The 72,089-nt window shown below is 43.6% G+C and overlaps 1 protein-coding gene and 4 non-coding genes across 5 annotated transcripts; all 5 read right to left on the bottom strand.

The window, feature by feature from the left end:
• Positions 1–54,254: 54,254 nt before the first annotated feature.
• On the bottom strand, positions 54,255–54,339 carry LOC140909846 (small nucleolar RNA SNORD100). The gene has a single exon (XR_012158382.1). It is a non-coding gene; the product is annotated as a small nucleolar RNA SNORD100 (small nucleolar RNA).
• Positions 54,340–54,534: 195 nt separating this feature from the next.
• On the bottom strand, positions 54,535–60,319 carry RPS12 (ribosomal protein S12). Its single transcript, XM_073337349.1, has 6 exons — positions 60,259–60,319; positions 60,096–60,141; positions 59,607–59,723; positions 57,278–57,380; positions 56,656–56,757; positions 54,535–54,624 (listed from the first exon to the last, which is right to left on the bottom strand). The coding sequence occupies exons 2-6, from the start codon at positions 60,107–60,109 to the stop codon at positions 54,562–54,564; spliced, it is 399 nt and encodes a 132-aa protein (XP_073193450.1). The 5' UTR covers positions 60,110–60,141; positions 60,259–60,319; the 3' UTR covers positions 54,535–54,561.
• Positions 56,129–56,262, bottom strand: LOC140909844 (small nucleolar RNA SNORA33). The gene has a single exon (XR_012158380.1). It is a non-coding gene; the product is annotated as a small nucleolar RNA SNORA33 (small nucleolar RNA).
• On the bottom strand, positions 56,823–56,911 carry LOC140909845 (small nucleolar RNA SNORD100). The gene has a single exon (XR_012158381.1). It is a non-coding gene; the product is annotated as a small nucleolar RNA SNORD100 (small nucleolar RNA).
• Positions 58,751–58,825, bottom strand: LOC140909832 (small nucleolar RNA SNORD101). Its single transcript, XR_012158369.1, has one exon. It is a non-coding gene; the product is annotated as a small nucleolar RNA SNORD101 (small nucleolar RNA).
• Positions 60,320–72,089: the final 11,770 nt, after the last annotated feature.

The following is a 72,089-nucleotide window of genomic DNA, read 5'->3' as shown; positions in this document are numbered from 1 at the left end:
TATTCTTTAGCGGGCACATAGTAGATGTGTTCTGCCCTTTTGGAGATAAGGGACAGTGATGAGGGCATCTGCCACAAGGATTTGGTGATCTTTGCCCTTGTACAAGGGGGTGGCAATGCTACCCTGGCAGGTGCTGCTGAACTGAGGACATCGAATAGGGAGTCCAAGATTTCCTCCAGCTCCTCAGCATGAAGCCCCAAGTTCAAGGCAACCTTCTTTAACAGCTCCTGATGGGCCTTATCCTGTGGAACTGGATGAGGGGGTCCTGTGATCACCTCATCAGGCGAGGAGGAGGAGAAAGCAGGTAGACATTGGAGGATCCACCGCCTCTGATTGCTGCTCAACTGGTCCCTCCATGGGAGCTGGATGAATCTGAGGGGTCTTTTCTCCCCATCTGGAAGACCATGGCTGCCAGTTTATCCAAAGCCAACCTAAGCCCTTGCAAAGGCTGTGGAAACCTGCTAGGGACTCGAAGGGTACTGGGGGCAGGCCACTGGCCCTAAGGCCATGACAACTGGTGGTGACATTGGTAGAGTGGGTAAACCTGGCACAGGACCTTGGCCTGCTGGCAGAGTCCAGAGGAGTGATCATGTCTGGGAGACCGGGAGGATCAGTTGGCACCGTCCTGGTCACAATGGTGCCCATCCTGACACTGTGACGGGCATCTTTCAGAGTGCAACGACTCCCCGCGTTTAGCTCCCAGAGACGGATGACATTCAGTGGATTGACGATGGTGGCCTGGTGATCAATGACTTATGCTGGTTGATTGTGCAGGTCTGTTAAGAGTGGAAGCAAATTGGCTGCTGATATGGGGAATGTCAGCCAGATGGTGGTAACCCATACTGGCGCTCCAGACCACCAGCTTGGGTCCCTAGAATGGTACCGGACACTAGGGCAGCGGCTAGGTCGGTCTCAACATCAGGGCTAGAGGTACAGGCATGCCTCCATGGGTCTGCGCCAAGTCACCGGCGATCTCTGTCTCGAGCCCAGTGAGTGGTGCCCTGAATCTGGTGGCGGCTCCTTCGGGCTGGCCTCCCCATGTCTGAGACCTGGGATTTCCATGCAGGCAAGCACTGGTGGGACACTCCCTGAGGTTGGGAGTGGTGCTGCACTGATGGGGACTGTTGAAAAGGTCCCAGGGTGGGTTTGCCCTTAGAATCAGGCACTGCCATGGCCAGCATGGGTGGCACCAGCAGCGGTGGATGTCCTGCACCAGCTGCAGGGCCTCTGGTGTGGCTAGCATGTGCAGGTGCCAGAGGCCTGCGTCACTGTCCAGGCAGGTGCATCACTGGGTGGACTAACCCGCTCAACCTGAGCTAGGGCCTGACTCCCACTCAGAGGTGCCCTTCTTGGGTCTTAGCTCCCCTCAGGCCCTCTCCTTCCCTTGATGGCATGTAGGAGATTGTCCTCTCCTGGCTTTCTTTGCCTCCTGGCCAGTGCCATGAAGAGGGATTGGTGCCAGTCCAAAGATGGCACTGGTGGAGTGCTCTGCACCAATTCTGCGGTGCTGGGAGCAGAGTCTGACCGAGACAGCTCTGGTGCCGCTGCTAGCGCCAATTCTATAAGGAGCACCCGGAGATGTCTGTCCCATTCCTGTCTGAGGTTTGAAACCCTTACAGGTATGACACTTGTTGCAGATATGGGGTCTCGCACCTCAGACAGCTACTATGGGATTCGCTGATGGGCATTTTTTTTTTTTTTTTTTTACAGTGGTCACAGGATTTGAAGCCTGGGGAATCAGGCCATGCCCCGTCCCTAGGCGGAGTCCCGTTGGGGACTAACTACACTAAGAGAAACAACTAACAACTTTCAACTGTTTACAGAGAAAAGTTCGGATCAACAGATTGAAAATGAGAAGAGTTGCTGAAGCAAGAAGATGTTCCAGCACCGTCACTGGGGCTAAGGAGGAACTGAGGGTGGGGGGAGCCGGTGATGCCCATTATACCGTGCCATACAGGCACCACTCGAAAGGTCATCAGAGATGGTCCCCTATGGATACTGCTGCGGGAAAAAGCTTACGGCATCAGTGCACGTGGCAAGCACACACCTACAATGGAACAGACATGAGCAACACATCTCAAAGTCATTGTCTACGATCTGAATCCTCAGGATAGGGCTAAATTGGTGTAAAGGCCTGGTCTTGTTTTCTGCATGGGGAAGAGGGGTAATTTTACCTTGTGAAGAAGTATTTCACTGTATTTTTTGTTTAAGTTGACCAGTTAAACAAAGAAAATTTTGAAACAAGACTGTGTTGATAAATTGGACTCATTGCAGTGCAAGAAGTTGATCTAATGTGCGATACCAAAGAAGGTTAGATATGTTTCCTAATAAGGGGTGAGGGAATGAGCATTTTTTAAAAAGGAACCCATTCATCAAGATGAAAAACTAAACCATTTCCTTTTGGTGAGGGGAATTGGGGGGCAGAGGGGAATGAATAGCTGCATCCCTTTCTCCTGATGTGCAAGTGTGTAAATAGTCTGTCATCACCTTGTTTAGATTTCAGATGTTAGAATGGTCTGTTACACACTGGGAAATTTTGCCCAGCCTCTCTCCTTTGTGCAGCTGTTAAGAATGGAATCAAGTCATCTTCCCCACACTTAAATCAGGGAACATGGTTTAAAAATAAGCCAGCAGTATTCCACAAAGCCATTACCTAAATCTGGTTGGAGGATACATACAGATTTTAGAAGAGTTTCCATTGCACAGGGTTCAAAATGGACCCCGGTTTTTGTGGGAGAGTTTCCACTTTTATTACAATTTTAAATAAAAGTTACTGAAATTTGTTTTCTGAAAACTCATGTTTCCTTGCCAAAAAGGTGATTTTAACATTTCAGTAACATTGAAATTAAATTATGTTTTAGAGAAGTTGCAGTAGATTTCAGCAATTTAATATGAAAAAGGTTTCCATTTTGAAAGTGGCCATTTTCTAACTAAATAACCCCCCAAAAACATTGCATGTGAAAAAGCGTCAAAGCGGTAATATTAACCTTTGTGTAAAGTAAAACGAGCAAGCATGGGGGCACCAAGCCGATAGCAGTATGACTGCTGCAGGGAGCACTGAGGGCAAAAAGTTTCAACCTTGTACATTTCACAGCATTGCAGGAAAAGAACCCCAAGCTCAGTGGATAATTCTTGCTCTCACTGCAGCCGCCATACTGCTATTGGCTTGATGCTGCAGGCGTTGACCAGTAGCTGCAATGGAGGAGACCAAAAGGAAGTTAAAAAAACAAAACAAACCACTACACACAGCTCCCAGATATATTAATTCCCACCTGATATCCACACTGAAAGGACCAGCCTAAAGTATAGGGATCTAGTAGTAAGGTACTGCAATGCCACATATGGAATCTGAGTTTAGACCTTTAACTTGTTTCTTATTAGAAAACCATTTTCCCTTACACCATGACTGTGCAAATGGATGTAGAGGTTAAAGTGTTACACAGAATCTTGTCAAAATATTGTTAAAGCACAAAAGAAAATTCTCAGCTCAACCCCATTTTCAGGATCTAGTAGCAGGTTATTTAAATGGAACATTTATATTTCAATCATAGAAAGTGGAGATATGACAGTCTCCCATTGTATTGTCTTCTAATAGTGACTTCAGGGAATACCATATTGCTTGATTTGTCTGACCTAGAAGTGGAAGAGGCCAGGGCCAAGTGATGGTTCTGTTGAAAATAATACTGCAGGAGTTTGGTACAAACTGTAATATCCTATAGGGATTAACCCTAAGCATTCTAGGTTTATGGTCTGAGCTATTAAGATGCTGAGAATACAGAACAGTATGCCCGGATAGATTTTAATGCACATTTCCTCCAAGTCATTGCTGATTTTCAAATATCATATTTTTGTTACCAGAACAGTGACCTGAAGTATTTTGAATTCGTAAAGCTACTGGGAGGGAGAGAAATCAGGGCAATTGTTTTTCGTTTTCATTTTTAAGTCACGTTTGGAGCCTAAAAATGGAAACTTAAATGCTGACTGTAGCATAGTCCCATCAAGAGAACGCTCAGACAATGAGAGCGCAAGATAAGCATAACTTTGAACTGACCCACAAACATCTGCCACTAGAGAATATTTTCAAGCTTTAAACAGATTGTATTTCCCAATCTAGGAAATAAAAGCCCTTCATGTCCTCCTCAAGTGAATGATTTGCTTTGGTCACAAGACCAAGTGGCTCAATATTCCTAGCAAACACATTTCAAGTCTTGCTTTTAGAGAATTTGTTCATATATTGGCCTTGTGGGGGTGAGAGAAACCTAGCTTGCTGCAGTCAGCCAAAGTCTCGTCAGGGACAGAGGAAGAGGTACATTAGCCAGCTTCTCTTTGGTCTTACCAAGTTGTAAGATGAAACAACACTCACAAGAGGGCCTTTAGCAATATACCTGAGCAAAGAGGTGCTAGTCACATTTAGAGGAACAGAAATAGCCAAACAGACTGAATAGTATTAGAGTGTAATTTATATTAATTGTTATTTATATTAGAGTAGCCTCTAAATGCCCCAGCTGAGATCAGGACCCTATTGTGTTAGGTGCTGTACGTGCACATAGTAAGAGACAGTCTTTGCCCCAAGAGTTTACAGTTTAACTAGACAAGACAAAGGAAGTATCATCCCAGTTTTACAGATTGCAGCAGGGGAGGGGGAGAGGAGGCATAGAGATTAAGGGTGGATTTTTCAAAAGGAGCCTAAAGTCAGATACCAAAATCTGACTGGAATGCAAAAGGGATTACATGCTCAACTCCCATAAGATACTTTGAAAGTGCCAGCCTCAATCATTTGGACCCTTTGGCCAAATTGGAATTGAACCCCCCCAATCTGCCAAGTGCAGGTCCAGTGCCATTACCACAAGGCTGTGCTTCTTCTCTGGCCTAAGAATTATCACACTATCAGTAAACTGGATTTTATTTGCTGTTTACCGTTCCATTGCCTTTTGCTCTTCTCCAGTACCATGCAGTATCATCCTACAAGGATGACTCCAGGTAACAGGTGAGAGTAATATTCCCTGAAGTTCTAGGCAGAATTTCAAGCTGGCCTTTCTGAACCTTATCTACCCTGCTTTAAAAGCCTTGCTCTTTCCTAATTTAAGCATGTTGCTGTTTGAGGGATATTCATCATCATTTAATGACAGTGCTTGTAAGATTAACCTTCCTGCATTTAAATTACTTTGTGCTGCTACTTTTAAAGTTTAAAAAAAATACTCAGTATTACAGAGATCTATTTTCCTACCTGAAGGAACAAACATGGTAAGTATGCACTGCCTGTAGCACATAGGGTCAGATTTTCAAAGATCTGTAGGCACCTAAAAATGGAGCTAGGTGCCCAGTGGGATTTTCAGAAGTGACTTCAAGGGGGAGTCAGGCACCTAGACAAGGGGAGTTAGATGCCTAGGCATCTTTTGAAAAGCCCATTAGGTTCTATCTGCATCCTTAGGCTCCTGAAAACCTTTACAAAAATCTGACCCATAGTGCCCTCAGGGACATCTTGGGTGCACAATGAAGTATGTGCTGGTAGTAGCAACAGCAGCAGAAAGGGAAGAGTTTCACAATTCCACTGCAGCAGGAAAGTGAGGGGGACATGTAGGCAAAAGATTGCAGGGAGTAGGCCCACTGTGCCAGCCCAAAACCCAGAATGAAAGGAGCTGGTTGGCCAGCCAGCAGGCTCTTGCACATTTCCAAGGACACTGAAGACGACAACCCCAGCAAAGGGGATAGGGAGGGAGACGGATCTGTGGGGGATGGGTATTCCAATGAGTCTCTCATCACAGATGACTTGCACTTGGGGTTCATGTGAGCACAAAAACTCAAAGCACAAGGAGAAATGAAGGGGTCTATGTTATGTGAACATATTGGTAAAGATCAGGAAGGGCTTTGAGCTTCATGGGATTAGTTATCTTTCTTCCTGTCATAGTGCTGGTTTGCATCAGTAGCCCAGCTAAGATAGGGAATATGGAGATACTAAAATGCCCACCTTTACTGTTGGTAGGTAGGCAACCAAATGAATTCCTTTCTACCACTTATGGCATCACCCTTATATACACTTAAAGGTTTTAAGATCAAGCAGATACTTAAGTCCTGCAGCAACAGACACAAAGATCAGATTCAGGACTAGCAGAGAGATTGGGAGAAGAATGATTTGAGTAAAGGCCTGGGAGTCAGGATGTCCTGTGTTCTTCCCCAGTCTAAGAGGGACTCCTTCTGGGATCTTGAGCAAATCACTTAACCTCACCCTGTCTCAGCTCATTCCCAGTTTACAGATGGATGCTGCATTGGTATTAATGTTTATAAAGCATCTTGAAGAGGGAAAGCACTAAGAGTGCCAAGTAGCAACACTGTTAGCTGTGCCAGTTAAGTCAGGCACTTGAGGAAAAAACATTTTTCACAGACAGCAACTTTTCTTAAAGCCATCTATTTCCCACTCTCAAATGCCAGCCTTCGGCAATGTCTGCCTGATCTAGAGAGTGAGATTAGGAGCAGCCATCTCTTTGAAGACTGTTCCAGGTTCCTATAGAATGGACAGCAGGGAGTACAAATATAAATATAGATCAATAATGAAGGGCCAATTCCTGCAGTTCTGCCCCAAGCAATATTTCTCATGGTATCAAACCCTCCTGCAAAACTGGCAGTGCCATGATGGATGAGACATGTGGTCCATCTCCTGAGATATCTAGTTTGATACGGTTAGGCACAGTATATTTCAGATCCCAGTCAATGTTAGCCTTCCTTCAAGTACAAGAATTTATATACCACAAATCACACTTTTTTAAGTTTGCACCACTTGATATCTACACTATCTAGTTGTCCATGTTCCTTCCCCCCCCCCCACTGCACTTAGTCTTATCTTCAAGGTATTGGGAACATCCTATACTAATGTTCTCTGAGACCAAATAAACTGTACTAGTAATTAAAAAATTAATTAGCTCATTGCTCCAACACACACAACATCTTATTATGACCACATGGACTAGAACTCATCAGGCCAGATTCTGCTGATAAAGTACTCTGGGTTTTTATCTGAAATTCTCCCCTTGTTCAAAGTTTACAAGTTCTTTCCCAAATGTTCAGAAGTCAATACGTGTAAAAGAGTTTGTAAAACATATCATGGTTTCCCACAGCTTTATTCTGTAATATATACCAACAGCCACAGATAATTAGCTCCTTTGGGTTGAGTTCAGAATTTGACCCTTTTAAAATGGCTATCCATTTGGAAATCTCTCAAGTGCTGAATAAAAAGTCTAATGTAATGGAAGATAATCTAGATATAGCTCACTATATCCAAGATGACAATTTTGTCTTGACACTCATGGAGCGAAAACAAAAACTTCAAATTTATCCCCAAAACAAGAGTGATTGGATCTTGGGTAGTTTGAAGTCTTCTCTTCAGAAAATTCAGTGTCATTAATGGCTGTTAGATGGAATTATACATCCAGATCACGATCAATAAATGCTCAAGTTTATTAAGTGGATTTTTGTGGGATTTGGACTCTCTTTTTTAGGAGCAAACATGTCAACAAGTAAATGACCCCCACCCCTCACACGCACTAAGTTTCTCAAAATTTCATCATGGAAATTGTGAAGTGTCTAAGCAAATCAATTCAGAGTCTCATTTGTCTGCATTCAGTATGCTATTTTATGTTTACAGCTGCAGAGAAACTGAATTCCTTCAACAGTATTATTTTAGTATAAATGAACAGGAAGACTTGACCAAAATTGATGATCCGGTGAGTGTCGCCCCTCTGACTGTACTGTATATGCACAGCTTTCTAGACTAATTTATTGGTTTGTCAGAAACTTCAGTCATTTTCATCAAGTTGAGTTTTACATTAAACATTCCTCCACTTAATTGGAACCATGCGGATACACTTGGGCAGCATCCATATTCCTGCTCAAATAAAAGGGGTACTTTGTTAAAAGTTCAGCACACTTTGCTGTTAAGTTATATTTTGCTAGCAATTACAATTAAATATGAAGTTCACACTTAATAGCAAATATTGTAATCATGTGGGAATAATTCTCCTTCCACAAACATCCTGGTTGAGCAGGGGAACCTCACAGCTTCATGAAATAAGCAGCCCTACTGGTGAATAATCCAGGGATTTTAAGATAAGTAGCAGCAGGATGGAAATTGTTTAGAAAGCTTATTTAACCCTCTCACCTGCTACTTCTAGCCCTCTTAGGAGGCACACACCCCCAAGTGCAGGCAGGCATGAGTAGAATGTATTAATGCTTGGTTTTATGTTCAGTACTGTTGCAAGACGTGACTTTGGTTGGGTCAGAGATGCTTTGGGGTTCACACAGACCTGGAAAGGACTGCATCAAAACCTGCCCTGTAACCTGGGATTTTCTGTGCTTTGCAGTTTTGGCTCCAAACCCCGATACTTGCAGCCTGCTGACAGCACAGACCTCACCCTGGCTTCTACCAGGAAGATTACTCCTTGCAGGAGGACACCAGCAGCCCCTCCAGTCCTGAGTCTCCCTTGCCATGCTTAGCCCCTATTCTCACAAACCTTATCAAGTTTCTGTTCCTTTAAAGGGACAGTATGCAGCACCAGTCTGTTTTATTACACAGCCATCTCGGGGCAGTGTTTCAAACTGAAGAGTAAAATCCTCAGAAAAACTAATATCTGTTCCTTGTTAATAAACTTAAGATTAAGTGATACCATGTAGAAGGAATTGAGCTAGAAATAGTTACAATGTAAAAATATGCTTCTACGTCTAAAATCTAGCTTAACAAACGGCTTTAAGTAATTTTCTCACCACAATTCTTCCAGCATGGCTGACCAGTTCCTAGCCAGGATCTGCACAAACTATTGGTTTCTCTCATTGGGTGAAAGATGCCAAAATGGCACTCTCTCTGCACTTATATCCCCAAAGTTTCTTTGTTTTCAGAGTTAGGAAGCAATCCTGGCTGGCTTGGTTTGCTGTGTCCACCAGGGAGCTGACACCTTTTTTTTTTTTTGCTGTCTTCTCTCCATCTATCCCCCACCCCCGCATCTCCAATCCCTCTAGTCTGACAGTTTAACAAAACCAGCCTTTTATGCAAGTGTACTTTCCATGGTCTTTGTTCAAATTACATTGGAGACACATTCAAGCAGGCAGAACCACCTTCCTTTGTTTGGGGTGGGATGATTTAAGCCCTACCTGCCAAACATTAAGAACATATGAAAAGTTATAGGTGTGCTGGCAATATATCACCCGGTCACAGGATCCACTCACCACAGTGGCGCCTCCTGCTGGCCATCCTGGGAATTAGCTCTACCTGTCAGTGCACCCCCTTCAGGTGGTGTCTCTTCCATCATCCTCACCCTGCAAACCTGCCTCACTCAACCCTCCAGTCGGGTCACTATTTGTGTTTCCCCCTTCTGGGGTTACTCAGAGTCCTTCTATGCACAGTCCCAGGGAGTCTTCTCTGCGCTGTCCTGATGCAGCAACTTTCCCAGTGGCCAGTAGAGGAATCCAGGCCCGCCCGCCCACTACTCTGGGTTCCAGTCCAGGGACCTTCGCCTCTGCAGTTCTAGGCTCTCTTCTCACAGCCCTCATTGCTCCTTCCCTGGACCGCTTCCTACTCTTCCTGTCTCACCCCTCTTGGGAGTACCAGCTCTACACCATCTCCCTCCTCTTTCCAGGGAGAGACTCCTGCCTGCCTTCATGCAGTCTTTCACATCATCCATCTGGCTTTATACAGGCCCTGCCTGTTCCTGCACAGGTGAACCTGCTTCCAATTAGTTCCCTACTCCCTAGCTCCTCCTCCAGCCTGCCCCCCTTAACTGCTTCTAATCCTCTCTGGGGTGAGCACCTCATCACATACCCATGACACTTTCACCACACAATAATATTCACCACTGTGTTACCACTTCTCATATCCTACATTACACCTTTTAGATACCGATTATGACAATGAGGTGGGATACTCTCAGCTGGCCTGACCAGCTGAGGCTCATTATTACATACTGGGGAGCCCCTTGCCCTCTGGCATTCAGGTGGCTCTTAGGATCACAGGGTGCATAGAAAGAAAGTCTAAGCTTTGTGCTTTCTTGGATTCACAAAAAAAGCATTCTAAAAGTACATTTTTAAAGCAAAAGGCATAGATAGAAGAACATTTAGGAAAAGAGGTGATGCTCTAAATGCCAACACTATTAAAATAAAAAATTAGTTTTGGGATCTTTAACACACACTTCCCCCATAGGCCAGTTCCAGCTTCAAAAAGAAAGTTACAGATTGCAGTTGACTCAAGACACCACCACTATTCTCATCTCTCGGCTGCATATCCTGAATGCATTCTTCACATTAAACTTCCACTGGTATCAGAGAGACAGTACAATACTATACATTTCTTTAGGACCTTCCATCTGAGGATCTCAAATAATTAAGACTGACAGCATCCTGGGATACAGGGAAATATTGTTATACCAGTTTAAGAGTTGTGAACTGAGTGATGGCAAAGAGACGTGACTCACCAAGTGTTACATGGGGGGTTAGCAACAGAGCTGCTGATTGAACCAAAGAAGTGCCAAATCCCCATCCCTTATCTTAATACGTGCTCAAAGCTGTAATGATTTCTGCATTCTCCCCCAAACAGATGGGGTTGGTCCCTCCCTTATATCTAAGAAGGCCCAACTATCTTCTCCTATCTTTCAACTTGAGGCAGGCCCTATTTTCTCCACCAAGACAGCACTGCACCTGTGAAATAGCCTCAAGTATAGGCCAATTCCATGCAAGGCAGCAACAATCCAAAGATAAGGGGAAAGGAGAAGACGGACACTACATCAGCAGCCCAAAGAATCTGCACAAGCTGGTGGTAGCAGTTGCTCATGATAGCGATTACAGACAGTTAGCAGCAAACTGGAGTGACTCAAGCATCATGTGGGGGGCATAGGAGAGGGATTTACAGCTTTAGATACACACATCTCCCATACAGAGACATGTAGAGCATGCTACAGAAATCCACAAAGAATCTCTTAACTGCAGTGTGGCTTTTAAAAGAACATATGTATCCAGTGTGCGTATAATTTTTGCTATTTAAACAGAAATTAGCATTGCTGTACCTATACATACCTCTAGAGCATCCCTTGTGCTGGATGGGGTGTTGCAAGGGACTTCCCCTCTCATGCTACCGCCAACAGCCACCACATTGGCTGCAATGGCCAGTCCTAGGCAGGGTGTTCTCCAGTCTCCCCCACTGGGTTTTCTGTGGCTCAACCTTCCAGCCAAATTAAACAACAAAACATCCAACTTAAAGCCCAAATCAAATGGCCAGACTAACAGCTCTTCTGCCCTGCTCAGGCTCTCCTGAAGTTCTCTGCTTCCTGGCTTTATCTTGCTTCTTTTCCAGTAGGGTTCCCTACAGCCTCCTTAGCCAGAACATGCAGCATTTGGCTTCTAAGGATCTTACTGCTTCTTTTGGGCAGTATCTCAAGGCTCTTCCAGAGCCTACCCTGCTTTTTGTGGGTGCCTCACTCTGACTTCCTCAGTATCTTCCCCCTGAGGAACTCCCCTTATTTCTCCCTTTACTGAGTTCCCCCACAGCTGGGGTCAGTCTCTCTAAGTAGGCCCCATTACTCCCAGCTGGGGTGACTAATGAGCCCTTACTTTGCCAGTTCATCAGTGACTCTGAGGGATAGCTGTTAAGTCAAGAGTCCAGCTCGTCTCTCAGAGCCGGCCAGCCCATGAAATATTTTTTGTAACACAGAGTTATATCTATAGAAGTCTACATTTTATTATCTTACCACCATGTTGTGGCACCACACTAGGGAAATACCAAATTGTTCTTATGTTGTTCTCACTGTCATGCTTCTCTTATAGCTCCTCCATGCTTCCCTGTTTAACTCCTCCAGCCATCTTATGAATTGCTTTCTTGTCCCTGGGTTCAAACAGACCACTCACCACTTCACCAGATCTAACTTATTCTGCTTTTAGCATGCCATTCCTATGTGTCTGTAGAGCTTTTATATCTCCTGCAAACACGGTAGGGGCCATCTGTTTAAATTACAGATGGGTGAATCTGTTGGAGTTTGAAGTAGTGCAAACCTTTTGAACCTATTTTGGGTGTTCTTCAAACTAATTCCAACTCACAAAAGCTTATTCCATATAAATTTAACTCCATGCTTTCTTAAAGGGTGAATTCATTTAAAAACAAAAGGAAGCCAGGTGTTGGGGTTTTTGTTTTGTTTCATTTTAGCCTAGGGGAAAACTGGTTCTCTGTAGTAAGGGTGGAACCATCAAAAAAAAAAAAGCTAAAGTTGAAAACTAGAGGCAAAGTGGCTGAGTGGATAAGGCACTAAACTGGTCTTGGCTCTGCCACTGATTGCGTGTGACCTTGACCAAGTCATTTCACTTCTCTGTCTCTCTGTTTTCCCTCCTACCCTTTATGAGGCCCCATCTATTTAGCTAGTAAATTCTTTGGGGGCGGGTACCATCCCTTACTATGTGTACCTACATTGCCTAGCACAATGGGCCCCCCCACTGAGATCAGGCTAATAGGCTGTACAGTAAAAGAAATAAAGTAGGTGTCCTAAATAGGGGTATATATTTTAGTGTATGTATTTTTTTCCTTTGGAATGTTTCTCTCAGCTCCTTCAGTCTCCAGTTTTCACTCTCTGCTCCTTTTTCACTATACTTTTCCTCTCTTCCCACTCTCTGCTACTTATTTCTCATCTCTTTTCATGAGAATACAAACACAACAGCCACACCCAAGTTGATCAGGCAAAACAAGGATCTCAAGTGTCTCATACCAGTAGTGCACACTCATGCACGTAGCCCAATTGACATCAGTGGGTCATAAATGACTCACATATGTAAACATTTGCAAATCTGACCATACATTTGCCATCCTTGGTTTATCTTATGAAGATGCTGGAGGGTAGGGCTTCAGCGGAGGAGGCATCACAAGAAAAAAACCTCAAATATTGTTTTCTTTACAGGGCTCAGATCCAAGCCTCCTACATCCTGTAAGTTTGCTTTAAAAGGCACTAAGGAGCTAATTGAATCCTGCACTGAACATTACTATCCAATTCAACGTTAGATTACTTCTGGTCTTCAAACAATTGTGTGTCAACTACAAATTCTCAGCTGTATATTTAATAGAGGGTAATCTTTGACATATGTTATAATGAATAGCACACTGCTAAACAATGCATATAAAGATTGTAATTCCATGTGGGAGTTTGTTGACATTAATAAACTACTCAGGCTATGCTGTTGTGGTTCATGATATCATTAGAGCAGCTCAGTAGGATTACAGGCCTGTTATGTACAGTTGTAATATACATTATTCCATATGATGATGATTCTGTGTATGAAAGGGAAGCTTTGAATTTAAAAGATAATTTAGAAACCTTTATCAGTGTTCTGATACACCTACGAGTATTAAATCTGAAAGAATATTAAACATCAAGTTTACTTATTTATGTAGCTGGTTTACTTTTTGAAGTTTCCTCAGCTTGGACAATAACAATATACTAATCAGTTTTATTTTTTTTCCATAATGAGGGATTTAAACATTCCCCTATAAAGTTTTGTTAGCATGGGAGAACCAGAAAGTGAAACTAGACAAGAAGAGTGAAGTAGACAAGTCCAGTAATTTCATAGTCCAAACTGAGTGAAATACGAAAAAAACAAATTAACAGTGAAAACTGCATATTTACACTTCTTTCAGGTTCACTAATCGAATGGTGATATCACTGCTAGAGAGTTGTTAAATAAATCAGACTTTGCTCTTTAGTTTGAAAATATTCAGCAGGCCAGATAGTAGATGTCTATATTTCCCTTAAAGTAAAGTTTGTATTGTCATATCTCCTCCTGTCTTCTTCTCAAGTATCTAGGGCACACGAGTGAGGGCTTCCATTCTTCTGCATTTTATTTCCAGTTTACCTGCATGACTATGATTTTAAAGCATTTAGTTCAACATTCCATTGCTAATGTGCCCTGCTTTTCTTATTTCAATGCATCCCAAAGTGAAGGAGTCTTAATAAAGTCTAGACTTGTTAGGGTGGATGGAAAAGAAATGCACCTAATAGTCATTCTATCACATTTATTTAAACTACTAGTAATTATCTGAATCACTGCTTGAGAGATGAGTGGGGACACCACACTTGATGTCCTGTTATTGGGTTTGATCTGTGGGTTCTATAAAAAAGGAAGTTGTGTAACACCCTGTGTATTAGATTTCCAGATTTAATTTTGCATTAAAGTAAAGATTAGAAAGCTCTGGCAGAGACGTTGCATGGACCAGTTATGGCAGACCATATATGTAGAATGATATCAAATGGATTGCTGCATATGTAGAATGATATCAAATGGAACCTCTTTTCCCTCACCAATGATTTTGCTTAGCTGTCATTCATCTAACACCAGAACACTGTCCTAGAGCAGATTTTAAATGACCCACCACTGCATCCAGCTGTTCAACCCATTTATTTACATCAATTTTTGCACACTGATGTGTGCTTTAGAAAAAACAAACTTTTACTGAACTAAGTTATTGTTTCATACTTCCACGCTCTTGGCAGAATTATCTTAAACTGTCCAACTGATTTAGTTCATTTTCCCCAGCCTCATTTCATCTGCGTGCATGGAGACTTCTGGTATGAGTTCAGTAAGAGGATTGCTTAACTTCCTTCCCACACCAGAAATTCTGCTCATAAGAGTTCAGGCATTTATCTGGGTGAGTTGTGCTTGGACAGAGTGGAATAAAGACATCTGATTTTATAAGGCTAGTGATGATTTGTACAAATTCATGCTTCCAGATGAGATCTTTCCTTGCCCAAAGTCTGTTGAGAATTCGAGTTATATAAACTTGCACTTCTCATACCATAGGTAAGGACAGATAAAAGCATGAAACAGAATAGCTCAATAATCACTTCTTCCCAAGATCTGTATTAAACCTATCAGGCTATAGGGACAAATAAACCCATTTGGTGTCATTTCAGACTCCAGTCTAGACTTAAAAGAGTGAATCTCAACTTTCCACAGACTAGTGACTTCAATTTATGACTATTACTTCTGGAGAAGCTGCACGCTTGGCCCTTGAATAATCCCCAGTCGCACTGATGCTGGATCCATGCTATGTAGTATATCTACCTGAACTTGCTGTATTTGAGCAATACTCAACACTAAAAACCTATGTTCCCCTCTCACTGAGAATGTACAATTTGTTATCCTTAAAATGTGATAATGATCAGAAATGTTCATATGGCACCTTCTTACGCAGCATATCTGCACCTTTATCTTCCCAAGTAACATATGTCCTCATCTGATTGATTAGAGCAATTTTTCTCATCTTTGCACCATAGAACCAACACAGCTATGAATAACAAACTGGACTCTATTCTGCCTTTTGCATCCTTAACACTGTCAGCTAAGTTCTAATAAAAAGGATTCTTTTTAAAAGTTTGAGGCAGATTGGAAGACAAGCTGCACGCCAAATCAGGACACAAATTGCAGGTTTGGCCATGAGAATAAGCATGGTTTAAAGTGACAAAATTTTATTTCGAGTCATTGGAAGAGATAAATATGGAAGCCCACTGTGCCATTTTGAGTCACTTCTCTAACTGTAAGTGCACTTTAATAGAAGTTACACTGTCACAGGTATAAACAATAGGAAATTGTTGTCATTTGTGATAATGTTTTACTGCTGATTATTGAAAAATTACAGGAAAACCACTTAATAACCAAGTCATGTTTTAGTAATACTGTCAGCTTAGTGATTCATTTTTGAAAGGGATGACACAACCCCGGAGTCTTTGATAGGGTGGCACCCAAGTGAGTAATTGCTCTCACGTAAATGCTATTAAGATTCAGGCAGTTTGCTGCTGACATAAATGAAAGTCTAGAATCCCCACCCGCACAAAAACCTCAGAGAAATTAGATAAATGTGGTACCATTGGCAGAGAAGAGAAAAATGGAGAAAGATTAAAAGTTACTTTGGCTTTAAAAGAAAATATGTTTATTTTTTTTTAAACTAAAAGATGTTGGCTTCATTCCAGAACACAGCCAATGTTCATAAAACTGTATCCAAATTATGGAAATATTCTACATAAGTGGGACTGAGGATAAGCTTCCAATAGCATCAGCAAGGGTGGGGAGATAGGAATCCTTTTCAGACTAATGTATTATACGCATACATTAAAGGCAAAATAAAAACATAGGAAGCTGGTGGCTAGGGGCTCTGAACTGGGAGTCAGGGGACTTGGACTTTATTCCTGACTCTCCCACTGACCGAGGCAAGACGTTTCACCTCTCACTGTCCATTTCCCCTCCCCCCCTTTGTCATCTGTCTTGTCTACTTAAATTGCTGGCTCTTTGCCATAGGGGCTGCCATTAGTATGTGTCTGTATAGCATCTAGCACAGTGTGGCTCCAGTTGTAGTTACAGCATCTAGGTACTACTGTAATACAAATAATACATTCAAAGAACATTAAAGCTGTATGGACCCTTCAATAATTGATCACTTCCTCTAGCTACAGACTACCGGCATCATCTTGCTTTAGACGTAAGAGCAGTTACAATGCTGCCCGCAGTCATGGAAAGCTAATAGTTTGTTGTTCACCTGACTTTCTGCCTATTTTGTGGGTAGGTTCATTGTGCAGTTGTACAACCCCAAGTTGAAGTCTGAGTTTTGGGTTAAAGCAAAATTGAGACTCTGAACAACTTTTAGGTTGTGAGGATTGGGCTAAGGTGGACACTTAGTAATTTTGTACACTATTTTCAGGGCTGGACCTTGCCTTTGATTTCCTTCCCTTGTCATCCTCCCACAACCCCCCATGTGCTACCCTGTTATGGAGCAGTTTGAAGGCTGTGTTCTAAAGGATCCATTTTTCCCCTGTGGAAATCCACACACATCCCAGCTTTGGAAAGGAACCCATTTTGACTGTGGTTGGAGAACTGAGATTCTGAAGTTTATGGTTGTTACTTTGGCTCTAATAGTTGAGCTGTGAAGTAAAGGATCTTGATAAAGTAAAGAGGAAGTTTTCCACACTAAGGCTATTTCTGTAGCTTCTTAAGGTCTAATGGATTGTTACCTTAGGATTTTTCTACCCGATTCTTTGTGCTCCCAGTTTTAAAGCAGCTGGGACAGATGGACCATGTGCCAGTTCTTTGGACCCCAGAATACTCTCAAGAATTGTCTGGTATTGTGAAGGATACTATCTTTAAGAAGGGGAACAAAGAGGACTCTGGAAATTATAGACCAGTCAGCTAACTTTGTTTAATAATTTATTGAAGCATTTTTTCAGGTATCAGTTAATAAGCACCTACAAGATAATAGGCCGATAAGGAGCAATCAACATGTTAAGAACAACTCAACTTAATTTCCTACTTTGACAGGGTTACTGGCCTAATGGATGGGGGGAAGAAGATGTTCTGGGTCTGATATGATTCAACATTTTCATTAATGATTTGGATGATAGAATGGAGAGCAGGCTTATAAAATGTGCAGATGACAGCAAGTTTGGAGGGGTTACAAGCACCGTGGAGGACAGTATTAGAATTCAAACTGACTTGATGAATTCAGAAAATTGGTCTTAAATCAATTAAGATGAAATTCAATAAAGACAAATGCGAAGTACTCACTTAGGAAGGAAAAGTCAAATGTACAGCTACAAAATTGTGAATAACTGGCTAGGTGTAGTACTGCTGTAAAGGATTTTGGTGTTAGAGTAGATCACAAATTGAATATGAGCCAACAATGTGACCCACTTGTGAAAAAGGGTAACATTTGGGGGGTGGAGGAAGGGTAGTAGGAGTGTTTATGTAAGACACAGGAGGTAATTGTTCTGCTCTGCTTGGCACTGGTGAGGCCTCAGTTGGAGTACTGTGTCCAGTTTTAGGTGCCACACTTGAGGAAAGTTGTGGACAAATTGAAGAGTCCAGAGGAAAGTAGGAAAAATGATAAAAGACTTAGAAAACCTGACCTGTGAGGAAAGGTGAAAAAACCTGGGCATATTTAGTCCTGAGAAAAGAAGACTGAGGGGTGACCTGATAAGTCTTCAAATATGTTATGGGCTGTTCTAAAGATGATGGTAGTTGATTGTTCTTGTCCACTGACCACAGGACAAGAATTAAGGTACTTAATCTGCAGGAGGGAAGATTTAGGTTAGAAATATCTAACTATAAGGATAGTAAAGCAGTGAAATAGGCTTCCAAGGGAGGTTGTGGAATCCCCATCATTTGAGGTTTTTAAGAATAGGTTAGATCAGGGATCAGCAACCTTTGGCACGTGGCCCATCAGGAAAAGCCACTGGTGGGCTGGGACGGTTTGTTTACCTGCCGCATCTGCAGGTTCGGCCGATCGCAGCTTCCACTGGCCGTGGTTTGCTGTTCAAGGCCAATGGGGGCGGCGGGAAGAGGTGGCCTAGCCCGCGCCGCTTCCTGCAGCCCCCATTGGCCTGGAACGGCGAACTGCAGCCAATGGGAGCTGCAATCAGCTAAACCTGCGGATGCTGCAGGTAAACAAACCATCCCAGCCAACCAGCGGCTTTCCCTGTTGGGCCACGTGCCAAAGGTTGCTGATCCCTGGGTTAGATGATAAATACTTTCAGGGATATTGTGTGTATGTGTGTGTTTGTGTCCTTCCAGCTCTATATTTCTAGAATGGTATCTAAGAAATTTCTCACTAATTATTCCATGTAATTCAGAAAAAACAGAGAGATTAGTTCAAAAAGTTAGATAATTTATAAAGTCTAATAAAATGGAATTTGATTTAGTTATTGCAAAGTAATCTGTTGAAAGGGTTATACAAATCCACACCTAATGATAGGAGTAAACTGGAAACCTTATAGATTATTGTCCTTAACAGGCATATTGACATCTTTCATCTGAGAAGAAAAATGGATATTTTGAAAACATTTAAAAATATAACCATTTTTAGATTTCCTAAGATTGCTGATGAAATTTTCAGCCTCTCTTTTAGATATTTAGAGGTAACTGCTTGGGGATTTGCCGAGAATTAAATCATTTAGTGAAAGTGTACATTTTAACTAGATGCTTGTAAATAAATAGGAATAGTGGTAATAATAATAATAATAATAATTAATAATGCTCCCACTGAACTCCCTGATTCATGAGTACTTTGTTTTCTATGATAAAAGAGCCTCAATAGATCAGTAGGTAAATTAGACACTCTTATTTATTCTCTCACCTGCTGCTAGAATAAAAGGGACTCCGAATTAAATAAAATAGTTGACAAGTTTAAAATTAATCAAAAGGAATGCTTTCTAACATAAGTCAAAGAATATGTAACTCATTGCCACATGTTATCACTAGGGCCTCGAGCTCAATGGGATTCTAAAAAGTAATATCCATGTAAACGTCTAATCAAGGAACATCCACAGTTATATTCAATAAAACACCTTTAAAAAAATGGGGGGGGGGGCTATAGCACTCCTGGTCTAGGCATAAGACCACTAACTTAATCTGTGGACATGTTATTCTATAACATGTCCATGTCACAGGGCTTTCCACTTGATCTGGCTTTAGGCCAGGATCAATTGCCTGCCCACATTCTCCTGACCTTCCCAGGAAGGACTCGCTGCCACATCGAGTCTTTTGAGACTTTCTTCCAGGTCACCATTTTATTCATTCAAACAAAACTTGCAAAGTAATACAAACTATCCATGCCAGCTGTCAGAACTACAAGGCCTTTTACTCTGCAACAGGGTTAATCACAGGAGCCAGTTTCTGTCTCTTAGCCACCACACCAGCCCTTTTTAAAAAACACACACACACCCCTTCTGAGCTGGGTCTGATATATTGACCAGGGCTGGCTGGCCAGCCCCAGTCCCTTAAAGGGCAGGCCACCCTGTTACAGTCCATTTCAGAAAAGGTACAAAACCCCCAAACCCACACAATCTGAAGCATCTAATATTGCCCGCTCAGACAGGATATTGGACTTGATGATCTGATTGAAATGACCATACTCTATATCCCCATGTTTCCTTTGAAAATTTGGTCTGTAGATAAAGGTTTACTTTTTTCCTTTTCTGATGCAGACTGAATGCTGTGCCTTTTTATTTTTTTGGAGATGACTGTGTTTCCCAGAAGTCTCAAGACCAGATATGGCGTTTGGAGGTTAACAGCTGCATAATGATGCAGAATTTTCCTCTGAGTTTTTATAAATTTCATGTAATTTACATTATCCCTTATACTTGTTACAGTATAGCGAATTTGCAAGTTTTCAAGAGTAAAGCAAAAAGGAATCTTTTCTTACTTTAGTGGAATCATTCTTTTCACACATCCAGTGATGACCATAGGAATAATTAACGTTGCGACTATATTAACATGTTAGTTCCTGCCTCAGCTTTGTAAAAATGATATACTGTTAGCGAATGTTTGAAACCATGCAAGTTCTATCAGTCTTTCTTGTAACATTCCTTATTGTTGCAATATCTCTTTACTTTCTGAATCTTGAAGGGTTTACATGGGGAAATTGCTTTTAATTTTTTTTTTTAATATTTTCCTCAGTATAATTGTTTATACCATTGTCCATAATGGTAGCTCATTTCTGTGCTCTAAAGTTTGAAATAAAATCTGAAATAGAACTAGAGAACCTCTTGAGTTTCTACAAAAACAACAAGGAGTCCTTGTGGCACCTTAGAGACTCTGAAACCTGTTGAGTTTCTGTAAGCTTTCCTCCAGAGGTCCCTACTACTTCAACGCATTCTGGATCTTCTCTTACCAGTCTTCTACAGCCCCCCTAAGGGCAGTTGGCCGCCAACCTTGTTCTTTGATGTGTGTGTTAGAGAAACAAAGTAGGCTCATGCCATGCACTCAGGTTCCCCGAGATCTTGAGGGTTCTGTAACAAGTGCACAGTTGAAACTGACACTCAAAGGCACAGTCCGTCAAATGACCAGATGCTGGTAAATATGTAGATATCCTGCAATTTTTTTTTTTACTAAGTATTGTGTAGTCAGCACACCATCCTAACATTATTATATTGTAGCATCACATACAGGCTCTCTCCATGATCAGACCCACTGTATATACCCATGGCGAGAGACAGCCCATGTCCCAGTTTGCTTGAGTCTAAAATAGACAGAACAAACAGTGGAAGAAAGGAAGTATTAACCCTGTGGCATAGTGGTAAAAACAAAAAAAAAAAGAATAGACTAACCTCCACCTTTCCCAAATTAGAAGTGGGTAAGCACCATTTACCTGAGTTTATCCTCAACAATCTTCCTGGATTATCCCCCTTTGCAGATGAAGAACTGAAGAACAGAGAAGTTAAATAACTTTGTCCCTGGTTGCACAGGATAATCAGTGGCAGAGTCAGAAACTGAGCCCAGATGCAATCTAGTGTATTAAATCACAAAACCAACCTTCCTCTCTTGAGATGTAGAAAGCCTGGATGGGAGGGGAAAATATGTGCCAGAGAAACAAACAAAAACAAGAAGTATTAGAACGGACTCCTAAGGGGACATTAAAGTCTTGCATACACATAAATACTTTCCAGATGATGACAGAGCTGAATTCATAAGAACATACATAAGAACAGCCATACTGGGTCAGACCAAAGGTCCATCTCGCCCAGTATCCTGTCTTCCAACAGAGACCAATGCCAGATGCCCCTGAGGGAACGAACAGAACAGATATTCATCAAGTGATCCATCCCCTGTTGCCCATTCCCAGCTTCTGGCAAACAGAGGCTAGGGACCATCCCTGCCCTACCACTCTGAAAGATAAAAGCCTAAAGAAATAGGATATTAAACACAATATTGAGATCATCCTAAGCACACCAAGTATCTCAGCTATCACAAGTGATCAGTCTAAAACATCTGTAATGCATGTATCTGGAGAGCATAAAACAATTCTTTCAAAGTCCACCCTAGACCCAGAGACTATAGAGTACATGAGATAGGATAGATTAGAAAAAAAATACCTCACTTAATGAGGAAAACTTCCATTGCTAGCCCATCATAACAGCTCTAGCAGAACCACCACCAAATGTTTAAACTGCACACCCTCTTCTTCAATTTATCACACTATTATGTTAGTGAAAACACATTTTGGAGGTTGGAACAATAAGTCTGAACAAAGAGCTTAACAGAGAACTGCTGTATATTTTCCTTTGGGAATTCAAGCAATAGTTATATAAAAAACTTTAGTTGTAAAATATTCTAACTAAGAACACTGGGCACAAAAAGACATACATTTGTGATATGAATGAAAAAATAAATGATAGCAAAAACATTATACAAGAAATGATTGGCAGAGGCAGCCTCCACAGAAAGGGTCTGGAGGGAACAAGCTAGGTCCTGGCAACGAGTAGAAACGATAATCTCAGAAGCCTTGTAAACAGTGAGTCTATTTGTTTGGAACCCCAGCAAGGAGCTAACCCAAAGCCAGATAAGAGATCATTGACGTATTTGCCATGACTAGGTCATAAATAAGGTGAGAAGGGGGGACATATTTATGTATTTATTTATTTCAATTTGGCCCAGAAAAAGAGTTTAAAGAGCACCTATCCCAGACTCTAGTGGCCACTGACAAATATTTTAAAATACAGTTCTTCAGAATCAGAAATCCAGCAACACCCTTCCAATCCCAAGCCAACAATGACCAAACAGAAAAACGAAACAAACAAAAACCCCTGCCCCCATCACCAGCCTCACAATTCTATCGCTCCTCAAAAGCCAGAACAAATAGATCAGCTTTGCAGTGAGCTAGAAAGGTCAACAGATTTAGTTTATTTTAGATCAAAAGCAGAAGTGAGTTCTAAAGTGCCAGCAGCTCCCTCACTAATAAACCATGGAAGTGCCAGCTCTTGTTTCCTTGCTGATTAGAACTGAGGGAGCATCAGCTGTGGAGAGAGATGGTCTTTCAAGTAGGAAGCTCCTAAGTCATTCAGGGCTTTCTAAAGTGAAAAGAACACCTTAAACTCCACTTGGAAACCATGAGGCAGCCTATGAAGATCCTGGTGCACTGGTGTAATATGCTGTTGCCTGCTCTATTGATCAGGTATTATTTAGAGTTTCCAGTTTAACATTCTGTGGTTTGGCAAGATTCATTTGCCTCTAGATCAGCCACAGTATTACAGTTAACGTGGGAGAGACATCCTTATCTTTTGAATTTGGGGAGTTTTATTAGCACAAAAAGCAGTACTGCAAACACTACAGTGTAGCAAAATAGACAGGGATAATACGAGCATCAGAACTTGCATACTCACGCCATTCTTTACTGGTGAGCCCACAGTAGGTAAGATGACATATGAGTGGATTTTGACTTAGCAGGTTCACCTGTCGGCAATTTAGCTACATTAGGGGTATGTCTACACTAAGAAATTAGGTCGAATTTATAGAAGTCGTTTTTTTAGAAATCGGTTTTATATATTGGAGTGTGTGTGTCCCCACTGAAAATGCTCTAAGTGCATTAAGTGCATTAACTCGGCGGAGCGCTTCCACAGTACCGAGGCTAGCGTCGACTTCCGGAGTGTTGCACTGTGGGTAGCTATCCCACAGTTCCCGCAGTCTCCGCTGCCCATTGGAATTCTGGGTTGAGATCCCAATGCCTGATGGGGCTAAAACATTGTTGCGGGTGGTTCTGGGTACATATCGTCAGGCCCCCATTCCCTCCCTCCCTCCGTGAAAGCAAGGGCAGACAATCATTTCGCACCTTTTTTCCTGAGTTACCTGTGCAGACGCCATACCACGGCAAGCATGGAGCCCACTCAGCTCACTGTCACCGTATGTCTCCTGGGTGCTGGCAGTCGTGGTACTGCATTGCTACACAGCAGCATCAACCCATTGCCTTGTGGCAGCAGACGGTACAGTACGACTGGTAGCCGTCATCGTCATGTCCGAGGTGCTCCTAGCCATGTCGGCCAGGAGCGCCTGAGCAGACATGTGCGCAGGGACTAAATTTGGAGTGACTTGACCACGTCATTCTCTTTAGTCCTGCAGTCAGTCCTATTGAACCATCTTATGGTGAGCAGGCAGGCGATACGGATTGCTAGCAGTCCTACTGTACCATCTTCTGCCAGGCAGGCAAGAGATGAGAATGGCTAGCAGTCCTACTGCACCGTCTTCTGCCGAGCAGCCATGAGATGTGGATGGCTTGCAGTCCTTCTGCACCGTCTGCTGCCAGCCAAAGATGTAAAAGATAGATGGAGTGGATCAAAACAAGAAATAGACCAGATTTGTTTTGTACTCATTTGCTTCCCCCCCTCCCCTCCCCGTCTAGGGGACTCATTCCTCTAGGTCACACTGCAGTCACTCACAGAGAAGGTGCAGCAAGGTAAATCTAGCCATGTATCAATCAGAGGCCAGACCAACCTGCTTGTTCCAATGAGAACAATTACTTAGGTGCACCATTTCTTATTGGAACCCTCCGTGAAGTCCAGCCTGAAATACTCATTGATGTAAAGCCACCCCCTTTGTTGATTTTAATTCCCTGTAAGCCAACCCTGTAAGCCATGTCGTTAGTCGCCCCTCCCTCCGTCAGAGCAATGGCAGACAATCGTTCCGCGCCTTTTTTCTGTGCGGACGCCATACCAAGGCAAGCATGGAGGCCACTCAGCTCACTTTGTCAATTAGGTTTCAGAGTAACAGCCGTGTTAGTCTGTATTCACAAAAAGAAAAGGAGTACTTGTGGCACCTTAGAGACTAACCAATTTATTTGAGCATAAGCTTTCGTGAGCTACAGCTCACTTCTGTTACCAGCAGGAGAGTGAGTTTGTGGGGGGGGGGGGGGGTGAGAAAACCTAGATTTGTGCTGGAAATGGCCCAACTTGATTATCATACACATTGTAAGGAGAGTGATCACTTTAGATAAGCTATTACCAGCAGGAGAGTGGGGTGGGAGGAGGTATTTTTTCATGCTTTGTGTGTATATAATAAGATCTTCTAAACTTTCCACAGTATGCATCTGATGAAGTGAGCTGTAGCTCATGAAAGCTTATGCTCAAATAAATTCGTTAGTCTCTAAGGTGCCACAAGTACTCCTTTTCTTTTTGTCAACTAGCTGTCAACATTAAACACCACACGCATTATCCAGCAGTATATAGGATACAGTATATAGGATACAGAGGGACCTAGACAAATTAGAGGATTGGGCCAAAAGAAATCTGATGAGGTTCAACAAGGACAAGTGCAGAGTCCTGCACTTAGGACGGAAGAATCCAATGCACCGCTACAGACTAGGGACCGAATGGCTCGGCAGCAGTTCTGCAGAAAAGGACCTAGGGGTTACAGTGGACGAGAAGCTGGATATGAGTCAACAGTGTGCCCTTGTTGCCAAGAAGGCCAATGGCATTTTGGGATGTATAAGTAGGGGCATTGCCAGCAGATCGAGGGACGTGATCGTTCCCCTCTATTCGACATTGGTGAGGCCTCATCTGGAGTACTGTGTCCAGTTTTGGGCCCCACACTACAAGAAGGATGTGGAAAAATTGGAAAGAATCCAGCGAAAGGCAACAAAAATGATTAGGGGACTGGAACACATGACTTATGAGGAGAGGCTGAGGGAACTGGGGATGTTTAGTCTTCAGAAGAGAAGAATGAGGGGGGATTTGATAATTGCTTTCAAATATCTGAAAGGGGGTTCCAAAGAGGATGGCTCTAGACTGTTCTCAGTGGTAGCAGATGACAGAACAAGGCGTAATGGTCTCATGTTGCAGTGGGGGAGGTTTAGGTTGGATATTAGGAAAAACTTTTTCACTATTAGGGTGGTGAAATACCGGAATGTGTTACCTAGAGAGGTGGTGGAATCTCCTTCCCTAGAAGTTTTTAAGGTCAGGCTTGACAAAGCCCTGGCTGGGATGATTTAGTCGGGGATCGGTCCTGCTTTGAGCAGGGGGTTGGACTAGATGACCTCCTGAGGTCCCTTCCAACCCTGATATTCTATGATTCTATGATTCGCAGCACCAGAACCTGGCAAAGCGAAACTGGGTGAGTAGGCAACGTCAGTGCGGTGACGAGAATGATGAGGACATGGACACAGACTTCTCTCAAGGCATGGACCCTGGCAATGTGGGCATCATGGTGCTAATGGGGCAGGTTCATGCTGTGGAACGCCGATTCTGGGCCCGGGAAACAAGCACAGGCTGGTGGAACCGCATAGTGTTGCAGGTCTGGGACGATTCCCAGTGGCTGCGAAACTTTCGCATGCGTAAGGGCACTTCCATGGAACTTTGTGACTTGCTTTCCCCTGCCCTGAAGCGCATGAATACCAAGATGAGAGCAGCCCTCACAGTTGAGAAGCGAGTGGCGATAGCCCTGTGGAAGCTTGCAACGCCAGACAGCTACCGGTCAGTTGGGAATCAATCTGGAGTGGGCAAATCTACTGTGGGGGCTGCTGTGATGCAAGAAGCCCACGCAATCAAAGATCTGCTGATATCAAGGGTAGTGACCCTGGGAAATGTGCAGGTCATAGTGGATGGCTTTGCTGCAATGGGATTCCCTAACTGTGGTGGGGCCATAGACGGAACTCGTATCCCTATCTTGGCACCGGAGCACCAAGCCGGCGAGTACATAAACCGCAAGGGGTACTTTTCAATAGTGCTGCAAGCTCTGGTGGATCACAAGGGACGTTTCACCAACATCAACGTGGGATGGCCGGGAAAGGTACATGACGCTTGCATCTTCAGGAACTCTGGTCTGTTTCAAAAGCTGCAGGAAGGGACTTTATTCCCAGACCAGAAAATAACTGTTGGGGACGTTGAAATGCCTATATGTATCCTTGTGGATCCAGCCTACCCCTTAATGCCATGGCTCATGAAGCCGTACACAGGCAGCCTGGACAGTAGTCAGGAGCTGTTCAACTACAGGCTGAGCAAGTGCAGAATGGTGGTAGAATGTGCATTTGGACGTTTAAAGGCGCGCTGGCGCAGCTTACTGACTCGGTTAGATCTCAGCAAAACCAATATTCCCACTGTTATTACTGCTTGCTGTGTGCTCCACAATATCTGTGAGAGTAAGGGGGAGACGTTTATGGCGGGGTGGGAGGTTGAGGCAAATCGCCTGGATGCTGGTTACACGCAGCCAGACACCAGGGCGGTTAGAAGAGCACAGGAGGGTGCGGTACGCATCAGAGAAGCTTTGAAAACCAGTTTCATGACTGGCCAGGCTACAGTGTGAAAGTTCTGTTTGTTTCTCCTTGATGAAACCCCCCGCCCCTTGGTTCACTCTACTTCCCTGTAAGCTAACCACTCTCCCCTCCTCCCTTCAATCACCGCTTGCAGAGGCAATAAAGTCATTGTTGCTTCACATTCATGCATTCTTTATTCATTCATCACACAAATAGGGGGATGACTACCAAGGTAGCCCAGGAGGGGTGGTGGAGGAGGGAAGGAAAATGCCACACAGCACTTTAAAAGTTTACAACTTTAAAATTTATTGAATGCCAGCCTTCTGTTTTTTGGGCAATCCTCTGTGGCGGAGTGGCTGGTTGGCCGGTGGCCCCCCCACCGCATTCTTGGGCGTCTGGGTGTGGAGGCTATGGAACTTGGGGAGGAGGGTGGTTGGTTACACAGGGGCTGTAGTGGCAGTCTGTGCTCAGCTGCCTTTGCTGCAGCTCAACCATACACTGGAGCATACTGGTTTGGTCCTCCAGCAGCCTCAGCATTGAATCCTGCCTCCTCTCATCACACTGCCGCCACATTTGAGCTTCAGCCCTGTCTTCAACCCACCACTTACTCTCTTCAGCCCGCCACTTACTCTCTTCAGCCCACCACCTCTCTTCCTGGTCATTTTGTGCTTTCCTGCACTCTGACATTATTTGCCTCCACGCATTCGTCTGTGCTCTGTCAGTGTGGGAGGACAGCATGAGCTCAGAGAACATTTCATCACGAGTGCATTTTTTTTCTTTCTAATCTTCACTAGCCTCTGGGAAGGAGAAGATCCTGTGATCATTGAAACACATGCAGCTGGTGGAGAAAAAAAAAGGAACAGCGGTATTTAAAAAGACACATTTTATAAAACAGTGGCTACACTCTTTCAGGGTAAACCTTGCTGTTACCATTACATACATAGCGCATGTGCTTTCCTTATAAGGTCGCATTTTGCCTTCCCCCACCGCATGGCTACCCCCTCAACCCTCCCTCCTCCCCGTGGCTAACAGCGGGGAACATTTCTGTTCAGCCACAGGCAAACAGCCCAGCAGGAACGGGCACCTCTGAGTGCCCCTGAAGAAAAGCACCCTATTTCAACCAGGTGACCATGAATGATATCTCACTCTCCTGAGGATAACACAGAGAGATAAAGAACGGATGTTGTTGCAATGCCAGCAAACATACACTGCAATGCTTTGTTCTACAATGATTCCCGAGTACGTGTTACTGGCCTGGAGTGGTAAAGTGTCCTACCCTGGAGGACTCAATAAGGCTGCCCTCCCCAGAAACCTTTTGCAAAGGCTTTGGGAGTACATCCAGGGGAGCCGCGAATGCCAGGGCAAATTAATCCTTTCACATGTTTGCTTTTAAACCATGTATAGTATTTTAAAAGGTACACTCACCGGAGGTCCCTTCTCCGCCTGCTGGGTTCAGGAGGCAGCCTTGGGTGGGTTCGGGGGGTACTGGCTCCAGGTCCAGGGTGAGAAACAGTTCCTGGCTGTCGGGAAAACCGGTTTCTCCGCTTGCTTGCTGTGAGCTATCTACAACCTCATCATCATCATCATCTTCTTTGTCCCCAAAACCTGCTTCCATGTTACCTCCATCTCCGTTGAAGGAGTCAAACAACACGGCTGGGGTAGTGGTGGCTGAACCCCCTAAAATGGCATGCAGCTCATCATAGAAGCAGCATGTTTGGGGCTCTGACCCGGAGCGGCTGTTCGCCTCTCCGGTTTTCTGGTAGGCTTGCCTCAGCTCCTTAAGTTTCACGTGGCACTGCTTCGGGTCCCTGTTATGGCCTCTGTCCTTCATGCCCTGGGAGATTTTGACAAAGGTTTTGGCATTTCAAAAACTGGAACGGAGTTCTGATAGCACGGATTCCTCTCCCCATACAGCGATCAGATCCCGTACCTCCCGTTCAGTCCATGCTGGAGCTCTTTTGCGATTCTGGGACTCCATCATGGTCACCTGTGCTGATGAGCTCTGCATGGTCACCTGCAGCTTGCCACGCTGGCCAAACAGGAAATGAGATTCAAAAGTTCGCGGTTCTTTTCCTGTCTACCTGGCCAGTGCATCTGAGTTGAGAGTGCTGTCCAGAGCGATCACAATGGAGCACTCTGGGATAGCTCCAGGAGGCCAATACCGTTGAATTGTGTCCACAGTACCCCAAATTCAACCCAGCAAGGCCGATTTAATCGCTAATCCACTTGTCAGGGGTGGAATAAGGAAATCGATTTTAAGAGCCCTTTAAGTCGAAATAAAGGGCTTCATTGTGTGGACGGGTGCAGGTTTACATCGATTTAACGCTGCTAAATTCTACCTAAAGTCCTAGTGTAGACCAGGGCTTACTTATAACATCCCTATACTTGTGACATAGGGTCATTTACTGGTTAGTTGTTTATGTTGAGTCTTTAGGTTTGGCTAAGCTATTGTCTTTACACGCTTAAGACCTGTAGGCTTTTGAATTACTGCCTTAATTATTAAGTCTACACTAGGACTTTAGGTAGAATTTAGCAGCGTTAAATCGATGTAAACCTGCACCCGTCCACACAATGAAGCCCTTTATTTCGACTTAAAGGGCTCTTAAAATCGATTTCCTTACTCCACCCCTGACACGTGGATTAGCGCTTAAATCGGCCTTGCCGGGTTGAATTTGGGATACTGTGGACACAATTCAACGGTATTGGCCTCCTGGAGCTATCCCAGAGTGCTCCATTGTGATCGCTCTGGACAGCACTCTCAACTCAGATGCACTGGCCAGGTAGACAGGAAAAGAACCGCGAACTTTTGAATCTCATTTCCTGTTTGGCCAGCGTGGCAAGCTGCAGGTGACCATGCAGAGCTCATCAGCAGAGGTGACCATGATATATATCTATAACAACAAAGCTGGTTCCATATGGTAAGATACTGTGCTTAACAAGTGGGCCAACAAATTCTTCATCCCCTTCAGTTTCTGACCTGATTTAAGGGGTAGCCCCATGTAGAACACATTTGAGTAACTTAATCTTGAGATAGCAAAGGCATGATGAACAATAGGAAGGCATGGATACAACTTTCTGGGCAAGTGCAGATGTAAAATAGCAATCCTGGGTGATACTACTAATCCGATCATCTATCAGTAGCTTGGAACCTAACCAATCTCCTAGACTGTGAACAGGAGTAGCAAATGAGTAGGGCTGATTGAACAAAAAAAATGGTGTGAATTGAACAGAAACCAAACATTTCAGCAAATCAAAATGGTGGAATATCTTTGGTTTGGATCAGACAAAACCTTGTGTTCAAACTGAAACAAAATGTCTCATTGCCAGACATTTTAAACTATTTTTAATGAAAGCAAAGGAAAGATAGGGTTAGAGTTACAACACTGGAGGAGGAGAAAGTGATGGGTACTCACCTGAGATGTGGGAGGTCCAGATTCAAATTCCCACACTGGAACAGGGACTTGAATTCAGGTCTCCACCCTCCCAAGTGAGTGCCCTAATGTGGGATAGCTTCAGTAGGAGATAATGAGAGCCCCTCACCCCAGAATAGCCACCAGGCTGGTGGGTAGGGCACTCACCCAGCAGCGTAAAGACATGGGTTCAGTCTTTGCTCCCAAACACAAATTCAAAGCTGGGTCTCCCAGATGAGTGGACTAGAAGGTATAATGATTACAGCACCACCTTCTCCTCCACCAGTTTTGTGAATAGTGCACAAATTCTCTTGTGACTGTAGATCTGGGGAAAAAAATGTCCAAAGCTATTTGACACATCTATGTCAAATCTGCAAATAGCTTCCCTCTGCCTGATACTTTATTTGCCCCCCCCCCCAAATGCAGTATTTGTCCAAAAAAATTCATCCAGCTCAACAAATAAACATCCACAAACATAGGGGTAGCTATAATCCTTATTATATCTTCCAGTTGCTTTCCCTGGCCCACCAGCATCTTCTCAGTCCTGGACATATTACATTTTATCCAGCTAGCTCTTATGTTTTGTCCAAGCTTAGACAGTCACTTGTCCACAAGAAAGGTCTTTAGTTAAACCTGAAACAAGGCATCCTAGTTGGGCCTCTTGAATACCAAGGGATACAAGTGCTAGACCTCTATCTGTTTGCATTTGTGCTTAAAGGTTCTAGATATCTATTTATATCTGTGGTAAGAGACAAGAGTTTCTAGGCCTCCACTTTGGCCTTTTAATCTCCTCTGCACATACAAGTGATTGAGAGGATTGCATCACCATCCAAGGAAAAAAAAATTCACAAATATTCTATGAACTCCATAAAATAGAATGTAAAATTTCCATTAAATCAGTGACTAAAAAACCTCCCCACATTTAAAATCTATTTTTATCATTGAGAAAATATACTAATGGCTCAAGCACTGACTGATATGACTAGTTTTCAAAAATAGCCTACAGAGAAGATGAAGGCTTAAAGCTACCTGTTCTGTCAAGCAAAGTTTTGTCTTTTCCCTCTCTCCTCATATACCACTGATGGATGTCGAAAAATATTTATGGATTCTCATGTAAATTCTTTAGCTGATAAATTTCATTTCACATCCCCTGGGCTAAACAAAAAATAAAACACTGTATTGCGTTAGCCTTCACACATGTGGAGATTGTATTACTTTACAGTGAAAACCCAGCAAGCTGTACGTTACAGATTTTACCACAATCCTTTTGGTAGGAATGTTTCAAATATATTGCATATGTGTGAGTGCCTTGTAAGCATATTGAACTGCTTTGAACATTGTAATGCATCAGACACTTGGGGTGGTGAAAGAAACTTCACCTACACTGCTGCTTATCTTACATTTATACAGCCCCATACATTCCAAAGGATCCCTAAATGCTTAATATGAGACCTGGTGTTCTTCAGTCGTAACTCATATGTGTTCCATGTCTAGCCAATGTATAAAGGTGAGCTACAAAACAAATGACTGATTATACATCCTCACAAAAGTTTCAATAACTCAGTGCATCGTTACCAGTTTGCATTTCATTTCTCGAATTAAATACCTGAGTTAAAGAAAGCAGAAATGGCTATTTGTTCTGTGTGTTATTACTTGGGGGAAACGGATTAAAAATGTCACAGCTGTACAGCAAAGCCCTTTGTTTTACATGCACAGCTTTCTGAATCCCATAAAAGTCTAAACATCTGACCCATTTACATTTTACAAGGGACAGGGCTACAACCCTGGAAAATATGTGTAAAAATCTACAATTCAAAGGCATTAAACAGTTTCATTTCACATTTGTTTCCTATGTACCCATCTTGATGGAATCACAGCAGCAGGTGCTGCTATAACTCTAATCTCAATCAGTTTTCCCCCCTGCAGTCTTGCTCTGCTTTTTTTTTTTGTTTGTTTGTTTTAGCTGTAGCAACGCTGCCATCTCCTGTTTAAACCAGGAAATAGTGTTTAGAATGGACTAACCCTTTAGCCTGGGTACTGTAGCAGATTTAGGACCACATTTGGAAGAGTCTAGAGATGAACACAATCTGTAGTCAGATCACAGAATCCTTGAATGAGAAGGATCATCCCACCATATGGGATGCACCAGCTATCAGCACATCTGTGTGATCAGTACAAAAATAGTTCCCATCTGAGGACTAAAAAAGACACTACAGATCTTACAAAGAGTTACAATATATTCTACCATATTAGATTACATTTTTTAAAAAAAACTATGTTAAAAGAATGGCAAGGTTGCAAAGTCAAGCACACAAAAGTTAGAAAATGCCAGAATTAAGATTGCCTGCGCAAACTTAATTTTGCCTCCTTGTGCATATGCATTATGATATTGTTGTTAATTGCATACTACTTCTTTCCACAGATCCCCTGCTTAATTCAGGGAATGGGTAGTTATTCAGTATTTCTTTTTATCCTCCACCAGGCCTATTTACCACAAAATTACTAATTTCTTCATAAGTATTTCTATGGTGCTCTCACAATAATATCTGTGTGTTGCATAAACAATTAATTTACCTTCACAACACCCTTCTGAGATTAGGTAGTATTATTAATCCCATTTTACAGTTTGGGAACTGTGACAGGGATAGATTAACCCAAAATTCCCAAAAGTGATCACTAATTTGGGCTGCCTAATTTGAGATACCTAGCACCTGATTTTTCAGAGTACTGAGCATTCTAAAGGTTTCAGAGTAGCAGCCGTGTTAGTCTATAGCCGCAAAAAGAAAAGGAGGACTTGTGGCACCTTCGAGTCTCTAGGGTGCCACAAGTCCTCCTTTTCTTTTAGCATTCTAAAGCACTTCATATGTTCAAAGCACAGCTCCCATTGACTTCAGCTGCAGCAGTGGGAGCTCTGTACTTCTTCCGATCTGGCCATAGGGGTCTGACTTTGGGCATCTACAGCATCAGGAACACAGTGACAACCTAAGAAAGTTTTTGTTTCAGTGACTTTCCTCATATCACATAGGAGCTCTGTCACAGAGGCAGGGATAAAAGCCAATTGTCCAGGTAGCATTCAACTGTCTGAACCATATTATCCTTGCTTTTTCTGACCAATAAGAGCCTCCTTCACTATACAACCCTGATTCACTCCTAGAACTTGCCTTTGCGCTGAATGAGGCAGAAAAACTAGTATGTGATCATGTAATTAAAGACTGTATCATAATGCATATACACAAGGGCTGTGAATTAAGGTTGCACAGGCAACCATAATTCTGGCATTTCCTAACTTTTGAGTGATTCACTTTGCAACCATAATAATGTTTTTTTTAATATAGCTTCTTTGTGTGTAATCTCCTAGGTTTTCAAAAAAATAACCTGAAAAAACAAATTCCATCACATAACATCATAGTGACATGGTTTGTCATCAGGGAGGAAAACTTTAGATTCCCTCCACAAACATCTACCACTTGAGCTAATGGAGTCGCTGATAGCTGTAGTAGGTTGTCATCCTCTATGTGGACCAGCACTAGATGGGGTGGGGACATTTTACCAGTCGGTTTCTCAGATATTTACTAACAATAGAAGAATGGTGAGACTGAGGATTCCTAGGTTCGATTCCTGGGTTCAATTCCAGGTTTTCAAAGGGAGTATTGTCTATTGGTTAGATCCTTCTTCCCTTATGTCCTATCCCTACCTCTGCCCCCTTCTGTACCAATCCATGCCCTCTTCCCCTCCCTTCCTCTTCATAGCTCCTTTCCAATGCCCACCTCGCTGTCCTACTGCTCCTACCCCTCCTCCATTGCTCCTACCCAACTTCCCTTCCCCTGGCTCCAGTTCTCATCTCCTTCTGCACCTATTTACCCACCATCATCAGTCTGCTTCCCCTCTGCTGCTCCTCAGCTCCTCCCTACTCTCTGCTGCCCATCATTTCTCACACCCCTGCATTCCTTCCTCTTCATCCTCCATGTTGTCTGAGCACCAGTAAGGGGAGCATAGAGAGCACACAGTCTCTTTTCTCTCAGTTCCCTTCTCTGGAACTATAATAGTCCCTAGTATTGCCATCAGTAGCAATAGCAGTGAAAGGCCTACTCAGCCCCTATAAACCCTGGGATGGACCCTGGTCACTTGGTCTGTGGAGATGGCATGTACTCAGACCAGTGGGTGACACAGGACTGACAGCTTGGAGCATGCTCATTGCAGATGGAAGCTCTGGAGAATTTAGCTGCAAAACTAACAAATGCCTACTAAGCATGTATGAACTGTGATTTTTCAAAAGCTCATAACTTAGCCAAATTTGGGTGGATTTTCATGGGGATAGCAAAGGGCACATCCCTGATGCATGGTAATCCCACTGCCAAATTTCAATACCCTGCATAGAGGGAGGCCCTAGACCTTATCAGAAAAAAGATTGTAAGGATTTAACATGGGCACAAACATATTTTTCCTAATCTAATTCTTGGAAAAAGATGTGAAAATCTGCACTTCTGCTGCCAAGCTGTACTGGTTTTGTGCATAGAGGACTTAAAGTCTCCAGAATTCTCAATTTAGTCCCTATTTTAAATACATTCACTAAATAATGAACAGCAAACACTCACACACACTCAGTATGTTCCAAACCCACATTGATATTAATAAGTGTTATGCATGCATAGGGAGAGAATGGCACAAGTAGAGTGTGAGTGATTATGGCCTGAGAAGAGACATTATCCAGTTTGCTTAGGAAAGCAAAAGCCCTACAGCGAATATTGCTTCCAGACTGCAATCTAGTGCATTTATTCTATATGCACATACCCATTTTCTTTATGAGCTTTTAAATATCAGATTGTTTGTTGCCCTGGTGAAACAGAAACAATTGTGTTACCTCAATATTGGCCACTCAAGTCAAGGGCTGAAAAGGAAAATACACATCACAACCTGAAGCTACACACACATTTAAGTGTATGGGTATCTGAGGGTGTTTCATTTTTCATTTGGGGGCTCTACTTGCTCTACAAAATGTGACCTCTATTCCCCAAAACACACACACTTCTAAAATTGGAATCATTTCAGAATTTTTTCCTTTCTTAAACCTGTCCTAGGCATCTGTATTATGTTATCCAACACTCCAGTTGCTAACAATACAATCAATATAAAAGGTCACTTAGGGTGCATGGGTTTTTTACTCTGCCTCCACAATATAAAGCCTATTTTAATGTGGAATTAAACTTGCTTGCTACGAAAACCAAAATTTTAGAACCATTTGAAAAAAGCAAGCAAGCAAAACTGCAGCATAATTAGCATTATGCACATTTTAGGAGTAAGAAAAAACATCAGATAAAATTTGCTTTAATAAAGGTCTGTCTACATGTCAGCATAATATATTTTTTCTGCTGTTTTATAACTTGGCTGCAAAACTTTACTGGGCAGAAACTTGGCATGCAAGATCTTGGCCTAAATGCTTTATTTCAACATTTAAGAAAAACTGGGGGTGGGGAAAGTAGCTTGTTTATTTCAGTTAAAGTAATGTCCAGCTGATCACACAATGGTATTCTTGTAGTTTTATTACTCAAGTGTATAGCATTGTAGTCTCTGAGCCACAAAGGGTAAATTCATTCTGGTGTAACTCCATTAACATCAGTAGAGTTACAGTAGGGATGAACTGGCCCAATATATTCCCAGTTCAGCATCACATTTGCTGACCTGTGAACCTATCCAAATGTTTCAAACATCAGATCAGAAAAACAAGACAAGGTTGTAAGTTTGAATTGATTTGGATCTCAATATTTTCTTTTCCCCTCATAGATACAGTATTTATTATTTTTATAGCTCCACTTTGCACATACTAATCTAGAATGTCAGCAATGTGAAGTACCATAGGCCCTTTAAAGGTTTTTTAATAACAAGCGAAGTGGGTACAAACTAAGTTTTTATATCAATTTGGACATTTAATACAGTGCTTAGGTTAAGAAAAAAGACAAGTACTCCACTTACATGAAAATGTATCCCTATGTTATATAATATTGTACTGTTTGCATGTATCTCAGTACAAATATTTTTAAAGTTACTTAGATTTTAACAGTATAAAAATTTTGGATGAATTTTTTAGGCTCCCATTGGTCATAATGACTTTAAAATTATTTTTATTGGCTCATGTAATGTAATGTGGCCCAGACACTTCTTGGAATTGGGGAAAAAATACAGTTAATATCTGAAAGCTAACTAGTATTTGCATAATAGCTTTTTCGTGATACCTTGCATTTTGCTTATGCATATTATTATTTGATCATTTGCTATTGCTCTGCAATATGAAACATAGTTTTAGGGCATGGCTCTGCAAAACCATGCTCACATGAGTAATCTCAGTGTACTAGGAAAAGGTTTAATGGTACTGTGTCCTTGAAAAGTACACTGATGTTTTCATCAAACACATGTTAAAAAGTTTTCAACAAAAACTTTTCACTTGACGATCCATGGCAATATAGCCATAGTTGCTCTTCAAGTCAATGAAAAAGCCCATCATTTCTTTAATAAACCAAAGTAACAGTTACAAACTATTGGAGAGAAGCCTTTGGTAATTTATCCAGTTTTCAGAATAAAATAAATCAAACCACAATACTGTGCCTGGTTAAAAATCCGATCTGTTTTAATTCCCTCAAGCAAAGAAAAGCTTAAAACTCTGGACTGACAGAACAAGAATGCCTCTATAGCCCAGTGGTTAAAACCCTCCTCTAGGAGTGCCAATCGCTGTTCCACATCAGGCACAGTGGGGATTTGAACCTCAATCTCTCACATCCTAGGTGGGTGTGCTAAACCCTGGGCTATTGAGGATGGGGGGAAGCATCATCTCCCCCTTGTTTTTTGTGAGACAGGAATGACCTGGCTTAGGCACCTAACACTAATCATGAGTCAGTCATAAATCCCAAGCGGAGGAATATAGCCCCTGTTAGGTGCCTATGTCATTTGTTGTTTCCTATTGCCTATCTTAGGTGGCTCCCGCTCAGTGGGATGGAGCCCGTTCTTAGGTGCCTAACTCTCCTCATGCATTTACAGAGAGTTTGGATGCCTAACGCAGAGCTGTAGATTCCATGAGGCATCAGGGGACTGGAGACCTAAATGCTAGGGGTTACCAAGTCAGACAAAGTTGGGGAGGTAATATATTTTATTGGACCAACTTCTGCTGGTGCGAGAGACAAGCTTTTGATCTACACAGAGCTCTACTTCAGATCACAATTACAATACCGTAATTACAGTTACAATTCTAAGTCCCTTTTGTGTATCTAGACTTTTGAATCCTAACTGCTATTGGATGCTGGTGACACATTAAAATACACAGGCAAAACTGATGTGTTCATGTGTGGTCAGAAATGTTTTACAGCAGTGGATGAAAAAATTACCATATTTTAATAAAAGAAAAGGAGTACTTGTGGCAAACTAACTAACTAACAAATTTATTTGACCATAAGCTTTCGTGAGCTACAACTCACTTCATCGGATGCTACTCTGAAACCTGTCATATTTTAATAAAAACTCTAAGTTCTTTGGTGCAGGGATCATCTTTCTGTTCAGTGTAACTGTAGTATCTAGTACAATAGGGCTCTGGTCTATGACTGGGGCACCTAAGTGCTACTACACAAATAAATAATAAAACTGGGTAAACAGTCCTTATGTTGAGGAGCTCTTATGAGTGAACTCAAGTTCTTATGCTTAACAACAGCAGGAATTAATGACAGCTTGTCAGCCTTAACTATAAATATATTTTAGTTTCATGACATTAGTGCACACCAGACAATATCATACTTATTGTGTTTAACAATCCTGGAATACATATTTTTTTCTCTTGGCAACCATGCAGAATAAATAATACTCTCTAAAGGAATGGTTGGAACCTGCAGATGTGCTTATACAGGAGACCGATTTCTTGCTGACAGGACCTGATCCCCTGCCATTTGTGCTACTGCAAAATATATCAGCATATTATAGTGGGAAATCCTGATGTGAATGAGAACTGGTCTTGTAACAATTTACTTTCCAAAGAGCAGCCAGGAATATAAGTCTCACCAAGCATTATCAGAATTCATACCCACCTCCTTCTTAATCAGGATCAACATGGAATGAAAGATCAACTCCATCACCCAGTCTCTAAGTGATTAAAAATGAAAGGAAGTAGAACTATTAAGTGAAAGCTTGGGTTACAGATATAACCAAACATGAAATATCTGAAGTGCAGGAAAATTCTGCTATTGCCAATGTAGTGAGGTGGAGTGGCCTCCCTCTGAACTGGAATGTGAGGGACCACTAAATTCCCCTGGCTGGGTGGAGCCAAATCCGCCCTGCCTCGCCCCCCCCCCCCCCAAAAAAAAAATATCAGGGCAGGACAGGAAGTAGGAAAGGAGATGAGTGCCCTGGAACTCAGTTGCTGCTGAGCCATGAGACACAGCAGACATCTCTTCTAGGGAGCAGACACCTCTGCAGGAGCCCAGCCCAGCCCTGGAGCAGACTGACACCTTGCCATCAGGGGAGACAGATGAGGACCCCAAGGACCTGCCAGTGGCCGAGTACCCCAAGGAGATGGAGGATCACTGGACCCTACACCCAGATTCTGGTAGGAAGCAACCCAGGGGAACTAGACTCCAGTCCAGTTCTGCTGCCTGAAGATGAGTCAGTGTGTTTTGGGAGGATCCCCGCTGACCCAGTGGCAGACCCATCCACCACTCTTAGGGTCCTAGGCTTGGACATGGTGGAGTAGGGTGGGCCCGGGTCCCCCTAACTCCCTGTTGCCAACCCCACCCCTGGGATGGTGACATATGCACCCATAGGCCGGAAGGCCCATGTGTTGCTTGAGGGACTGGGTCCCAGAGTGTCAGAAAAAGCCTTTCAAGGCCCTTAAGAAACCTGATGGTCATTTCATGAGAGACTGCCCTGGACACGGGAATGGAAGGCCGAAATGGTTGCCAGGTGCACATTGATTGTGGAGAAGGCCAGGCCTTGATGTTTCAAGTGAAGCAGATAGTCCACAATGGACTGCAGAAAAGACTGGGTCAGGAGGATCCTCCGCTCTGATGTCCAGCAGGAGAAGTGCTTCCACTTTGCCAGGTAAGTTGCTCTAGTGGAGGGTTTTCTCCTTTCTAACAGAATGCACTTGAGTTGATCAGAGCAGGCCTGCTCTTCCGGGTTCAGCCACTCAGCATCCATGCTGTGAGATGGAGAGAGGCAAGGTTTTGGTGCAGCAACCTCCCGTGATCCTGAGATAACAGGTCTGGGATGTTGGAAAGCATCCATGGAGGCGCTGTTGCCAAGTCTATGAGCATGTCGAACCACTGCTGGCAAGCCCAGGCTGGGGCAATCATGAGGACTTTGGCCCTGTCCCTCTTGACTTTCAGGAGGGTCCTGCTGATAAGCAGAATTGGCGGAAAGGAGTACATCAGGTTGCCTGCCCAAGACAGGAGAACAGCGTTGGAGAGTGACCTGCTGTTGAGCCCTTGAAGGGAGCAGAACCAATGGCACTTCCTGTTCCGCAGCTAGAATGTCAAATTGAGGGAGAGAGGGTTCCACCAACTCCTCTGCTTCGAATTGCAGGTATGTCACCACCCACTTTAGCAGTTCCTTGTGTGCCTTGGCGTCATCCTGTGGCACTGTCTGGAACGGTCCCGCCACTGCCTCATCCGGTAAGGATGATGAGGAGGTGAGGGTGGGGGCAGTGATGTGAGTCTGGCGATTTGCATTTCAGTGCCGGGGACCGGTCCCATGGTCCCGGGGATCAGCATTCTGGTCCTAACAAATTTCATTGCCCCAAGGAGTGATGCCCATGCTCCGGCGACTGGTGGCATGATTCGGGGGATCGGTGGCATGATATGGCTCTGCGCCAACCATTGGGTGAGCAATGCCACACCTTTGGGGACCAGTGCCGAGAGTCCAATGAATGATGCTGGGAACTCCAGTCAGTATGGGAAGGTCAGAAGGGTGTCCCTGGGGATCACTGCTTCAACATTGACTGCTGCGGTGCCGGGGAGCGATGCCGCATAGATGGAGACTGTTGCATAGCTCCAGTGCCAGCTTCCCTCTAGTGACGACTACATCTTGACGTGGCGTCAGTTGTACCGGCAAAGATATGATGTCTTTTGCAGTCTGGAAGGCATCCGGCATGGATGGAACCTCCAGCTGCCGGGGACCTCTGCCACTACCCGGCTGGATAGCCTAGCTGGCTATGCAGGTGCCTGGCTGGGCTTTGGAGACATGCTGCCTCACATGGGCCTATGCTGCTCTCTGGACTTTCTCTTTTCAGTATGGGATGTCAGGGAAGCCCTCTCCCGGTGTGCTTCCTCTCCTTCTTAGTAGGTACCGGGGACTGGGACTGGCATCAGGAGGCTGGTGCCATGCTTCACACTGATGCTGCTGTGCTCAGAGCAGAGTCTGATCTCAGCGGCTTGGAGATCAGCGCAAGGGCCAACTCCATGAGGAGCACTCTTAGTCTTATGTCCTGCTCCTTTTTAGTTCTAGGCTTGAAGCTCTTGCAGATGCGACACTTATTGCTTACATAGGTTTCCCCCAAAGACTTCAAGCAGCTTTGATGAGGGTCGCTGATCGGCATAGGCTTTTTGCAGCAATCACAAGGCTTGAAGTCCGGGGATCGGGCATGCCTGGTTCCTAGGCTAAGTTCCTTAGGGGACTATCTAACTTATCTACAGTACTAGTAGCTAACTATTAAGAGAACAAAAGAACTACTTGGCTAAGAACTATTTACAGAATGAATGATAAGAAGAACCACTGGGTAAGAGCACTTGCTGAAGCAAGGAGATGTTCCAGCACCATCCCTAGTGGTGAGAAGGAACTGAGGGAGAGGGGAGCTGGCGGCACCCCTTCTACCAGTGCATATGCGCCCCACTCCAGAGGGCACCAGAGCCAGTCCCCTACAGATACCACTGAGGGAAAAACTTCTGGCATCGGTCCATGTGATGAGCACACACACATAACATGGAATGGACATGATCAAGCACTCGAACAAGAATAATTAGTGCGGATCGGAACATTTTTAACTAACTTTTTTTTTTCATGCTGTCTGGTAGAAACTGAAACATTTCACAGAGATGTTTTTGATGGGAAGATTTCTGAGGTCCAGGGTGAAGACTGCACACCTCAAGAAAGATGTGAATTGAAAACCTGGGTTTTTCGATCTGAAAATGGACATTTAAACTGAATTCCTTTTCACAAAAAACATTTTAAGTCCCATTTTCAAAAGCGCTTAAGGGCCAGATTTGGGGCAGATATGTACCAAGGGGGATTTTCAAAAGTGCTAATGCGAGTTAGGTGCCAAAGCATTTTAAAGATCCCACTAAGGTGCCTCTCTGTATCATTAAGCACTTAATATCTTTTAAAATCTGGCCCTAAGTAACCAGTCCACTTGATACTGTCCAGTTTCTGTCCAGTTGTCTACTTCGCAACACACACAATTACAACTGGCATTCTTATGGGAATATCTGTGATTACAGGGGACAAGATATAGTTCCGTCTCTTTCCCTTAAAAATATTCTCTTCAGAGTCACAAAAATCTGAAGCTGCATTGGTGCAAGATCCATTTTATGCTACTGCCAAAACACATCAGCCACACCGTCAGAGGCTCATTCACCTGCACGTCTACTAATATGCCATCATGTGCCAGCAATGCCCCTCTGCCATGTACATTTGCCAAACCGGACAGTCCCTACGTAAAAGAATAAATGGACACAAATTGGACATCAGGAATGGTAACATACAAAAGCCAGTAGGAGAACACTTCAATCTTCCTGGATATTCTATAACGGATTTAAAAGTAGCTATACTTGAACAAAAAAACTTCAGAAACAGACTTCAAAGAGAAACAGCAGAACTAAAATTCGTTTGCAAATTTAACACCATTAATTTGAGCCTGAATAGGGACTGGGGGTGGCTGGCTCATTACAAAAGCGGCTTTGCCTCTCCTGGAATTGACACCTCCTCATCTATTATTGGGGGTGGACTACATCCACCCTGACTGAATCGGCCCTGTCAGCACTGGTTTTCCATTTGTGGGGTAACTCCCTTCTCTTCATGTGTCAGTGTAATAATCCCTGCATCTGTAATTTTCACTCCATGCATCTGATGAAGTGGGTTCTAGCCCACGAAAGTTTATGCCCAAATAAATCTGTTAGTTTTTAAGGTGCCACCAGACTCCTTGTTGTTAATATAACTTCACTGAAGTCATAACAGCAATGCAAGTTTTTCTAATGTTAAACAGGATCTGAGAAAATCCGGAGATAGGATCTATATTCTACATATCCTCAATTTCATACCATTTCAAGTTTAAAAATTGCCAGCTATTCAACATTTTAAATTCTAGAGAACAGGAACTTAAAGGCATAGTAAATGTTTTACTATGCATTTTAATTTGTGAACTGATAACATTTCATATGAAAGTAATGACCTCCAACCAGTGGAGGTACATTCAAATAATTACAGGCCTCAAACCACTCATTAGCCAGCCAGATTGCTTCCTGCCTTCAAGTATGACTACTTTAACATATCATAAACTGACTCAGCAAATTAAAAATATACCTGGGGAAAAGGTTGTAAGTTAAAACAAAAGAAATCCATTAATTCTACTATATTTATGACCTTCCTATGGAGTTGTTTGAGCTCTCCAGATTTTCATTTAAAAAAATAAGTTTCTACTTCTGAAAGCAGATAGTCCTTTAGGATCAAGACATGTTATCTCACTGAGTCTGCAGCCAGAGAGCTGTGAACATCCATCTGTTCTAATAGAGAGAACTATGACCTCTTAAATACAAATAATGTAAATCATTTCGCTTCAGACCATTACACGAGAAACACAAGTGTGGCTAGACATACAAGCCTTCTGTACAATAAGGATTTTAAGGAAGTCTCCCATTGTTACTTGCCGGGTTAGGGGTCAGCACAACAACCAGTCTACCACTGCTACTAATGCTCCCACCTTTGCTAGTACTTTTGTGATAGCAACTGTGAGAGATTTCCCTAAAATCCCTGGTGTATACACAGCAGTTGAAATTCTAGATTCATTGAAATCAGTGACAAAATTCCCATTGGCTTCAATGGGCTAGGATTTTACCCAACTAGTTTTACTGTTGTATTTCAGTGAAACAGATACTCCAAAGAATAAAGCTGTAAACTTTTTTTTTTAATAATTAATAGGTCTACTATTCTCCTCACACTGAAGATAACTGGCAAACATTTTTGCAGTATAATGAGTTAAAAAGTGTTGAATGAAGTAGAATTTTCTATTAAAAGTTCAGTCAGGATGTTGGTCTCTCATTTCCTGGATTATTAGTGGTTTAGAAATGTAAAAGCAATATTCTTCCCTTTAGGACCCAGTTACTCTACAATTACAACTGCACCACAGAACTTGGTTACAAAATTCCAATTTGCAATGCAGACTGAACTTTAGGAGTGTCCCTTAACAATATTACAGCCCTAGGCAACAATAAAGAGCAGTGTTTATGCTCCCAATATACTATTAAAAGAGGAATAAAAGAGAATAAAAACAAATGCTTTTAATTTGCCCCCAAAGATTTCAGTTGCCCCATGTCAAAACTCAAAGCTGTAGTACAGCAATTCTAAGTCCAGGAAGAACAAGACACTTCACTTTTGTATTATGTCATTCTACAAACATTTTGCTTCTTTATTATATTTTAAAAATTAACCTATCCAAGGCTTGAAACATCTTTGGCATAAATTATAATAAAATTAGACAGGTTTCAGAGTAGCAGCTGTGTTAGTCTGTATCCGCAAAAAGAAGAGGAGTACTTGTGGCACCTTAGAGACTAACCAATTTATTTGAGCATAAGCTTTTCGTGAGCTACAGCTCACTTCATCAGATGAAGAGCCACGGGGAGGGGTGGGAGGAGGTGTGTGCTGCATATCCACCCGAAAACCACAGCCCCTCCTCTTAAATGTGAAACCCAACCCATTGCTTGCTCTGGAAAAGGAGGGTACTGCAGTTTGAAAACATTCCCACATAGATACTCATAGATACTAATGTCAGAAGGGACCATTATGATCATCTAGTCTGACCTCCTGCACAAGGCAGGTCACAGAATTTCACCCACCCACACCTGCGAAAAACCTCTCACCTATGTCTGAGCTATTGAAGTCCTCAAATCGTGGTTTAAAGACATCAAGGAGCAGAGAATCCTCCAGCAAGTGACATGTGCCCCATGCTACAGAGGAAGGTGAAAAACCTCCAGGGCCTCTTCCAATCTGCCCTGGAGGAAAATTCCTTCCCGACCCCAAATATGGCGATCAGCTAAACCCTGAGCATATGGGCAAGATTCACCAGCCAGATACTACAGAAAATTCTTTCCTGGGTAACTCAGATCCCACCCCATCTAACATCCCATCACAGGCCATTAGGCCTTTATACCATGAATATTTAATTACCAAAATCATGTTATCCCATCATACCATCTCCTCCATAAACTTATCAAGTTTAACCTTAAAGCCAGATAGATCTTTTGACCCCACTGCTTCCCTTGGAAGGCTATTCCAAAACTTCACTCCTCTGAAGTTAGAAACCTTTGTCTAATTTCAAGTCTAAACTTCCCGTTGGCCAGTTTATATCCATTTGTTCTTGTGTCCACATTGGTACTGAGCTTAAATAATTCCTCTCCTCTCCAGTATTTATCCCTCTGATATATTTATAGAGAGCAATCGTATCTCCCCTCATATGAAGGCGTAAGAAGCCATCCCCGTGTACCAAAAGGCTTACCATGGCTGCCTGGAAACCGATTTCTGTTGCCCAGCCGTGTGTGTGTGATGTGTCACCAGACCAGCAGGTGCTCAATATAAAAGGCAAAGTGTGACCTTGTACCTAAAGCACATGTGCTGTCTGTTGTGAATTGCTTGATTCACTGTGAAAGAGTCTCCCTTTTGTTCTCAGAAATGTATCACCTTAAATTTTACTCTCCCTTTTTATCTCCTCCAGGTGCGAATGTTTCTATGCTCCCCCTATCATCTCCATCCCTGAGGCTATCGCAGATTAGAAGGCAAAAAACCCCCTGCACTCGTGATGACATGTTTATCGAGCTCATGCAGTCCTCCTGCACTAGTAGGGCACAGCTTAATGCATGGAGGCATTCAGTGGCAGAGGCCAGGAAAGAATTAAGTGAGTGCGAAGAGCTGAGGCAGGACATGATGCTTAGGCTAATGGGGGAGCAAATGGACATGATGAAGTGCTGTTGGGAGAGCAAACGGACATGATGAAGTGTCTGTTGGAGCTGCAGGAAAGCCAACAAGAGCACAGCCCCCCGCTGCATCCACTGTATAACTACATGCCCTCTTCCCCAAGTTTCATATCTGCCTCACCCAGACGCCCAAGAATGCAGGGGAAGGGGGGCAGGGGGAGGCTACGGTCACCCAGCCACTCCACTCCAGAGGATGGCCCAAGCAACAGAAGGCTGTCATTCAAACAGTTTGATTGTTAGTGTGGCTACAATAAGCAATGTGGCCTTGTCCCTTCCTCCTCCCACACCCCACCTGGGCTACCTTGTCCGTTATCTCTCTTTTTTTTTTTAATTAAGAAAGAATGCATGGTTTCAAAACAATAGTTACTTTATTTCGAAGTGGGGAGGGTGGTTGGCTTACAGGGAATTAAAATCAACAAAGGGGGTAGGTTTGCATCAAGGAGAAACACACACAACTGTCACACCGAAGCCTCGCCAGTCATGAAACTGGTTTTCAAAGCCTCTCTGATGCGCAGCATGCCTTGCTGTGCTCTTCTAATCACCTTGGTGTCTGGCTGCTCAAAATCGGATGCCAGGCAATTTGCCTCAACCTCCCACCCCACCATAAACGTCTCCCCCTTAATCTCACAGATATAGTGGAGCACACAGCAAGTAGCAATAACAATGGGAATGTTGGTTGCACTGTGGTCTAACCTAGTCAGCAAACAGCGCCAGCAAGCTTTTGAACATCCAGAGGCACATTCTACCACCATTCTGCACTTGCTCAGCCTATAGTTGAACTGCTCCTTACTACTGTCCAGGCTTCATGAGCCATGGGAGCAAGGGGTAGGCTGGGGTAGGTGCGACTGCACGGTGCTGCCGGCTGGGCGAGCAGCCTGAGGCAGAAGCCTCCAGCTTGAATGATATTCCAGGCAGGACTGAATCTCCATGAGACGAAAAAGAAGAGAATGACCTGGAGATTCTGGCTCCCATTAGGTGCTCTAAGAGCAGGATAATCATGTCTGTCCAGGCACCCTTGATCGACCTCACCGAGGTCTGCTAGGAGCACCCAGGAAACGTACAATGGCTATCAGTCCTATTTCACCGTCTACCGCGAAGGCAAGGAGCTGCTGCTCTGTAGCAATGCAGTACCATGTTTGCCAGCAGCACCCAGGAAACGTACTGTGACGGTGAGCTGAGAAGGCTCCATGCTTGCCGTGATATGGCGTCTGCATGGCTAACCCAGGAAAAAAGACGTGAAATGATTGTCCACCATTGCTTTCATGGAGGGAGGAAGGGAGGTGGGGGCCTGATGACATATACCCAAAACTACCCGCGACAATGTTTTTGACTCATCAGACACTGGGAGCTTAACCCAGAATTCCAATGGCTGGCGAAGACTGCGGGATAGCTACCCACAGTGCACTGCTCTGTAAGTCAATGCTAGCCATGGTAGTGAGGACGTAATGTAGTCATACCCTTATTCTAAATTAGTTTGACTCACTTCCAAAGTGGATTAAGTCAATTCAGAATATAACACTTTTATTCCAGAAGAGGAGCATCTATACTCAGAATTAATCAATCAGGAATAGCTATTCTGGAAAAACTCCCCATGCAAAAGAGCCTGTACATAGGCTATGTATACACTACAGCAGAGGTTCTCAAACTGTGGTGTCCTCTAAGTTGTGTGCCTGGCCTGCCGCATACAAGACAATGAAGGGCCACCCACTTAATTAAGGGAGCTGTGCAGGCGTGGTTCCACTAATTAGGTACCTGGACCTGGAGAAGATGCACATGTAAGGTGAGGTGGTGGCCTTGGGGAGACTAGGGGGTAGGTGAGAGGGGACAGTGTGGTGAGAAGAGGGAGTGGGGGGAATTTGGGATGTGCAGGGCTGCGGCAGCAAGAGAAAGAGGTGACTTTTCCCAGCTCTAGGGCTGCAGCTGCCGGGGAGAGATGGCCCTCCTTCCCAGCCTCAGCTCTGTGGCAGGGGAGACCCCCCTCCTTCCCAGCCCCAGCTCGGGGGCTGCCATGGTGGGAGAGGGAGGGCTCAGCCATTGCATTAGAAAGGCAAGACTACTGATATTAAAATATGAGTTGTGTGCTTTTATTTGTGGAACAAAAAAACCTTTATTATTAAGGTTTTTTTTTTTATAAAGCGCTTTACAATAGTTAGCTAACGGTACAAACAACATTTGGAAAGATCATCAAGTGGTCTGCCAAGACCCTCAGCAATTTTCAAGTGGTCTGCGAAACAAAAAGTTTGAGAACTACTGAACTACAAAGCTTATGCCAGCATAGCCCTTTAGTGAAGACACAGAGTACATTGACTGAAGGGGTTTTTTCTGCCAGTGTAGCAACACCATCTCCCCGCATAACTTTATTTATGCCTACAGAAAACACTGTTCTGACAGCATAGCTGTGTCTACACTGGGGGTTTTGTCAGCCTAGCTATGTTGGTCATGGGTGTAGAGAGGTTTTCACATCCCTGCCAATATAAATTTTAAGTGTAGATCAGTCACAGAGATGGGAAAAGTGGAGAAGATGCTGGAATCAGGAGAACAATCAGTACAGGTGTACACAGATAATAACCCCCTCTCCCTTCCACACAACTAGATAGCTACATTTGGCATAAATCAAAAAAGATGAGTAATGGGAGTTTACAGAAAGGAAAAAATGGGATTTACTGCTGTGAATTGTTATCTATACGAAGACATTAGATAGAAATTTAAGAGAACTAGCGAACAGAGCTTTAAGAGAACACATGAAAGAACATATTGAGCTATTTAGTTAGTTGGTAGAATGGCCTTCCTGCTGAAGTTGTGAGAGTATAAATATTTGCAAATAAAAATTAGCCAAAATGTATGTAAATTAAGTAAATTTATGTATGTAAACATAAAGGTATGTAAATCTAAGTAAACTAAAGGGGGATCAGTGCTGTTCTGAGCTGCCTTTTTTGGAGATGGTCCCCCCACAAGAAATTCTTTATGACTATGTTGTTCATCATCTTTTCCACAAGCTGGCTTCTTTTGGGGTGAGAATATCATTTTGTGTCCATATTTAACCGCACACAAAATTTAAAATTCATGTAAGATCTTCGGAGCAGGGACCATTTTTTGTTGTGTTTGTATGGCAACTAGAAGAATAGGAGCCCTGGTCATGAACCGGGAACTCAGGTAATATGGTAATACAAATAATGAATATATACATGAAAAATATGGGGAGAAAACTCAGCTATTGCTCACAGACTTCAAATGTGGATAAGTGCCAAGTACGGTCCTCAGATGGCTATTACTATGAGTCCTACCCTCTCCCCTACCCCCCCCCCCCCCCGTTTGCACAATAAGTGAAATTGTCTATTTTTAGGTTGCCTAACCCTTCTCATGACAGCATTTTCACATCTTTGTAAGGTTCCCGAATTGTAACTGCTGGGACTGAAATTTTCCATGCTGGGTGTTAGCCTCAGGCTATTTTTTTGTGTCGATGGGTTTCAGCTCATGGTTCAACCATTGCTGAGAAAGAGTCTAGAGGAAATTACATTGCTTAGCCCATCTTAAAAAATGGTGCCTATTTTGTTGAGATGCTCTAGCACCACCATGTTTTGGAGCAGTGACTTCAAATGTGACCTGGGGGTGAGGTGGGAAGGGAGAGGGAGTCACGCTGGTTTCTGGGATGTGTCTTTTGCAGTTCCCCAAAATACCCAAATCTGGCCAAATTATGAGAGTCTGAAGCAACTTTGCACATGCTCAGTAGAGACTTCTTAGAATTTGGCAACTAAATTCTCTGAAGATTCTATTCTGCACTGAGCATACTCCATCCCATGACAGCTGCCACATACTGCCTAGATTGCGCATGCACTATTCCCAGAGAATGACTGAACATGCTCCAACCTGGAGCTGCAGGGACTGAGCAGAACTTTCCCTGCAACTGTTGCTCCCAGCTGTTATGAGCTACTCTGGTAGAAACTGAGCAAGGAGTATGTTTCTCCTGAGAACAAGACAGATCATGACAGCAGGCAAACTGGGAGGAAAACTGAGGTAAAGAGCCTCGTAGGAAAAACTGGGATGAGAAGCCAGGGAGAGAAGCCAAGAAATAGGCCTGTTCTACAGACAGGCTGGAGAAGAAGCAGGTCAGGCTTTCCTTGAAGCACAGAAATAGACATAAGCATCTGTGACCACAACAGCACTCTTCTTCAGAACCTCAGGTTTGACCTACATTTGTTAGGTTGACATAGCCATGATAATCAGGGTTTGAAAAAACCCGTTACCCTGACCAACGTAACTACGCTGCCCTAATACACAGTGTAGATGCAGCTATGTCAGCAAGAGAATATTTCTGTCTACGCAACTTTGTTCAGGGTGGTGTTCCTCCACCAGTGGAAAAACCCCTTCCATCACTGTAGGCTGCTATGTCCCTATTGCTTCTGTAGTGTAGACATAGCCTAAGATTTCTGAGTCTCAACATTCCTGTTAACTGCAAATAGCTGTGAAATCCGTTGGCAAAGTGCAGCTCATCTCCCTCTAATGCAGGTCCATGCAAAGGATGACAGCAAAGTGTCAGGTAGTCCATTAGCATGAGTGGCTGATGTTTGTGCTGAACATCTAAAGGTTCCAATACCGATTACCCACGTCACTATTGCTAGGTTTCTATAGGATGGTATTTGTTCTTCACATTGTTTTTTTTAAAAAGCTGTGAAATCACAGAAATGTTAGAAGAAAATTAAAGTTGCAAAATCAAGCATTCAAAAGTTAGGAAATACATCCATTGGGAATATGCATCATGATCATCTTTTTCTACAGAACCACGGCTCATCAGGTGTACAGAATGGTGCTCTGAGAATGAATCGGAATGGTTCATTTGTCCAATGAACAAAGAATAGAATCATGGGGAGGGGAAGGATGGTCTCTGGGTTAACAGCTAAATGTCTGCACTGCAGAACTGGCTTCTATTCCTACCTCTGCCACAGAGTTCCCATGTGATGTTGGGAAAATCAATTAAGCCAAACATTTTAGGGGTTATCACTAGTTATGAGATCATCACGTGGATGCTTGGCTTGATACCCTGGGCTGATTTGCAAAAGTGCTGAAAACATATCGCTGCTATTGAAATTAATGGGGTGTGCTTTGAACACATAAAAGTTAAGTACTTTGGAAAGAGGTCAGCAGGATCTCAAATCGTGCACCCAAAATTATTGGTCACTTTTGATCTTAACTTTCTGGCCTAGAATCACAGATTTAGGTATTGCAACTCTCAGCATTGCACCACCTTTTAGGCACTTTTCCACTTAGTGCAATCCACAGCCCAAGTTAAGTGCCTAGACATTCTATACCAGTGGTTCTCAACTTGCAGCCCAATCGGCATGCAGCTGCGGCCCATGTGACATCCTCAGGGCCACACAGGTAGCATTGGATGTGGCCCACAATGGTAAATAGGTTGAGAATCACTGTTCTGTACATTGCATAGGCATCTAAGAATAGGATCCCCAAAAGCCAATGCTGAGCATGGAGTCATCTAAACCAGTCAATCAGAAATCCTGAGAAAGGTTGGGCACAAGCTCTACCCCTCTGTAGAAGCCTGCGCAATCTGTGGGCCAGAGGAAGGCACCTATCTCTGGTTGGCGTTCTTAGCAGTGAACCCTCTCCTGGAGTTAGGAGCCTGTACCGTCAGGATACTCATCTGATATGTGAGGGAGCTGGGTCCAGTTATGTACCGTTCCCTGATGCAGAACAGGGATTTGAATGTGGATCTCCCTCCTCAGGTGAGATTTCTAAATCACTGCACTATAATCATTCTCACCCTAGCCCAACCCATATTTAATAATTCATCATACACTGCTTCACAAGGAAAGAATGAGAGGCCCACCCCCCAATGCTAAAATACCCCATAGTTCAATAGCTATGTCACTCCTGGGAGGTGGGAAAACCAAGTTCAAAGCTCTGCTTCATATCACATAGAAGGGGGAAAACGAACTCAGGTCTCCCAGACCCTAAGCACTGAGCTAAAGGTAAGCCAGCCTCACACCCCTGCATCCATTTTGTGCAGGTTTAAACATGTTTTGAGGACACCTACTGGCTCAGGCTCTGCAAAGGGGACAACCTAGATTGAGGAGCCTACTTAGGCATGACATGTACACCTAGACCAGTGGTTCCCAACCTTCGGCCCAATCAGCACACAGCTGCAGCCCATGTGACATCCTCAGGGCCATACAGGTAGTACAGTGTGGATGCAACCCACATAACAGAGAGCTGTACATGCTGCCCACAATGGTAAATAGGTTAGGAACTACTGACCTACCCTGAGGCAACAGAGTCTATGCACATATGCAGAGGCTTAGATTTAACTATGGAATCCCTGGTGCCATGGGATTTTAGGCACCTTTTTCTGATTACGCAGGAGTAGAAAGGGGTTTCAGGATCCAAGTGGCACCTATGCTCTCTTATGGATCTATAAAATGGGAATACCAGGTCACCTCAGAGGGTACATCATCACTGCAAAAAACCCACAGCACCAAGTCTCACAGCCTGGGTCAGCTGAGTTCGGTTGCCGGGCTAAAAATTAGTGGAGTTCAGGCTTAGACTGGCCCTTGTGACTCTTAGTCCCTCCCTCCCACATGGGCTCCAGTCCAACTAACATTGCAATTTTGTAGCCCCAAAACCAGACAGCTGACCTGGGCCAGCAGCAGCCACCATGCTACAGGCCTTTTATCAGTGTAAACATACACACCAGGGTATGCGGGGGAGGAAGGGGAAGAGAAAGTGTTGCAAACATAAACTACTGTTTGTGAAGCACTCCTAACTACAGCAAAGAATCCCATGGAAAAAACTATGAGGAAATACTCTGTAATCAGAGCAGGGTTTGAACAGTATTTAGTATGATAGGCATGGTGCAATACACAGTAATCATGTAACAAAATTAAAAGAGTTGCTCATTCAAAATGCAATATCCATTCTGTGCAATAAGGCCAAAATCCTGTGAAGAAAACTGCATATGCAAAGGCAGCAGAATTATGGTTGTGCAGGCAACCATTTTTCTGGCATTTCCCAACTTTTGAATGCTCAGCTTTGCAAGTGTAGTTGTGTATGTAATTCCATTTACGTTGTTATACTAGCCCTTGCAGATGATGTCTGCAAACCTTGATGTAGCTATTCCCATCAGCAGCCAAAAGACAGCAGGCTTCATGGAATAGGAAAGAGTAAAACCAACTTGACACTTGACCAAGGCTCTTTCTTCTCTAGTTTTGCATAGTGATAAATACTAAAATATTTAAGTCCATATCTCCTACATAATCAGGTTTATAGCATTATTTTCAGACCACAATGCTAGGCAGTGCACCACAAACACGACATATAAAATGTTGTGCACTTGCTAGGAGTATGCAAGTGATTTTGATTCAGAGTACTTAACCAACCTGGGCTAAAACTGAAAAAAACTATTGCAAAAAGTTGGACATAAATGGGGCTGAGAAAGTATGGACAAATATTAACCAGATCTATACTCTTAGGCTTTCATGTTTCTCGTTTGATAAAACACCCTATTTGGTATACAAAAATTTTCTATCAATTCTAAACAAAAGCCACAAACTAAGGCATTTCCCCATCAGGTTGTAGGAGGGCCTGCAGTAAATCAGTCACACTCTGGACAGTGGGTCTTCCTTCCCACTATGTTTATCAATATTTTCAAGTTAGGCTTTAAAGTACTCCACCACACAAAAATATTCAAACACAAAATAAAGGGGGAAACCTTTCACTCCCGCTCCCCCCCGAGGGGTATCATCCTGTTATGCGCCCAGGGTGTTAGTCCTTCCCCTAAACAAGTACTCCGTTTTGGCTATTTCTGTTGTAGGGAGAAGCCTCTCTCCCTACTGCCACTAGCCCTGCAGCAGCTTGTCTCTCTTCTCACCAGAGGGATTTTTAGAAGTCTCAGGCAGCCCTGAATTGGACTCGGGTGTCCCTAATGACCTGAGCCAACTCCTTCTCAGGTTGTAGGAAAAGGGACCTTTATCATTCTAAGGCCAACATCACTCTTGTAGCTGTCCAGCTTTTGTCACAAGTTTTAATCACAATATCTAGTTGCCAAGTTTGAAAATTGTAACTCCAATAAGAGACATTTTCACAATATTATATAAAGGAAATCCACCTCACCATTAATTAGCATGAAGGTATCAAATTGGTTCCTATAAATTCCCTCACAACTCAGTCAGTGCATTCCCCACACTAACTAAAATGCAATCTAATTAGAACAGTGGTAGTTTAACATTCACTTTTAACAGAATTAAGCCACAGCCAGTACACAAAGTAGGGAAGAAGTATGGTCAAGAGGTCAAAATAATCTGAGCATTTCACTTATAATGGGACCTTACAAGGATTACTTAGTCTGGTTCACAGATAGAAGGCAAAGCCAGAACTCCTTATCAGAACATATCTAAACATAAGAAAGCAAAATCCAGAAGCTCACAAAGGTTGGGGTGAAAGTTACTTATATTCAGCGCATTATAAAAACATATTTGAGCTGAAATCTCAAATTCAAACCTGAATTTCCTTTAGAACTGTGTAGTTAAGTTCTCAAAAGATAGAAAAACCATACTTAAAATGTATCCAGTGTTAATTAAAAAGTGCCAAAATAAGCTAGTTTTAAGGAATTTTTGCTGCATCTCAGAAGATTTGGGTAACAATTCAGGCATCTTTCCTCACTTGTTTCAGTAGAGGGAGCCAAATTTTCATCACAGATGCTGCAATAGAGGTTCTCAATCCCCCCAAAACAAAATTAGGTTCTCTCTACAATTGATAGCAAGAGTTTGCGTAATTACGTGGATATAGTTGAATGAATTATAAACTACCCTCAAAAGACCTAAGATGAAAGGAGGGGTTAGAAAGTGTACTTTTGAGAGATCATGATAGATGCCGCCCATCAAAAAAGACAAATTAGTCAGGCTTGACAAAATTTATTTTTCATTCATTTCTTGCACTTGAAGTATTCTTCGATGACATCTTTGGCCTGAGATTCCTTGCCATAGTCCTATAATATAAAACAGTAAATTAATGGAATACACACATCTTTGGAAAATTAATACATCTTTGTTCAGAGTAAGCTAAATGCTAAATTACAATATATTTTTGTTTGGCTACGTTGGGGTAAACTTTAGTGGAAGACACTCAGATTCAGCAGTTAGAAATATGGGCACACAAACTTTATTCTTCAAGTACGATGTACAGGTATGTATATACTTCTTCATGTACACCCTCATGGTAGGAGTAACAACCAGAGACTCTTTGGGCATCGCTACACTTGCAGACGTAGAGCGCTTTGAGTTAAACCAGCCTTCGTAGAGAGCAGCAGGGAAAGCGCTGCAGTCTGTCCACACGGTCAGGTTCAAGCGCACTGGCGTGGCCACATTTGCAGCAGCATTGGGAGCGGTGCATTATGGACAGCTATCCCAGCATGCAAGTTACTGCAACATGGGGCGGAGTGTGACAGGGAGCACGCTGTGTGTATGTGCGGGGAGAGAGAGTAGGTTTTGGGGGGCTGAGAGCATGTCAGCACGCTGTCTTGTAAATTCAGACAGCAGCAGGCCTCCCTCCCCCCTGCCTCTCTCTCACACAGCATTCCACAGTAATGGTTTGATTTGTCTTGGAGCAGATAAGCATGCTGGCTGTCAGAAACAGAGCTTTAAAAGGGCATATCCGCTTTCCTGCAGGGATTCCAAAACAATGACAAGAGTGGCCACTTGACTTAAGGGGATTATGGGACGTTTCTGGAGACCGATCAGAGCACAGTAACGCAACACCTTGTTCACACTGACACCAGAGCGTTCGCAGTCGAGGCGCATCAAACGTTATTCCACTCGCCGAGGTGGACTACCAAAAGCACTCTAACCGCGGAGTCAGAGCGCTCTATGTGCCTTGCCAGTGTGGACGGGTAGTGACCTAGGGCGCCCAGGGATGCTTTAATGCGCTCTAACTCACAAGTGTAGCCAAGCCCTAAATATTCACTTTAGCCTCCTTAATATACTAATAAGTTGCACACACCTCATCTACTTCCCACTGTTTGAAGAAACTGAGCTGTGCAGAAGTTGGGATAAAAGGTATCCAGTGATAAACATGCATACTAACTGTTAGATTTTCCCTCTATATATACACACACACACAGTATTTTTGAAAGTCTATTCTCATCCTTGACTCCCCTCAAAAACACCAATAATCCCCTGTACCTTGACCAAAAAGTGTGTGTTCAAAAGCAGCGTGCTTCTACCATCTCTTTGTTGTGCTCCTTTAGCAACCTCAAGTGGACTGCACTTTCCCAGATACTCTGCTACTCTTCCAAAATACCCTACAACATATGAGTGCCTGAGACTTAAGGGAACCTAATAGTAAAATGTAGGCAAGCATGCCTAATTGTTGTGATAACATGGAATCTGTGGCAAAGTCTTAGCGATCACAGGAAATCCATTTATTAAAATCCAGAACAATGACAGAAATATGAAAATATTCAGAGTAACCATTAGTGTTGTCCACTATGGAAAATATGTAGCCATTTTCAGGGACCTCAAGGACTAGCAAGTCCTTAAGGCTCGTACCATGGCTTTGTTATTGCCAGCACCATCCTAATGATTTCTGCAAAACATTTTCAAGTTAAGCAGACATAATTTACTGGCATTTGGTTATTTGTTAAAACAGAATCAGATCTTTTCCAATAAAGGGTAATATTAAATTTGTTTGAAGGCTAAAACATTACTGTTTTCTACCAATCCTGTACTCAAATGTCTAGTTATGCTTTATAAAATAACCAGCAACAAAAGAAAACACATTATATTGAGCTGGGATCGGTAAAATTTTTTGTTTCTAAAAATACCACTAAAGTTAATTATAAAATACGAATGTTAGTTCACGTATGCCTATTTTTTTCAATACAGGAAACAATGTTTTTCTGGAACAGAAAACTGGCACTGAATTTTCAAAGTAGAAATATTTTTCTATTTAAAACTATATTCTAGGTTTATTACTTATTTTTTGGAAACCGAGGAAACATGGAAAAAACTTGTACTCTTACTTTGACAACCACACAACTGCAGCCCACTACTTTGCGGGGTTTTCCTTCTCTGTCGATTTTGCAGAGACCTACCCACTCACCCAGTTTCTTGTTGTCATCAACCTGTTAAAGACATTAGTACATTAGAACTGCACTTTCCTTGGTGCATTCAGAATAAGATCAAAGCCGCTGTACACTCAGAAACATTGGGTAACATTTGTAGCTGCTTTCCTCACAAATATCAGTAGAGGGAGCCAAACTATCATCATTGTACAGCTCTAACAGGATTCTGAAGAAAGTAAATGTGGCTTTGACTTGCAATTAAGAGCCTCAGACTAACAAAATTCATTTGTAGGCAGAAGTGGCAGCCACTGAGTTTTACAATGCACAAAATGCATCACAGTCTACTTGGACTTCAACATTACTTACTGAAAAAGCTTAATTTTCTTCCTCTGCCTTATATTTTATACTTTTGTGGTTTTGTAGTGTTAATATGCTTAGTTCATAGCACTAAACTGTTAGTCCAACAGAAATGGGTCTTGGTTGAGTAGACTACTGTATCAGATCACTTATGGCACCACGTATATTTTTAAATACAATACTGATACAGCTCTCAATTTGTAACTGAAGTTTCAATACTCACTTTTATCAAGTTGATCTGGTGTTCTGCACAAAGGGCTTCAACCAACTTTACATACATGGGTTCGTCGCAGTTTGAAGCAAGTACACAAAGGTGGGCTTGGCGTCTAAAACAAAGAACATTTATACACAAGTTACACAAGTTATTCCGAAGTCAATAGATTTTCATTAGTAATTAAGCCATGAACTAAAATACAATATTCAATGTCTATTTGCCTGCATTAACAACTTTTTGTAAAACCTATCTGATCCCACCAATATGTTCAGATTCAGTTTACAAGAGAATAAATAATTTTTAATCAAGCTTTAGAAGGATTTACTGCATCAATATCAGAGTTCTAGTTTAACTGACAGGAATCCACTTCAGTTTTGGAAACAATCTCAAAAACCATTGATTACATGGAACCGCTGCCCTTGATTTAATGCAGTGTAATGTAGTTAGAGCCCAGATTCTCCAAATGACTGCATATAGGCACACCTCCATATTACAGCAAGCAGTCAACTGCAAAAGTGAGGCCTTCACTGCATAGTTCAAATGACAGCAATCCATTAGCACAACTATGATTGTGAAGTAAAAATGTACGTCCACTAGTTATATTTGAAATTTAAATTATAAACTCTTCAAGGCAGGGATCTTGTCTGCCTGTTTGCAAAGCAGCTATCATGACAGTACCTCAAGTTTTATTAGGACCTCTGTACACTATTGCAATACATACTTTTTGGATAGTTTGAAGAGGAAGATGGGAGTGATGGAGACCTGAAAGAAGGCAGTTACAGGAGTCCAGGCAAGAAAAAACCCAGCAGCACAAGCCATGAATTTTATATCTTTACTTTATGCATTTTGACCATTAAAATGACTGGAGTTGTTGGAACTTTGTATGCAATTTTATTCCCCTGCTGGCGACTGGAATGGAGTTACTGTAGTTGTTCACAATGTCTCAAGTTAAAGTTCTATGAATAACATATATTGGATAAAGGTTCGGGAGGGCACCATTGAAAAAGAATGGGATCCACCTGAATCCTGGGCATGGGTTTGGCTCTGATCTCTCCTGATCCTCCTCATGCAAGAAATGGAAGTGAGATGTGAATATCACGAGGATCCGAGTCATTACACCCAGACCTGATTACAACCATGATGCTACTCCATCTATTTCATCCTGCACCACACATCTGATCATCTGAAGAGATGAATGTGGCTAAAAGCAGGCTCCTAGTACTGTACTTAACACACTTTGAAAGAATCTGCCTATTAAATATCAATACTAACCATGGTCCTGTGCTAATATCCCCCGAACCCCACCCAGCCTACAACAAATAAGGTTTTACATATAGGCAGCTCAAAAAGCAATGTCTCTTTTGGCAACAGAACTGTATTTCCTAAAGTATGTTTTAGGCAGTTGACTGTACATAGTCTGTCTTTTTCTTTTCTCACTCCTGTTTTTATATTATCTTTCTGTCTATTCCCTTGAACTTACAGGTTTGTCAGACTACTTTTATCACTCATAAAAAGAGTGAAGGGGTATCCGACATTTTTGAGAGTCATCATTCAAACACTGTAGTTTTATTGGAGTTTTGAAAGCTATTATATACCTGAACCTAAAGAGATTATTCACACATGCATCTCGATCTTACTTTGCCACTGTGTGCTCTGAGACCAACTCACATACCATATGTTAACAGACATAGTTTCAGCTTCCTGTTCTGTTTTATAAGATTTTCTTTGCAATATATTATATAGAAGTTCATCGAATGAAACCAGAAAATAAATTAAAGGTTACCAAAAAGCTGAAGACAGGTTTTCCCAAATAGACCTATTCTCAAGGAGATCTTGAGAAGATTTTTATCCCCAGTTAAAGGCACACTATTAAGTTTAGTAGACTGATATTGTCTATAAAAAACTCAATCTTCCAATAATCCCTGGCCTAGAAGAAATGTATCAGCTCTCCAAAACAAGGGCCATACTAGTCTTAAACTACATTTAAAGTAGAGGCTCAAGCAAACTACACTCAGACACAGATTTCCTAAACTAAAATCATGTTGTGTGTGCTAAAACTCCCACAACTGTTCATGAAAGCTATTTTTGTTTGTGTGCACTCAGTTACATGATGCAACTACATAACACAAGCACAGGAAACCCAGCATTTTGGGACTGTAACCTGTAATTTTGGGGTTTATGTATAGCAGTAGACAGAAGGATCAGATTTCAAGCCAAAACCTTTTCAGGCTAATATATATATCTAAATACCTATACAAACCAGGTACTGCACCTACATTAACACAACTAAACAAACACATTTGTTCGCTACAATACGTAGCCCCAGCGTAAGACTTACTTGTCCAAGGCTTTGGCAGCTTCACGAATACCACGAGCCAGGCCATCGTGGATGAGTGCGGTCTTCAGCACTTCTTGCAGGGCGGTGTTAACATCCATTACACCTCCAGCAGCAATGCTACACAATTGAACACAGAGACAGAGCGCCTCGCTCACCTGCCAGCCTCCCGCCTTAGGAGCCCCGGAGCAACAGCACACCGCCCGGGGGGGTGGGGGGGTGCGCGCAGGGACACACAATCCTGCTGCAGCTCGGCCCGACTCCCACCGCTGCGGGTGAAGCCCCCGGCGCGGCGACCCCGCAGGCTCCCAACACGCGGCGGGGCCGCGCAGGCCTGGGCCGGGCCAGGAGCGCCCGGCGGAGCCACATGGGCGGCACGTGGCGCGCTGAGCCCGGCATCGCCCAGGCGGGGCCGCGTCTTTCCCCCTCCCCGAGCGGAGCTGCCAGGACCCAGCGCCCCCCGACTCGCCCCCCGCCCGCCCCGGCTCTCACCCTTCCTCGGCCATGGTCGGTGGGGGTCGCTCCCGCCCGGGATTTGCTGAAACACAAGAGGCAGAGCGAGAAGGTTAGTGGCGGTGGCCGCAGGCCCGGCCCGATGCCCCGGCGGGCGGGCGGGCGGAGGTTGAATCCGCGCCGCGGCCCAGCTCCCACTCACCCCGCAGCCTCTACGAGTCACCAGCGAAAGAGGGGGCGGGGCCCTCGGCGGCACCTACTTAAGGGCGCGAGGACCCCGGCAGCGCCGCGCGCTCCCGGAAGAGGTGTCCTCAGAAGCGCCTGATCCCCGGCGATAGCCCTGGAGAGGGGGGCGGCGGGGGCCGAACGCGCCCTGCTCGGTGCGTGCGTGTCACTGTCTGTCAGTCACTGACTCCCGTTCACAAGCAGTGCTGACAACAAAACCTTCCCCCCCAGTCGCCTCTGCCTGTGTCCCCCCCCCCCCCCCCCGAGCTGGGTGACGTGTTTCCGCCCAAACTTTTTTCCACCGCAACGTGCCGGGGCGGGCGGGAGCCTCTGGCGGAGCGGCGGGGCCCGGCTGCCTCGGGCCAAACCGCGCCGCTGGCGGGAACCGCCTGTGAGAAGGAGACCGGGGCCAGTCCGCGCGTCTCCCACAGACCCTGGTGGAGTCAGCGCCCCTCTGCTTTTGCCTTTGCTCCCCTTGCTCCCGTCTTGGGGTCACAGTTGCCAACTTCCGCGCGGTAGATAAGCACCCGACTTTCACACTGAGCCACGAGTCAGGCTAATCCCAGTTCAAAACAAGCCGATCTCTAAGAGCCCCAACAGGCCCTGGGACCAGATCCCCCTGCCCGCGGTGCTTGCCCGGGCGCTGATCCCCCCCCCCACCCCCAAAAAGGCGCTACAAGCCCCAAACTAGCCAACAAGCAACTCTCAAGCCAATTAAGCCAAAAACCAGCCCAATTTCTGCATGTTTTCCCACGGGTTTGGCATGTCTGCTTGGGATCCTTTGTGGCCCCTGCGCTCAGAGTTCCCCTTTCCTTTCCCACAAAGCCCTGCTGTTTGTCAGTTCTCCCGTGGGCCCGCCAGCGGGAAGAAGATCAGTGATTCCCACAGCTCAACTCCTCCCCACCTCCTTTCCCAGGGGGCTATGTCTACCCTACAGCTTATGTCAGCATAATTTATGGCTCTGATGGCTGCAAATAAGGCTGTGCTTACACTGCGCACCTTACAGTGGCACAGCCGTGCCGCTAAAGCCTTGCTGTTGTAAGGCAGGCAGCATAGCCACTCTTTGTCTCCAGGAGAGAGCTCTCCTGTGGACAAGATAAAACCACCCCCAAGGAGGGGCAGTAGCTTCATTGGCCGCAGAGCATCTCTCACTGATGAAGCACCGTCCGCACCGGCTCTTTTCGTCATTAAAACTTTTGTTGTCCAGAGAGTGTTTTTTCACACCCATGAGTGACAAAAATTTTAACGATGAAAGTGCAGTGTAGACATAGCCTAAATGACCCCCCCCTGAGCGACATAGTTACACCAGCATAACCGCTCATATGCACAGCATTATGTTGGCGGGAGAGCTTCTGAGGCATGTGGATTTTTCACACCCCTGAGAGACGTAGCTATACCAGTGTAAGTTTGTAGTGTACATCAGCCCTCAGCTCCAAAGCACCATAGTTAGGTTGACCTAACCCCCACTTTAGATGCAGCTAGGTTGATAGGAGCATTCATCTCTCGACTTAGCTACCGCCTCTCAAAGAAGTTGATTAATTACATCGATGGAAAACCCCTTCCTGTCACTGTAGAAAACATAGACGCTATTATGTCGCTATGTGGCACAGGTACACCCTGGCTCTGCCGCAGCTGTGGCTGCAGCATAGACAAGTCCCTGAGTGTTTGTACAACTCTTAGAACAATGGGGCCCAGATCTTGGTTTGAACCTGCAGGCACTATTGTAATACAGGTATCAATAATAATTAAAAAGACATTGTCAGGCCAAAGTTTTTTTGTATAAGATAGCAAATAAATTGAGAGCCCAACAGCCTAAGACGAAATTCGACTATGAGATGGTTATTGGGATGCAGTTGTGGTTACAGCAGGGGAGAGGGAGTTAGGCCATCTTGGTTCTGTTCCCAGTTGCTCCACCACAAACTCACTATGTGATCTGGTAAAAGTCACTTGTCATGTCTATGCTAGTAGTGCCTGCACTATGCCAGGTGTTTTTCACGCGTATAGGAAGATACTTTCAGTCTTGAAGAATGCCTCAGTTTCACCAACTGTAAAATGAGAGTAATACTTACAAATAAAGCAAGAACTACAGAACTATATTGAAACTTTGGGGTATATTTTCAATGGCACAAATGAGATCTGTTTTGTTTCAGTAACCAACTTTGACAATGACATATGGGTGTGAATTAATTCAGAAGTAAAACTAAGACCTTGGAGATTTAGCCACAGTTCTTAAATACACATTTGTATGTCAGAAACCAGATACATTTCAAAAACATGACAACTACCCTCGGACCTACTATAAGAATTTCAGATATTCCCACATTAAAGGAATTGTTAACAAGACGCATTTAAACCAGAAACATCCCACACCTTGTAAATGTTACGTTTCAGTATTCAGCATTTATATATATTCTTCTCCACTGTGTCTGAAAAGATTTCTGTAGCCTAAGAATGTGTTCAGAAAAGAGTCAAAGTAGAATACAAAGACTGGAAAATTCTGAGAATGAAAAAACACAGAAACAAAAAAACTGATTTTGTGTGTGTGGCGGGAGTGGGGGGAGAAGGAGAACAAAAGTTGGTAGCCACAGCTTTGTAACTAAAGAAACCAAAACCAGAATCGTCCGTCCTTTTTCTGCAATGTATCCCTCTATCACCTTGCTGGTACCCACAGCATTGATACAATTTTGCCCCACTTCTTTCCATCCAGGTTATGGGAGGCAACCACTAGTGGACCATGAGGCTTGTTACACCTCTGTACAGGGAACTATAGAATGACCTATGCAATATATATTCTATCCAGTAGGTGGAAGTATGCTCAGCTAAAAAGGGATGTATTAGATCAAACAAGGAAAATAATAGAAGAGCCAACGTCTCAGACATTTCTCCCCACCTTTGTCTAGCTACATTATAAACTCCTTGTTGCAGATTCTCTCTTCTTATGTGTATGTCCAGCACCTAGCACCCTGGAGCCCTGATCTTAGTTGGGGTCTCCAGGCACTAAACAACAATTGTAATAATAAATAATGTGGAGTTATATGTGTTAGTGCATGCTTGATGTGTACACATGAATACTCATGTATCTGCATGTAGGTGTGGGAGTCAGTTTCTACAGATTTATTTTTATAGGTATCTGGGCAGGTGTGCATTTCTGTGGTTGTGCTCTTGGGCTTCAGGAGTGGGCCTTTAATGGACCCATTGCAGCTGTGATAATGTGTGGTCCTAATTCCACACATAAAATTATAATTACTTTCGTGAACAAAAAACATGGAGCTGGTTATAAAAAATGGGAAGAGGGGAGGGAAAGAATCATGAAAATGTTTGTGAAATTTCATTTTTTTAAATTACCCTTTTTGACTAATTTGCTGCGAGCTCTAGTGTCCTGTAACAAATAAAATCTGGACTTAGCATAATACATCTGTCAAAACAAAAAATATGCCTGTTTGGGCCTTTCCGTGAAAATAAGCTCATGAAAGAGGGTGTGGGAGAGCAAATGATGGAGGGAGGGGGGATGGAGTGAGCAGGGGGCGGGGCCTTGGGGAAGGGGCGGGGCAGTGGGCAGGGCAAGGGTGTTCAGTTTTCTGGAATTAGAAAGTTGACAACCCTAGTGACAGCACATGTTTGTTTCTTGGCAGCAGGGAAAGATCCCAGGTGGTCATTCTTCAGCTCTACTCTTGCTGCCTGAAACTTCCAAAGCTGGGCTGGCTGTGGGGATAATTATCCCCAAATGTGCCTGGGGCAGCTACCCCCTCTCCAGCCTGAGCAGCCCTGTATCTACTGGTGTCACAAGGGGCTTGCTCCTGCCTTTGCAACATGTCACCATGTGAAGGTGAATGGCGAAATCTGCAGCAAGCATCTTCTGACCTAAGCCCAGAGCTTCCTTCCCCACACCACTCCCTGAGCCTGTTTGTTTCAGGAATTAATTGGAAAAAAGTGCTGCTGAAACTCCCAGTCCTGCTATTGGCTCTGCCAGATACACCTCTTCATTCCTATTGGCCAAGCAAAGAATTGCCAGCCCAGGGAGGGGAGGGGAAAGAAGAGTGAACCACATTGCTGCTGACTGGTGAGGGGCGGCTTGGAGAGGAGTAAGCGACGAAAGCAGTGTGCGTCACTCTCGCTCCCAGCTAGTGAGGGGAGGAGGCAGAGGAGCAAGCAGCGTTGCTCCCAACTGGTGGTACAAAACTTGGGGTGGAGGGGCTGCAGCCCTCCCCTGGCATCCCTAAATGGTGCCCTTGTATGGCTGGCTCTTCTAATAGTCCTTGTGCCTGGCAGTTCAAACTCAGCAGACAGCTGATCCACCCTGCTGGTAGCCTTTCCCCCCCATCTCACAGATATTATGCAGAACACAACAGGTAGCTATAACCATTGGGATATTTTTTCTCTCTGAGATGCAGTCTAGCTAGTAAACATCACCAGAACCTTTTATTCTACTGAAAGTACATTCAACAATAATCCTGCACCTGCTCAGCCAATTTATCAGTGGACGGCAACCTTCGGACCGCCGCTTCCCGCAGCTCCCATTGGGTGGGAATGGCGAACTGCAGCCACTGGGAGCTGCGGGCCGCTGTGCTTGTGGATGGTTGATGTAAAGAAACTATCTCGCGGCCCGCCAGTGGATTACCCTGGTGGGCCGCGTGTGGCCCGTGAACCACAGGTTGCCCACCACTGGAATAGATGAATCTTTCATTGATGTCAAGGAAGCAAAGGGTAGGGTCCCCCCGAATCACTACTGTCATTTCAACAGCACAAATGGGAATGTAGCAACCAGGGAAGAATATCCCTGCTTGCAGCTCTTGGAAAAGACCTGTGTTCTTAAAGATGTAAGCATCATGCAACCAGCTCTTGCATAACTACGGGAAAACTATCCCTTTGCACATTTGGATGCCAATGGAACCCTCTGTGGATTTTTTAACTCCGAACTGATCTCCCACCAACCGATAGCAATCCAGCATTGTAAGTTTCTCTAGTGTGATCACCACTCACTTTTCTACTGTCAATGTAGTTCTAATTCTGGTGATTCTGCAGTGGAGGGCTAGGGCAAACTTGGCACACAGGTCCAGGAACATGGCCTTTTGCACCTGAAAGTTCTGAAGCCATTGCTCATCATCACAAACTTGCATTCTGATGTGACCTCACCAGCCAGTTCTTGTTTCTTGGTCCCAGAAGCAGCAATCCACCATGTAGAGCTGCTCTGTGAGAGTCAACAGCAACCTGCCATTTTTATTTGCTTTGTGCATCGGCACCCAGTCATTATCATCAAACATCTCCTCTTCTTCCTCCTCACACACATGGTTGTAGTCATACTTGAAATTCCACAAATACAGGAGATTCATGTGTATTGTATCAGCAGCAGTTATTAATATTGTCCGAAGTTCTGCAGAGCACATGCTTCTGCCAGAGAGATGGCAGAGATGGAAAAGCAGAGCATAGGACTGTGAGAGTTGTAATAACAGCACAAAAATTATGGAATGAAACAAGCATTATGTGTTGGAGAAAATGGCTTTATGGAAATTTGATCCCAAGTTCCCAGAAATCTATGAGCGAATCACAAGTATTCCCAAAGCATTGTAAAAATGTCCCACAAGGCATTGGACTGGATGGCGGCGCAGGACACACAGGGATAAATATCTATGTAAATATCCATGGTGCACCACATTTTCCATAGATGCTACCACTCTTGGTGAGTAATGGAGTGCCATCGCAAGCAGACAAGAGGCATACTCTCAGGCAATATGCAAATGTCATTGGTAGTACATCAATGTAACTTACATCAATGAAACTTTGTATGGTAGATGTAACCTTAGTTTCCTATCTGTAAAATGAGGATAATAATGCTACTTCACAGGAGTGTTGAAATGATTAATTAAGGTTTATAAAGTGCTAACATTCAGCAAAATTCACCCAAAAAATCCCTAACAACTGGACAATCCATTGACTCCCACATTCCCAGCTTATTTTGACAAATGACTCTTAAAAACACTTTTTAAAATGTTGATAACTGTGCACAGACTTCAGCACAAGTGGAAGATTCGCATCTCTCTTTTTACATAAAATGTGTCAAAAAACTTTCCTAAAATCTTTGGGGCTGGCCCTGTTCAGAGAGGTGTGATCACAGCGGACAGCAGTCAGTTATGTCTCTTGAAGGAAGGGTCAAAAATATTTTACAGGCCTTTACAAATGTACAGTACCAGAGTGAGAAATGCATATTCCCATGGTGTTTTGAGGGGAAATGATTCTTATTGTGTTTTCATGTAGTGGACAAAAAAATTAAAAATGAATGCAGACTTTCATCAATAGTATTGTTATGAGGTGGGTGAAACCTTGTTGTGGGTTAAGTTAAAAGCACATTAAGATTGATAGATGTGAGTACTCCTTTCAGTTAACATAACTGAAAAGACAATCCCTCATCTAAGGCAGAAGGAATATGTGACCCTGTCCAAGAGCATTTGCTGAGTATTGTTTGAGGTCACAGAGAAAGAGAGAGAGAGAGAGAGAAACTGGCAGAACACAGAGGACCAAGAGAGCCAAATGAACAGCCTGAAGGAGCTGCTGCAAGCATGGTGTATGGCCTTTGAAGAAAACTGGGGAGAGGTTTTGTGGTCAGGATGAAGAGTGTTCATCCTGACCACAAAAAGTCAGGAGAGGTCAGCTGAAAAGAGTGTTCTTGGTGCTGTGAGCAATGAAGTTGTTTCCTGCTGTTTGATTCCTTCTGTGTTCAGAGACACAGGACTCTGTAAATAAACAAAACCACATCAAAGAACTACTTGAATATCAGCAATTTCTCCTATTCACTGGAAAAACCTGCTAATTTTTTGGCTAGCTGCTAAGGTCAAAAGAAGTGACAGCATTTATAAAGAGCCTGGGGCACCAAGGCATGAGTTTGTCATGAGTTTGGATCCTGACCGGAGGGTGACTTGAAAAGTTGCTGGGGGCTTGATATAAGCAAGAAAGCACTTTAATGGTTTGTTTTTCCTCCTTTTAGGCCTCAAAGTGAACCCATGTTTGTGGCTCTTAATCTTGTCACATGTCAGTGTCAAGTGCCAATTCCAAAGTTACAATCTATAAATATTTGTAACCATTTTGATCATTTCCCTTTTTAAACATAAGAGTCCACACACTGGTTTAGTGAATCCATTTTTCTATAACAGTGCACACTTAACTACTTAAAAGCTATACCTCAGCATACAAAGTTCATAGCTTTTTTTTAAACGTGACTGTTCCAGCAGAATGTTACTTTTTAAAATTACTGCTAAGCATCCATAATGGGAGCTAATGGTTGACTCTTGTGAGCTGCCTACAAACCCTGTGTGGTGGTGCTCATAGTAGTTACTAGGAATTTCTCTGACCTATGCTGGTTTTACATGAGTGTAAGTCAATGGGCTTCTGTGGAGTGAATCCTGCTTTATGTCAGAATGAGTGAGAAGAGAATCAGGTCCTAAAAGTAGAGGATGGATACAAAGAAGCTGGTGTTTGAGAGAGATCACTAGACCGAGGTAGGCAAGGAATGGGGAGAGGGCTGAATTGTAATCGTGGGGGCCTTTTGATGTAAGGAAGCTACAGCTATAAGGGGGGCAGTGATGGTATACGGAAAGTATTCATCATCTCCCTGAACAGATTGTTTTGATTGTTTCTCTCTGCCTTCAAAAATGGAGGCTTGGTTTACCGTTTCTTCCTTTCACAGCTCTAATCCCTCTCTCTGCAGCTTTCCCTGATTTCCTTATATTTGTGCCACATATGCCAACATTCTGCCCTTGTCCTTTTGCTCAACTGAGAATCGCCAACAATGTTTCTTCCCCTATCATCATCTTGAGGTTGTTCAAGGGGCAGTTTCTACTCTACCACAGAGATTTTGTTTTGTTTTTCTGGAGGCAGATATTCACAGATCAAGTCTGTTCTGAGGAACCTTCTAATCTCACAGCTTCAGGCTCCTGCAGCAGCTCTGTAGGAGGAATGAAAGAAGAGAAACAATATCACTGCTCAGTCACTGTGAGCATTCTATAGACCATCAAAATACATAGCTGCAAAGAAGGATGTATAACTTTATTATTCTTGGTGACTGGGAAAGGATTTTAAAGTTTCTTAATCTCACTATAAAAAAATCATTCTATTTTTTCTGCCACATGGAGTGTGGTGTCCTAAAGTTAGATAACTGGGAACGTTTGTCCTTACATTGCCCTATTGTGATTAATCTTAATATAATTGGTGCCCAGATAGTTTTGGTGATTGTGTATTAAAAATACCTGCTAGGCACATAAGACAGAGCTGGATAGCCAAAGCATAGTAGATCAGTCTGGAAAAATCCTAGGGCCTGGTTTCAGAGGTGCTGAGCATCCTGAGCATGCATTGATTGTAACTGGACTAGTGAGTGCTCAGCACCTCTGGAAATGAGGCCTAAAAGCCTGAAGCAGAAATGTTACTTGGGCAAGTAATGGTGGCAAAGTTTCTGCGCACCACACAAGGACACCAGAAAGTCTGCAGGGTGAGCTGAGTGACTTCAGATGTAGCACCATAGAGCTGCCAGTTAGAAGGCAGAATGCCTAGAAAGCTATGGCCTGGTCCACACTCACATTTTGCTATTATAGCTATGTTGATTAGGAATGTGAAAAAAATTCCACCCAAACAACATAGCTATTCTGTGGCAAAAGCCCTAGTGTGGATGCAGTTATACAAACAAAAAAGTCCTTTTGCCGATGTAGTTTATTTTGTTTGGGGAACTAGTAGCCCAATGACTCCAGGATCTGGAGACCAAGACCACGGGGGAAACTAATGAACAATTGTCTTCAAGCAATATTCACATGTCCTCCCAGCTCAGATACAGGTGTGGATCTGTTATTCTGGCCACTGTCTGTAGCAGCTGCCTTGGAAATGACTGAAATGTTCCTGGAGGCGAAGGTGCCCAGGGCTGGAAAACCCAGCCCCACAATGGGCTAGCCTGGCCTGGAATGGGGACAAAAGATGACACCATTGAGACCCAGAAACATTTGCAGGAGAGCTTGGCCCAGAGCTACTCAACTTTGGAACCAGGGTCCACCCATGGCCACAGCCCCAACTGAAAAGACTGACTTTTTCAAAGCTTCAGCCGCCCAGGTGCTGTGGCCACCCACTGGGGAGAGTCCAATGATTTATCATTGCTGTAGGGAATAGGGTCACATCAAGTGTGAATGCCCACTGAGGGAATGTGATGGTCTGAGGTGCTGTTTCAGTCTGTCTGGGGAGGCAATCAACCAACGTGTAAGCCCCCCTCGTTCCCTAAGCAGTCCAAGTAAAAATTGGACCAAACTATCATGGAAGGTCTGCTAGACTTGAGCTGCAGGCACACCTTGCATCAAAGGGACTTGGTTTTGCCCAAGGTCTTAAATCCAGGACAACCTCTTTGATTCTTGTGCATCCATGGTGATGTCTCTAATCTTACAGGCAGTGAACCAGGTGGGCTGACTGGGTGGGAGTCTTGGATTGCTTACTCTGGTTGCTGCTACTAGGGCAGGACTGGAAATATCTTCCAGGGTTCATGTGAGGAGAATCCATTCTCTCAATGTCTGAGTTCTTGGAGGGGCAAGAAGGAGCCTACTCAGAAGATGCCTGGATCTATTCCCCACCACCTATTCAGATTTTTTGAGACTTGCATTAAATTCATGTTGCAGAACAAGCAAAGGAAGGACAGAAGAGCTTGGACCTGTGCCTGTGATATCATGGAGCCTTAGGGAGGGCCTTCTCAGAGGATGGATCTTGGAAAGGGAACAGCCCAGCAGTCCAGATATCTTGGTGCCCAGCAAAAGGGCATCTCAGATTAAGCTACGGTCTTGGAGTACAGTGCCCTGCCTCACAACTTCCACATTGTGGCAGACCAGCACGAAGACTCAACACTCCAAGAGTGCTTTACTCATTGTCAGAATATTTGTGACAGACTGAACACCCAGTGTTTCCCCAGTTTGAATGGAGAAATTAGACATTGTACCAGCTACAGAGGCACCTTCTAACCTGATGCCTAAACCCCTTATATGGGAGCTCCTACAGCTGGCCCACACTATACCAACCATGGGGCACCTGGGAAAGGATAAAACCCAGGAAAGGCTGTTGGCCTGGTCAGGGCTATACAGGTAGGTAATGGACTTCTGCCTTTCATATTCTGGCTGCCAGAGGACAGTGCCAAAAGGCAAGGGGCGCTAGCACCTTTAATTTCCCTATATCTCATTGCTTGTGGGACCCCATCTTCTGCACTTGCAGCGCTAGATTGGGGAATCAGCCTTGACAGGGGCCTTTAGTTCACCATTCCAAACCCTAAATCAGCTTTAACTGGAGGCTGCACCACTTTAACGTAACATGGAACCCAGATCAGAAGATCTGCTTCATGGATATTTTAATTGTGGAAGAAAGTAGTTACAGGTTTAATCAAGGTTGGGGTAACAAAACAGTTACTCTCAATCCCTAGTCCCCTTCCTCCTTCCAAACTGCTCCCAGAAAAATCCACTAGAATATAAGAGTAAAAGCTGAAGCAGAATTCTCTGCTGCCTGGCAAACATATCACAGCTTTCAGCTGTGCAATCCTAACTATTTTAACCGGAGTCCCAACAACAACATTGCTAGTTGGACATTTGTCCCCATCCCCTGTATACAGCAGTCAAATCACCTATCTCTGCTGAGGCATCCTAAAATAATTCTTCCATTATGAGGAATCTCGCCCAGAAGATCAGTCCTGCCAGCTGTGACTGCTGCTAGGATTCTTCCTAGGTGGCCCCTAAGAGGACCCATTGCTGGAAACAGATACCTCAGATCCTTCCTTATTGTCACCATTCCTCAGTTGCTAACTCCCAACAGGCTTTCATGTTCTCTCTTCAGCCCCGATTTTTCCCTTTGTGTTGCTGGGATCCCCATGGTTAAGCAAAACAAAAAAACCACCACTTCAGATTCTAAAAAAATGCCTTGTTTGGACCACTTTTCCTTCTCGTCCACTCATACCCTTAATAATCCCGAGTGGAGTAAAGCAAATGGAGCTCCTACAACAGAGGAGATCCCAGTACTACCCCCATCTCCACTCACAGGGGAAGAGGAAGTCACATGTGTGGTTGCTAAACTGCCCTTTACCTCTACATTTCTGATACAGCCTGACTGTGTTAAAGTTCCACTGTATCCCTGCCCCTCCTCTAAACCCCATGCAGAACTGAAAATGGAGGGCATGCCCTGCAAACCATCTGCAAGAGTAAGGGGACCTAATCCACTCCGCCATAGCCAAAGCTCCTTCTGGCAGCTGCTCCCCAACAGCAGGGAGCTTCAAAGCAAGCTCTCTTTCCGTTTGAACATGTACTCCTATTGCTGGTCTCTTCATCCTCCCTCTGCGTGCCGATCCCAAGTCAGCTTCCCCAGCTACACCTACATGTACTTTTGGCCTGGGGACACAACCCCGCCCCCCAAGCACCACAGGAATAAAGTTTATAACATCAGCTGATAGCACCACATAGATCCACTGATCTGTTCACAGTGACTTCTGCAGCAGTCTCCACACACACAGACTCTTATGCCATCCCATCCAGAGCAGTTGTGGGTAGGACAAAGTCTCCTTTTAGCCCCATTATCTGAGATTGCTGCCAGCTTGGAAGGAAGAGCATGTAAGAACTCTCACTCTCTCTCTGTAGCTCAGAGAGACTGACAACAGCGAGACTTTTGTTTTGGACTTTTAAGATTTGGGAGTTCTGAACCTTAGTCCTGAGGTAAGGGCCTTTAAAGTGATTTCCAACTGCTCCTTTCATGGAGCTTAATTAAAAGGGAGACATACTTATGTTAATTAGTGTGCTTGGTTTCTCATTGCCCTGATCT

This window comes from Lepidochelys kempii, chromosome 3 (genome assembly GCF_965140265.1).
Source record: "Lepidochelys kempii isolate rLepKem1 chromosome 3, rLepKem1.hap2, whole genome shotgun sequence".
In the NCBI taxonomy this organism is placed as follows: Eukaryota; Metazoa; Chordata; order Testudines; family Cheloniidae; genus Lepidochelys; species Lepidochelys kempii.
Note: the sequence above shows the minus strand (reverse complement) of the source record. Positions and strands in the feature narration are given on the sequence as shown.

Excerpts from the sequence above, each read along its gene's own strand:
- RPS12 (XM_073337349.1), bottom strand. Across the intron at positions 57,381-59,606 it reads GCTGCCAAAGCCTTGGACAA|ACGCCAAGCCCACCTTTGTG; the intron begins GTAAGTCTTACG and ends TCTTTGTTTTAG. Across the intron at positions 56,758-57,277 it reads ACCAGATCAACTTGATAAAA|GTTGATGACAACAAGAAACT; the intron begins GTGAGTATTGAA and ends TGTCTTTAACAG.